Source organism: Lepidochelys kempii, chromosome 7, assembly GCF_965140265.1.
Source record: "Lepidochelys kempii isolate rLepKem1 chromosome 7, rLepKem1.hap2, whole genome shotgun sequence".
Classification (NCBI taxonomy): Eukaryota; Metazoa; Chordata; order Testudines; family Cheloniidae; genus Lepidochelys; species Lepidochelys kempii.
Genome location: NC_133262.1, coordinates 101,077,043 through 101,149,131, shown reverse-complemented (window position 1 = coordinate 101,149,131; position 72,089 = coordinate 101,077,043). Strand labels below are relative to the sequence as shown.

The 72,089-nt window shown below is 41.0% G+C and overlaps 1 long non-coding RNA gene across 1 annotated transcript; it reads right to left on the bottom strand.

Annotated features, from left to right (window-relative positions):
* Window positions 1-25,366: 25,366 nt before the first annotated feature.
* LOC140914940 (uncharacterized) lies at window positions 25,367-54,546 on the bottom strand. Its single transcript, XR_012160045.1, has 3 exons — window positions 54,411-54,546; window positions 52,878-53,139; window positions 25,367-25,641 (listed from the first exon to the last, which is right to left on the bottom strand). It is a non-coding gene; the product is annotated as an uncharacterized lncRNA (long non-coding RNA).
* Window positions 54,547-72,089: the final 17,543 nt, after the last annotated feature.

Genomic DNA, 72,089 nt, shown 5'->3' with positions numbered 1-72,089 from the left:
AGGGGTGATAGTTGGATCCCAACTGTTAAACACTGCATGTTAAACACTGTACATTGTGAATATAAATTCAAGATCTTTGCTTTCACCATAAGAAAACAATAGCTAGAGCTGTGTTACTGGATGAAGTCACTAGAGACTATTCTGTCTAAACACTTTTTTTGTATAACCATACCAGTTAGCTTTCCAAGGTTACTGTTTGCCTGATGTAATAACAACCCCGACTTTACATATCAGATAATTTGAATCGATGATAGATACAATGTTTGTAATTATACATCAAGCAGCACTTGTATCTGGCATTTATTTGTGTTGTTGCTTTGGCAGGTTCTTCTAGAGATTCTTCTCATCTGACATGTCAGGTCTACTATCAAAGAGGAATAGTGAATTCACCTTTACTGTTAGGAAAGCTGAATGCTATTACCCATGTATTTGTCACCACCCTGCAGATCCCAGCCTCCAATCTGCCATCTGGATGGATGCTACAAAGTTAGGAGCTAGGGATGTGCAATTCTCAGTAACTACTTGCTGTCACCTATTCTTGTAAGGATCCTGTGATTTTCTTTTATTTTGATGAGAAAAAATGAGGCAGCTGCAGTAGTAATAAAAAGGAATATCAAGTAGCTACTTTCTGGCAGATTTTTCACTGGTATAGGTACAGTAGTGGTGGGTTTGGGGTTTGTTTTGGGGGGACTGTTTGCAAATATGTACACTGGGATCTAACACTGTAAAGCTATAGTATGTTCTTTGAAAAAATATCCTTTTTAGAACCTTGTGTAAGGGGACTGTTGTCCTCTTACTAACAGTCAGTGGGGGTGTTTTGGTTGGCTAGCTCCCAGTACTAAAAGGGGAAGGGTCTATGGGAAATCAGAACCCTGAGACTGACAGCCCCCAGGAACAATGGGGAGAGGCCAATGCTCCAGGTCAGCCTGAATGAGAGGGTGAGCAGGCTAATCAGAGAATCAGGAGGCCAGGGAGGTCCCGTCCTCCGTGTGAGCAGAAATTGCCTGGGTCAGACAGAGCGGGGCTGAGCTAAGAAGAAAGCAGGGGCCCGAGCTAAGCTAGGGAGCAGAGCTGGGCCAGATCCAGAGGGACCAGGAAAGCAGGCCCAAGAGAGCAGACCCTATCCTGGGAGCAGAGCTGCAGCCCCAAAGCCAGAGGCACAGCCCAGAGAGAGCAGACTTGCCCTGGGAGCAGAGCTGCCGCAACCAGAGCCAGAGGGGCCAAAGAAGCTGGCCAGGGAACTGGAGGCAGAACAGCAGCAGCAGCAGAAGTACAGAGACAGAGTGGTGGAGCTGGGGCTGGAGCAGTCTGGAGGTGGGTGTGGTGAGCAGCTGGGGAGAGCGAGGGGGACCCTGGGCAGCAGGCCCAGCACAGGGAGACGCCTCAGCCAAGGGGCTCTGCAGGCCAGGCTTGGATCGTAACCCCGACAGGGCAGGGCGATACTGGGAAGAAGGGTCCTACCACTTAGAGCCTAAGAGCTTGTGGCCACCACCAGAGCAAGTGTCCAACCCACAGCATCCCTGCAGCACAGCCAGGGCCTGAGAAGAAGGCTTGGGACTTACAAGGAACAGACTGTGAACTGCCCAGACATTCCAGAGACACTGTTTGTGATATTCTCTGCCACAGAGCGGGTTGATGTGTTTCCTTGAACTTTTCCCATTTTTCCTTATTCTTTTTAAAATTAATTGTTGATTAAATAACTTGCATTTGTTTTAACTTGTGTGTAATGATCAGTGGGTCAGAGAAGTGCCCAGTGCAGAGAAAGTACCCCGGAGTGGGGACATCTTAGCCCCTCTCCTAGGTGACCACAGCAGGGTTGGGGGTCGAGCCGCCCAGGAATCCTGGGCCCAGCCTTGTTGGGGTTACGAGGACTCTGCCAGACAGGAGAGCGGAAGGGAAGTCCTCAAGGGCAGGGAGGCCACTGGGTAAAGGAAGTGGGAGTGAGGACTCAGATCCTTTCGCTAGCCCACTTCACCGGGGTAGTGCAGAAGCCAGGAAAGTTCCCCACAAGGGCGGGACTATTTCCCCGCTTACACTTGCATACCAGTTAGCAAAATAAAAAATGAAAGCACATTTGCATGCCCCTTATTGCACACATACGTTATATATTTATTCTATAATATTGTCCACCATATGCAATATATTTTTTAAACAAACACAGTGTTTAGAAAGTGTTACTGTCATCCAGTCACCATGGTTCTGACGGTTGTTTTGTATTACTGTAAACATCCTCTGTCATTCTGATCATAAATGTTTCCAGAGAAACAAGGGTGGGGTTACACTTTGGGAATCCTCAGTGCAAAAGTTTAGCTTTGCAAGTCAAATTAATTTATAAAAAATGTTTAAAAAACCCAGAGTCACTAGAAATGCAATGAGTGACAACATACTGGGTCTGAAGTAACTATTTAAATCAATTTAGTTACACCAGGATTAATTATAATTAATTGCTATTTAACATTTTAATATAGTGCCATTGGTGCAAATGGTGATAAACACAGAGTGAGAAAGATACAGTTCCTAACAGCCCAGCCCATACAATCTAAGCTGCATGTGAAGAATTTGGCCTACTATCTAGAAATACTATCAGAGATTTTGCACAACTGGTCAAATGATTTTTAACATTTCTAATGAAGAATGTGCCTCTATCCCACAATATAGGTGTAAAGCATCCTAACCAGTGGAAAAGGTGCAGTACCATAGGATAAGCCATGGAGCTAAATGCAGATGGGCTCTGCACACCATATGCTGTGGACAAAACTGTGAGATGGTTCTCTCCACAGCAGCCTTCACAGCTGCAGAGGGGATTTGGAGGCAAGGCAGGGGCATGACCACTGGGTGTGAGACTATGCAGAGCAAGCAGCCAACCCCCACTGCTACCAGTGTGAGCACAAGTGCCAGCCTGGGAGTGCTGGTATGGGTGTGCTAAAGTTGAAGAAAAAAACCCTGTGCCTTGTAACCCCTGCAAAGATCCCTTATGCAAGAGTTGTGTCTGGATTTGTGAAGGGGACCAATATTTAACCCTTAATAAATACCGTAGACATTCTCTAAATTTAACCAGGACTTGCCCATAGTTTCTATGACAGTCTTTTAATAATTTGAGGGTTTTTATATGTCAGACCACATAAAATTGCACTTTTCTTCTTACATTTCAAAACCAAAATGTTCTCCTCAGGATTTGGTACAATATTGTAGCCCTCAGAGGGTTGCCATTTTAATGCCCACAGCTGATTAGGGGCATAGGTTGCAGATGTGTATTGGACCTATATCTATCAGTCAGGCAGTTAGCCAATCAGATTTACCCAGGTCTGGCCCTGGTATTGTACAGCCCAAATTGTTGGGGAACAAGTATCATGGTTGTGACAAATAAGAGGATCAACCGGGTGAATACATTTTCTCTCTGGTCTCTGCCCATGAAGGTTCCACTTTGGGCCAATATAGTCAGGGATGCAACCCCATGCTCTGGGTGTCCCTATCCTCTTACTGCCAGAAGCTGGGAGTGGACAACAAGGGATGGAGCACTCAATGATTGCCTGTTCTATTCATTCCCTCTGAAGCACCTGGCATTGGCCACTGTCAGAAGACAGAATATTGGGCTAGATGAACCATCAGACTGCCCCATTATGACCGTTCTTATGTTCCCCTAACTGACCTTCACATTTTGAGTTTGTCAATGCTTCCACGATCACACTGTTCTGTAGAAAGTCACTGCTGGTTATCTGATTGCTATATAACATCCTCAGTGAATGACTTGTTTTTGAAAGATGATATTGTACCATATTTCACTGTCTCATTTTATTGCTCAACAGTGTGTTCACGTGGACTATCCCAGAGATCACATCTGGCCACTTCTGGTGTCAGGAGGACATTTCCTGATAGTTTTCTCCACCTTAATTTAGTACACACTCAAGTTATATTCTTCCCTCCAACAAGTTTTTGCCTTCCTTTGAGATACAAAGATACATATCTGCATATTTCTTGCAGTCTGTGAATTTCTGGCCGGGGTAGGCCAACAGAGGATGATCTAGGTAAGCAGCAGCATCAAGTGACCTGCCTCTGACAGTGTGCAAGATGGGATCTTAATCACATGAGCATCCTCAGGGTCATCTTAGCATATGCGCAGTGCACCTCACGTGGCATGGGATCAGGATCATCTCCAAATTTTGTCCACTGGTTGGATCATTAGCTTTCCCGGCCTGGATACTGATGGGAAGTGCAACATTAATGCTGATCCATGCCCCCCATCCTCAGAGTAAAGCCTCATAATCTGAAATGGGGAAAACACCTCTGTGTTTGTGCCCTAGCAATGGCCCAACCTAATGTGCTGTACGTGTAGCAAGTCCTAGGGCCACACCTTACCAGAGGGAGCTCACCCCAGCAAACTAATACAGAGGAGAGCTGTTTTACAGCACAGACCATGTTTCACAGCCAGACTGTGGGTGGTCATGCCTCACAGTTGGAGCTGTAATCAGGCCTAATGAGTAGAGTCAGAGCCAAGGGTCAGAACCAGAAGCCGGAACTAGGGTTAAGGGTCAGAGCTGAAGTTGTAAGCCAGGAACCAGAGCTAGGCAAAGAAATAGGGTCTGTCATAGAAGCCAGCTAGAGAGCCACCCAGTTGCGCAGACAAATTCATGGCATTCCCTTCAGGCTTAAGTAGTGTGTCTGGACTAACCGGGTAGAAGCACTGTCAGTCAGGCCCTCTGTGGGCAGCATATCCAGTTATTCTTGGTCACACAAGGTTCACAGCCCATTAATCACTCCTCTGCAAGAGCTGTTCGTGGTGGTGCAGATAGTGCAGTGACTCACAGACCAGGTCCTCGCCCTGTGGATCTCACACCATACTAAAGCAGCAAAGAGTCCTATGGCACCTTATAGACTAACAGACATTTTGGAGCATAAGCTTTCGTGGGTGAATACCCACTTTGTCGGATGCACGTAGTGGAAATTTCCAGAGGCAGGTATAAATATGCAAGCAAGAATCAGGCTTGGGATAACGAGGTTAGTTCAATCAGGAAGGATGCGGCCCTCTTCTAGCAGTTGAGGTGTGAACACCAAGGGAGGAGAAACCGCTTTTGTAGTTGGCTAGCCATTCACAGTCTTTGTTTAATCCTGTCTTTGTTTAATTCCACTACATGCATCCGACGAAGTGGGTATTCACCCATGAAAGCTCATGCTCCAATACGTCTGTTAGTCTACAAGGTGCCACAGGACTCTTTGCCACTTTTACAGATCCAGACTAACAAGGCTATCCCTCTGATGCCTTACACCATATATTAAGACAGCCATCAGGTTCCCACGAAGTCGTGGGTTTCCAGTGCACATGGACTTGGGTCAAATTGGCAGGATCTTCCTTCCTGATTTAAATTTCAGTAATTGGTTCTTTAACAGAAAAAAGGAAAACAGTGAACTTTCTCTTAGCAATGGGGCAAATGGAACCCATACTGAAATAGTCTGCTTAATATATGCTTTCTTCATCTCAGGTTTTCCCCATAGTTATGTTATTTAGTGGATGTTAAATATTCAATTAAAATGCTTGTACACTTTGATATTTTGAATTCTATTTTAATAAAAATCCTTCCTTCTTACATTGATCTTGGACAAACATATGTCCCCACTTTTCAATACATTATTTATTTCATTTAGCTTTCTCATTGAACTGAAGACTTGCTAAAAGGCTTGCTGTTGTTTTTTAGAGGAAACATATATCATGTAATTATTCTTTTCTTACAAGATAAATGTTGACCATTTAATTACATGGGGCTCGATTCAGCAAAACCTACTTCCATGCTTTCTAGCCCACAAAAGCTTCTCAAGCCTTCTGGTCTCCACAGTTGTGAAGGATAATCACTGTTCCCCAGGGAAGGCAGCAGACTGCTACATTAGGCATTATGCACTATTCCACTGGTGACTGCCAAAGAAGAAAGGTGAGGAGAATCTGCTGAACATACTCAGGGATTCCCACTCAGGGTGGGAAAGAAAGAGAGAGAGAGAGAGAGAGAGAGTAGAAAAGGTGGGCAGGGGAATTCCAATGACAGAACTGTAAGAACCATATACCATACCTGTTACATGGCTCAACCTCCTTTGGCGCTCAAATGCTGGCTGGGACAAATTTCCATTTCATATTATTCTCCCAGGCTCTTGCCAGGAACCAAATATGTTTCCTGAAAATTTTGCATTTTAGTAGACCGTTTTTTTCCGTTTTTGGATTTTCATTTCCCCCCCCCACAAAAAGATACAAAAAATCCAAAGAAAAATGTCATTTTCAATGAAAAAAAATCATTTTCCAAATTAGACCATGATGGCAGCTGGGACCCAGGATAGGCAGCTGAGACTCTGGGCGCAGGGTGGCCGCCGGGACCCCAGACACGGGGCTGGCAGCCAGGACTCCGGGGGTGCTGCAGCACTCCCCCACCTCTAGTTCCCGCACCTATGGTTAATGTTGTGAAGCTGAATATATACATTTGAACATATCAAAAAAATTGAAGAATCCAAGATGAGAATAAATTCTATTTTCAGTATACAGAAACTTTTACAAGTGAACATTTGTCATATGAAAGGCATCTTCCAAAGCCAATTTATTAGATGCTGGATATCAACCAGGAACTGGCATATTGGCTTAATAATTAAGATTGCCACTGTTCACAAGATAGATGGAGAGGAGAAAGAGGGAATAACCATTCTGAACTGCAACTCTTTCACCGGTCACCTTTTGCTTCAGAAATCAGCTGATCAGTTAGCTTGAAGTTCTTGAAGTGGGCTGTCAGACTCAGAAGCAGTATATTGAACATAAAGAAATTACAGAACTTGCCATAATTAGCATTCCCAAAATTATAGACATCTTATTCACAAAAAAAGGAAAAGAAATCCATACGCTTTGTTTATCTATCCTCCACAGAACTATCAAAAAGATCATTCCTTTTAAGTGGGCACAAGGGTAGAATCTTTGCCTGCAAAAGTAATCTTCTATATATACACACTAATTTAGAGTTATTTAGCGCACAAAAATTCTGCTAATGGATGAAAAGACTGTCTCCTAACCTTTTAAGATTATTTATTAGTAATTTATTAATACAGTTAGAACGAAAATGGCTGTTGTTTTCAGAATTCATTTTTCAGCCTGTAGTCTTATACCAGATGACACTCAGGCTCCGGTTCTTTGGGAATACACATCAAACTCTGGTTCATAATTTATGTAATGACATATACTTGGACACTGATTAGCTACCTTATCATCCCTGTAATAAAAGAAGCATAACCCCTAGTTTATCATTCATTTATCTGAAGTCATTTTGAATAATATCACAAGATTGTAATGTAATCATTATGCTGTACAGCATGTGTGAGCCAATACACTACACTGTCAGTGTCAGAGGACTGTCATAGTTCATACTACTTAATTTGCTCACTTCTTATACATTTATGAAATTGGAGTCAACAGTCTAGTATAGTAATAATATTCTGGATGAGATATTTACACAAATTGTTAATAAGATGTTCAAGGCAAGTGCAAGAAGATGCAAAACAAAACTGGTTTTGTGGCTGAACTTAGAGAAAAGATGACCTTATAGTCAATGAGCTGATTGAATTTCCTTTGACTTTTACATCAAAAGTACCTAGAGATTGTGTTGATATTTTTTATAGTTATAACAATTAGAGAAGATGAAGTTTTCTAGCAGAATGCTTAAATCACATGGTGAAAGCAGGATGCTTGCAAGGCAATGAGATGCGTTATTTCTCCAATATATTATGTCCAGGTTATGGAGTTAATGGTGAGGACTAGTCAAAATAAATGAGGGAAAGTTCTGTATTGCTGACTCTGGTAAGGGTATCTTTTCTGCTGAAATAGAAAATAGAATGCAAAAGAGTGCTGTAAGGACTAGAATACAACAGGATACAATACATACTAAAGTACAGCCTGTATCTATCCTCCATGTTACTAACTCTTGTGATTTTATCATGAGTTTCATGATATTTAATGTTTTACTTAAAGTCCCAGCTCCTGGAGGGAAGTGATTACATGAGAATTTCAGCTTTCATTTTTAAAGAAAATTTCTAGCCCTTGTGGTTGAAGAGAAAAGCTTGAAAATGTAACCCTAAAAGAGTCAAAAACCAAGAGAGCTCAAAATTTATTTTTTAAAACAAATCTCATTATTTTTAAGCAAAGCTCATGTATTTTTTCATGCCTGACTCATGATTATCAAATATTTGAGGTTGACAATACTGTATCTCTTAGGAAGTTTGTAATAAAGACAGAAAAAATATCCATAGTAAGGAATTTCCAGAGCAGAAAGAATGGCCAAGAGTCTGTGAAGCTGATATGATGTCTGGATGATGGACCAGTAGTATGGAAAGGAGATCACCTCACGTGAAATGTTAACCACACCCTGCAAAGCTCCTTATGCACCCCTGTGCTGGAAGCTAAACAGATAAGCCAGCTTTCTGGTCACTTAGACACCAGTCAGCTCCACTGGAGGAGGCTGATTCCAGATATGCAGCAAATTCATTGATCAGTCTGGGAGAGCTGATGAACCAATTGCCATCAGATGAGGGTATTCCTGGGGGAATTCTGCGCCACTGCACATGTGCATAATTAATGAGCCATGCATATTTTAAATTTTTGTGCATAAAAAAGCTTTGCCAAAAAGTTGCTGCAGTTCCACCTTTTGCCCACCGAAGGGTGCTATGGTGCTAGAACAGAGCAGCATCAGCAGAAAATAATGACAGGTTTCAGAGGAACAGCCGTGTTAGTCTGTATTCGCAAAAAGAAAAGGAGTACTTGTGGCAGAAAATAACTTTGGCTGGAAAGTTGCTGCAGTTCTGCCTTTTGCCCACCAGGGGTGCTGTGGTGAATGACAGAGCAGCAGTTCCCAGCCAGCTAAGGAAGAGAAAGAGCCTGCCTTCTTCACAGCACCTGTCAGGCAAGGTCAGGAGACAGGGGCTATGGGGAGACAGACAGTGTGAGACTGCTGGAGGATCAGACAGGGGCTCATAAGGGCTAGTGGGGAAGGACAGACTGGAGCAGGGGCTGAATGGGAGTGGAGACAATGGGCCACAGGGGGAGGGAGTTGCAGGGCCATATGGAGACAAGGGGGGGTGCAGGGCAACACAGGGATGGGGGGAATGGGTGTCTGAGTGTGGGCGGTGGGACACCTGTGGACAGGGGCAGATGTGCCTGACAGAATGGGAGAGGCTAGGGGTCATCCAGGGTCTGCATGGGGGAAGCTCCCTAACAATCCTTCCCCACTCCCGCAAAAAACCTGTTCCACACTTTTACCACCTATACCCAACAACCCTCCAAGTTCACACCCACGCGCCTTCCCAGCAATTACTTCCCTTTCTCTCAGCTCCTCCGTTACCCCTAACTCCCCCAAGCCTTTGCACTGCTTCTGAGGGGTGCGGGAAATACAATTCTGTATTGTAGTTTATATGAATTATTACTCAGAGTTCTGTATTGATATGCCTAGTAAGGAATCTATTTGTAAAAAAAAAATTTCCTGAATCTTTTTTTTGTCTGTATTGTTACAGACATACTTGCTGACAGATATTTTTAAATAAATGACCCAAAATAATTGAAGCTGGTGAATCATCTTGTGATTATATTGTGTTATTTTGACAAATAAACTATGCAGAATTTTGCAGAATTTGAAAATATTGTGTGCAGAATTTTTAATTGGTTGTTGCATAATTTTTAATTTTTTGGTACAGAATTCCCCTAGGAGTAGTTGAGGGGTATAAAAGATGACATAGAAAGAAAGTAAGTGGGGAGGACTTGGCCAAGTTGAGCTCAGTATGTGCTGAGATCCCAAGGAAGGGAGATGTCTGATCCTCCCTGGCCCTGTGGGAAAGGGCAAGAAACACTGTAAATACTTTGCTGCATGAGACTGTATTGGTGTTGGTGATGGGAATATAAATAAATTCACAAGAAGTTGCTAGTTACTGATGGAGTCTGAGAGCATCAGAGGATAGGGGTGGCCCCATTTACATGAAGTAAATCTGGAATAATTCCACTGAAGTCCATGGAGTTACTCTGGATTTTATACTATGTGAAAATGAGGGAAGAATCTGGCCTATTGACTTAAATATCAGTTGACGCTTCTCAGTACTTTACAGAATTAGGCTCTAAGGGTTATAATCTAAGTATTTGACCTTTCAAGCCTTAATTTTACGAGTTTGGTCTTATCACTGGCTTTTTGTGTTCTATGGCAATGTATGAAGTGACAATATTAGACAGCAGAAGAGCAAACACTAGGTTAGCATAGAAGAATGAAAAAATTGGCTGTAGAGGATTTCTAGGATTTTTCACTCAGGCTCTTCCTTAAACACACTGACGTTATGGTAGTGAAAGGGCTGCGATCTCGAATACAGAATCCCAATAGATCTGGCACTAGAATAAAATGAAGAAGGACCGAAGCCCCAGTGGAATGAGGGGGCTGTTGCAGACCCACAACTCTGAAGTGGGATTGATGGATAGAAAACTCTGTGACAAGTGGCACTAAGATAATGATTGTTGGGCAGCATGAGCTATTACAGTATGATGAAAAAAATGCAAGATTAATGATCTTGAACAGTGTAACTTGCTTAAATAATGAAAAAGGAACAGAATGAAATCAGAATCATAATATTTATTTTAAGATAGGTAATCAGAAGAAGAAAACAACAGTGAAAACTACATTTTTTCCCAAAGCATAATATTAGTTTAATGGAACTAATCCTATGAACACATTATTACTGAGTAATAGTGTCCTAACAGAAGCAGTCAAAGCACCATTACTAAGGGTTTTTTAAAAATAGAGCAGGGAAAGTTTTAGGAAAATGCACTGTAAGGAACAATCCTGCCCTAGCAGTGTGATGGGCAAGATGACTTAATAGGTCTTTTCCATCTCTGGTTTCTATGACTATGAACAGAAATTTAAATACTATGCTTTAGACTGCTACTGCTCTTCTGTCAAAGATAAATAATTCCTCTGATGAAAAATTAGAGGATATGTTTACTATTAAACAATTAAATTAGTCTAGCATTTTTTAATGTAAAACAATAAAGACAAATGAGTTAATCATCAATTAAAAGGTGATTTGAAAGGTGGATCCAAAGAGGATGGATCTAGACTAGCATTTTTTAATGTAAGACAATAAAGACAAATGAGTTAATCATCAATTAAAAGGTGATTTGAAAGGTGGATCCAAAGAGGATGGATCTAGACTATTCTCAGTGATAGCAGGTGACAGGACCAGGAGTAATGGTCTCAAGTTGCAGTGGGGGAGATTTAGGTTGGATATTAGGAAAAACTTTTTCACTAGGAGGGTGGTGAAACACTGGAATGCGTTACCTAGGGAGGTGGTGGAATCCCCTTCCTTAGAAGTTTTTAAGGTCAGGCTTGACAAAGCCCTGGCTGGGATGATTTAGTTGGGATTGGTCCTGCTCTGGGCAGGGGATTGGACTAGATGGCCTCCAGAGGTCCCTTCCAACTCTGTTATTCAATTATTCTAATCTTGTATCCAACTGTTATTCATGAAGAATTGAATCCCATTTAAGATTTTATTTCCAACAGAATTCCTTACTGTCTTGTTTCACCACAATTTTGTTGCAATCAAAAACTCTGACAAATCTCAGCATTCGCCTTCAAGGTTTATGTAATAAAAACGATATTCAGAATACAGTATACCAGATTATCTCTTCACAAATACCTAATACAGTCCATGAAGGAGTGGTAGCATCTTAGGATATGCTAGAATGTTATAATTACTGTAGCTATCACACTGTGAATGTTTTGTTAATATTAGATGTGTGATGAAGATCAAATCATAGTAAATGACAGTGATTGTACCAAACCTGGGTCAGAAGTAGATGATACATAATATAAAAGGGGACTGTGATGCACTGAACAGCTGGAATATCTAGGATGGGTACCAGCATGCAAAAGTAAAAATAAACCTGAAATACTGGTCTTCATTTGAGCAATACATGGCACATAAAACAAGTCAGGGCACATCTGGAAGGACAGAAATATAAATATGATTGAAATGTATACATTTTTGCTTGGAAAAATAGAACATGCAAGAAGCTATTCACATGTAAAACTGACTTTTACTATAATCTTAAAATAACTAATGTTATTTTAAGTAGAATAAAGTAGAAATAAGCAAAAGGAAAAGGTGTCAATGTGGACAAAGATGTCAAACTAGTATAAGTTATTAAAATAACGGGTTACTAAAAATGGCAGATCTGGTTAAATGAACGATACCAAAAAATTAATGCAATTTGGAGTACTGTGCAAAGTTCAAAACAAGAGGATATGGTTAGAGGGAAAAGTGTTTCTTTCTGACCTGCACAATGGTTCACTTCAAAGCAATTCTACTCCCCATAACACACAGAAAATTCCCATTGACAATTCCAGTGATGTCAATACCAGTGATGGAAATTAGTTAATGATATCTGATTGTTTCAGGATATTACAAATATTTCATTAAAAATGTTACATGAAGTGGAGAAGTGTTTTCACATACTGTGATCTTTCGAAATGCTGTGCTGAATATGAGTCCAGCTTTGCTTCAAAAGCAAATTCATCCCTTTTTAAAAAAAGGCTCTGGATGGGGGAAGAGTGCAAAAGACTGTTCCAGGGCAGGTAGCCAAATTAGAAACTGTTTCAAATTAAACTGAATCAGACCTTTTATTGCTCACTCTCTGCAAACACAGCGTGCTCAGGGAAGGAGGCAGAGAAGAGGTGGAGCTGGGGCAGGGATTTGGGGAAGAGGTTGGAATAGGGGCAGGGAGGGGGCAGAGTTGGGGTGGGGACTTTGGGGAAAGGGTTGGAATGGGGGTGGGGCAGCGTTGGGAGGAGGCGGGGCAGGGGTGGAGCCTCATGAAAGGGGTGGAGTGGGGGCGGGGCTGGGGCTAGAGCAGGGGGGGATTTTGTATCTTTGTATGAAAAGGTGTCAGTGATGCGGCCTTTGGGCCAATGTATTAGTCCTCATGTGGCCCTGGTGATGATTTGAGTTTGAGATCCCCGGTGTAGGGGAAAATGCAAGAACTCCAAAGGGAGCATTAAGAAGGTGCAGTGTGAAAGATGCATTCACTCCCCTACATCACCAGCAAACTGCACTGGCTGGAGCCAAGGTGGGGGGAAGTTCAAAGCCCTAAATCCTGCCTTTCCCTGCCTCTTTTTGAGTGGGTGGTAGAAGCAGAAGGATTGCAACTGTGGCCAGTATGTTGGCAGTAGGAAGGATCCCTCCGAACCCTCACTAGAACAGAGCCACTAGCAAGGCTGTGATGAGTTATCTTCTCAAATATTATATTGCATTTTTATTTACAATTTTTAAATCAGATTAAGCACCTGTGTTTTTAAATGGAACATAACGAAGGTGTGGTATAGCATTTTTTCAATGCACTGAAGGCACATTCTCAGCACCCACTTATTCTAATTTTGCTTTCCTCTGAGGTCATGTTTTAATTCCATCCTAAGTATTCTGCTCTTTTTGAAACTATGACAAATAGAAAAAAACACGCTTGAAGTTTTTCCAGGATCTATGCACGTACTTATGGCTCTTGGGGAGAAAAGAAGGTAGGTATCTGCTTACTAAATTAATGACATACAGCATAAAAGATAACAATGCAGCATTAAACGTGCTAAAAACATTCTATAATTCCATAAAGCTTTTGTACATAATTTCTCTGAGTTCAGCTATGGAACTTAAAGGCTCATAGTCCAAGGACAGCCGAACTGTTGATGGTTCGGAGAACACTGTACGCCTATACATAGCAAGGAAAAAATAACTGAAATCTTTCCAAAAATGCAAGAGTGTAAATTACTACTCCTGAAAACATGGATACTGCTGTAAATATGCTATATAGTGACACGGTCAAATACCTCAAGACCTCAAATTTTAATTACCTTAAAAATCAGATCTTCTTTTAGCCATTGTGCTTCAGTTATACTGATATGTTTTGTTATAAAATTACTCCCACCAGCTTTGACTAATTAGAAAACAAACCAAAATAAAACAAATTGCCACTTTAATTTAGGTCACACCATAAACAAACCTATGCAGAGTGCCCTCCGCAATAGTGGCACACATTTTACTTTCATTTAACATTATAGCTGCAACTTTGTAAGGTCATTCCTAGCTACTTTTGAATGAGCAGAACAGCCCAGCAATGCCACTATACCAGAGAATTTGTTAGCATTTCCCTTATAATAGCCCTGTTTTTAAGGGTCCTGTAACACTTTCATTTATATTTATCCTGAGGGGAAAACTGGCATATAAATTCACAAATCAGACACATTTTTAAAAAGGGTTTTAAATTATGTTGTCTACCTTTGACAAAGAGTTGTGCAAAATATGAAGATCTTTAAAATATAATCTCCCTTCTACATAGTTCTAGAGTTAATAATGTAGCTCAGTTGTGGAAATAAAATGCCTGGGTCTCAATTTTCAGGTCTGGCCTAGATAAACTCAGTGCAGAACCTAGTTTTGGGGCTGTTCTTGGGGGAAGTTCAGCCCACCACTATTTCAGAGCAGCCTGGCCCACAAGTGTGCTCTGGTAGCCAGGAATAGCTGGAGTACACAAGTGCAATAGCAACTCACCATTTTCCCAGCCATGCCCCCTGTATTGGGGACTGTAAGGGTGGTGGCACAGATTCACTAAACCGGCTCTGCAGGTCTAGAATCATAGAATCATAGAATCATAGAATATCAGGGTTGGAGGGGACCCCAGAAGGTCATCTAGTCCAACCCCCTGCTCAAAGCAGGACCAATTCCCAGTTAAATCATCCCAGCCAGGGCTTTGTCAAGCCTGACCTTACATGTCCAAGGACTCCTCTTACTTGGGGTAATTCCTAGGTAGCTGATTAAGCCATCATTATGGCTCCTTTGCACCACCAGAGTTTCACAAAGGGGTTGTACGAGACCTAAGAACTGGGCCCTGGCCAAGCAACATGATTCTTTGTTAACATGTAAGGAAGCTTCTTCTCCAGAAATATATGTAGCTACCACTTCAGCAAATAGAATATCTCCATCAGGTATTGGCAGGAATACTGCTTTTATTATGTCCTGTTTTCAGACCAGCCACTAGGCAATTTCAAACTGAGCAGATTGTACAGCAATAGTCACTATGTTACACGGGGCACTATCTCTTGCCCTTCCCTCCCCCAACTGACTTTTATGTGCAATCTCAAGAGTACTGCTCTGATGTTGCTTCAGTGCATTGTTCCCAGAGCAGCCTTGACACAAAGCCAAAACCAACACTTGAAGCACCACAAAACCACACTTGCTCCTCACTTTTCAAAGAGTTGAATAGGTCAGGATTTAGCCACTCAACTCCTATCGATTTTAGAAGAAACTATGTGGCTTAACCCTATCCCCTGTAACTCTGAATATGTCGGGGACAGGTCACAGGCCCCTAGGATACTGTACGTACCTTACCATACAATTGTGAAACATACTTTTGCTAATATAATATACATTACCATTAAAACTATTATGTCAGTACAAATAATTACAATCATAAGATTCTGATGTTAATTGGCTTAGAGGACAATGGGTTTAGTAGACAACAGATATGAGAACTGCAAATTTGGGGGAGGGATAGCTCAGTGGTTTGAGCATTGGCCTGCTAAACCCAGGGTTGTGAGTTCAATCCTTGAGGGGGCCATTTAGGGATCTGGGGCAAAAATTGGGGATTGATCCTGCTTTGAGCAGGGGGTTGGACTAGATGACCTCTTGAGTTCCCTTCCAACCCTGATATTCTATGATTCTATTCTATGATTCTAAATGAAAAAGGTATTATTCAGGTTGTTATGATTGGTAATGTTGGTAAAATTCATTATTTTCTTTATTATCTATATAGTGCCATAGCTGTGCTTATGTACACATAAACTGCATATTTATGTGCCAGGTAAGTCTGTGTTCTGGATATATGTCCACTGAAATCTTCATCCACAAATTCTAGGGATGTATATGGGACCAGAAATTTGGAAGTCAGGAAGATCTGGATATCAGAATTGTCATATTAGCATTAACATACTTTGAGCACTGCTGTTGTCTTTTAACACTTCCACACACATGCTCAGTGAGTCACCCTCTCCCCTCAGTGGCTGACTAGTCACTCTCTCTCCTTCTTCCCAAGTATGGGGAATGGGCTGGGGCCAGGAAGTACCTTTCTTTTCTCATCCCTGAAGAGAGATCCAGGGCCATCCAGAGGGTTATCCTCTTCCCCTTTCCAGCCAAGTTAGGAAAATGGAGAGGATCCAGTTAGTACAAGAATCCCTTTTGGCCAGGTAGGTGAGTGATAACTTAGTTCTGCCTGCTCTAAGATTGCAGTCTTTCTATTGTGGCAGCTATCAAACATAAAATGGAGCCTGTGGCTATTCTTCAGATGCACACAGTATTCTCTTAACTGGCACTAACATGATGTAAAGCACATTTATGTTTGTGCTGAATGAACAGAACCACAATAATTAATCCAAAATATTGTTCCAGGAGGGATTATGTGAGATAATGTTTTCCAGAAATGTTATGTCACAAAAGGCCAAATATTACGCAATTTCTCTGCTGGAGCCTCCAGTAACTTATGTGTCATAAAAATAAAGGGAAGGGTTACCTCCTTTCTGTATACAGTGCTATAAAATCCCTCCTGGCCAGAGGCAGAACCCTTTCACCTGTAAAGGGTTAAGAAGCTAGGATAACCTTGCTGGCACCTGACCAAAATGACCAATGAGGAGACAAGATACTTTCAAAGCTGGGGAAGGGGGGATAACAAAGGGTCTGTCGGTCTGTCTGTTGCTTTTGCTGGGAACAGATCAGAAATGCAGTCTCAGAACTTCTGTTAGTAAATAATCTATCTAGAAATGTGTTATTTCCTTTTGTTTAATGACTGGTAAAATACACTTTGCTGAATGGAATGTATATTCCTGTTTTTGTGTCTTTTTTTAACTTAAGGTTTTGCCTAGAGGGATTCTCTATGGTTTAAATCTGATTACCCTGTAAGGTATTTACCATCCTGATTTTACAGAGGTGATTCTCTTATCTTTTCTTTAATTAAAATTCTTCTTTTAAGAACCTGATTGATTTTTCATTGTTCTTAAGATCCAAGGGTTTGGGTCTGTGTTCACCTGTACAAATTGGTGAGGATATTTATCAAGCCTTCCCCAGGAAAGGGGGTGTAGGGCTTGGGGGGATATTTTAGGGGAAGATGTCTCCAAGTGGGCTCTTTCCCTGTTCTTTAACACACTTGGTGGTGACAGCATAGGGTTCAAGGACAAGGCAAAATTTGTACCTTGGGGAAGTTTTTAACGTAAGCTGGTAAGAATGAGCTTATGGGGTCTATCATGCAGGTCCCCACATCTGTACCCTAGAGTTCAGAGTGGGGAAGGAACCTTGACATTATGTTTACCAAAATGTTAGGTTCCAAAAGATAGCAGTAAGGGCTGCAAAATTTGGTAGCCTGTTGCATGTGCTTGTAAATTAAATGACTTATGTATTGACTCATGACACTGCTTTCCATCTACAGTTGCTAGTTTAAGAGATGGCCCATATTAAAGCAGGTATCATATAACAGCCAAAAAAACAGGTGTTTCCATAGCTGAGGAGGCTGTTGTCAGCTATCCTACTTCTAAGAGACATTATATATTTTGAGCCTGAAATGGTCATTTCATCCAATGTCAGCATAGTTTAGTTCAAATATTTGAAGTGATGAGTTGATAACAAACTTTCTTTTTTTGGTGGCAAGTCTTGCATCCATTTGGAGATCTGTTTACCCCAACTTGAAGGTGGGGTGGAGTCACTAATAGAATATTGTAAGTATGCAGGGGATTAACATTTCTACATTACAGCCAAAATAATCCTTCACTTCTACTGAGTATTTGATATTGATCTGTCTGAGACCTGCCGCATAGCAGATTTATCGCTAAGAGTAGAACTATGTCAATGAAAGTTTGATTCAGCTCTTCTTTTTCTCATCATCATTCCTTTGCAATATGGAGTTCTTCCACCCTATTGTTTTGAGATCTGCATTACCAACCCGAAGCTCAGCAGCATGATTATCAAAGCAAGGAATATAAACTTGACAGATGCTGTTCTCTGTCTTGGCCAATCATATTTTATTTCAAATAGTGAAAATAACAGTTCCAGCTACATAAAAGACTTAACTTTAGTTTGTTTAAACAGAAAAAAAATAATCACACAGGATTTCTCTAAGTAAAAGCCAAAGTCAACAAAAGATTGGTACTTTCCCCCACAAATGATAATGCATTCAGTCACACAATGCTCCCCAAGTCTCCTTCTCCCCAACCCCTCTCCCAGCACACAAACATATAGAATCTTTCACTTAGCAGTGAAACTCCAAAAGAGTTGCTTATCTAGCCTTTCCATTCACTCATCTCCCACAATGTATAATGTGTGAAGCGCAGGAAACTTGTTCAGTTAGAATCATTAGGCTAAATTCCCTGGTGATGCAACTCCATAATTTCACCCACATACTTTTTATTATTATTATATAGCTAATGTTTCTAAATGGCATCTGTCATATTATTTGTGAACAGTGTATGATAGCTGTAGGAACCATATATTTGGAGCCAGCAAGGGAGGATTGTGTTGAGGACTGCTCGCTGCATATGCCCTCAGGGAAGGGAGGAATGAAGTTGAATGGGGCTGCCACCCTGGGCAAAATGTGAAGTACTGCAAGAAAGGATGTAGCTGTGGGTTATTCCCCTTCCATTTCAGGCTGCTGGAGGTGATGTTTCACCTTGAGGAAGCATCCACCAGGTACTGTAGCTCCACAATGCCAATTAAGCAAACCTGTTGCTAAATGCCACAATTTGTCCCTTATAAACATTTTCTCATTTACTTTCTGGGCCTGATCCAAAGCTCATTGAAATCACTGAAATTATATTGACTCCAGTGGGCTTTATATCCAGCCCTGTCAGTCACCAATAGGCAAGCCTTAAAATAAAATCTTGCTCAACTATATGACGAGACTAATACAGTCTTGAATCATGAGACCACATTTGCTTCATTTCCATACTAAGGAGGCTACTAGATAAGCCGATATATACCAGAAGAGTTCTCTTAACCCAGTTGTTGTTGTTTTACTCTTTCACCAATTTGAGTACCCTTGCCAGTAGTTTCCACTTTATTTAAGTGAACCAGCTATTATGACACAATCCAAAGTAAGATGCTGAGTCTTTAAAAAGAATCTGCATTTTTTATTCTTTTTAAAAAAAGTACTATATTCACTACTGCCCATATTTACTCGGAACCATCTGTTACTCATCTAATTAAAATATATTTGTAATGAGCTTATTAGGGCACAGAAAATGTCCTGAACAGGATGTTAGTTAAGAAACAATTGGTTTGGAAGATAAGGTACCTTAAACTCCTGTTAATTTAACACAATAATGCATTGATATTTTGACCCAATATAAGAGCATATTCAAAGAGGCCACGCATTCACATATTTTATAATAATTTGCTTTCCAAATATGTTGCTGTTCCTTTCTAATACAGAGTCAGATGGCCTCTTATAATTGCAGTATCAAATCTTTGCCTCAATTTTCAACTGCAGGTGATTTCAAATGATTAAAGATGCACAACAGGGAATAAACAAAAATGCTTACATGCAATTATTTTTAATTAGTATTTGGCTATAAAGTGTATGCCTTCATAAAAAAGTCTGTTATTCACATAAACATCTGTTACCATACACACAAGGAAACACACTGTAAGTCTGTCATCACATCACCAAAACAGAAAATACTAAGGAAGGCTGGACAGGAAAGCCAACACTTTGAGTTTTTAAACAAAAGATATAAGCATAACTGCCAAAACAGACACAGCACCACACCTTTCAATTAGCGTAGTTCACAATCAAAGGAAGAGCTGTTACTAATGGAATTATACTTGAAAATGTTAAAATAGATGGAATTATTCTTTGAAAACAATAGAATCCGTAAGCATAAGACAATTTCAAACTCTTTACTAATTTCGCAACAGCGAACATAATCAAAAGGTTTCCTGTTTGCACAGTTTCTGGTGGGTACTCTTCTGACAATTTTTTAAAATCTTATTTTTGTCCATTATTTAAGAACTCTTCCCATAGGCACCCCACACCCCACCAAAAAATAAAGAAATAAAATTAAAAAAAATCTGCTATGGAATTAGCACATGAAGAAACCCACAATATTAAATTCTGGCCTAATCTTACAGAAACCTACTCAGAGAAGTAAGTTAAGCATGCGACAAACAGCTAAGTCAGAGAGATATATACAGCAAAAGAAATTAATACCACAGTAATTGATATGTGGAGATGAGGTTGCTCTGTGGAATACTGAGAATAAAATGAAGAGGAGGTATGAGAGTACCTTGCACATGAATTACTGAATCAGTGGGAATTGCTGGGCTCTGCTGTGCAAAAGCTCTTGGAAATGCTTTGCTACAGTGACACCCCCCAGCAACTGAAGTTAACACATTACTTTCAAGTCTATAAAAATCTGTACCATTATTAAACACACAACTCAAGAGCAGAAATAACTTATCTTAATTTGCATGAAAATGAAAACAATAATTTAATTAAACAGCACAAATGACAATATATACTATTGTGCTGCAAGGATGTCTGTAGTCAGATTAGGAAAAAAATCATTGCATCTCGACTGTCGCCTTACAGGGACCAATAATCAATCATTATACTAAAGCCAATGTGGATGAAGATGCCACATGCAATCTTGAAGAGCATATGCACCTTGACCCATTATTTGTAAGCACAAATCCTTCCACCTGGATGAGGAGTCATCCCTCTTACGATCTTACTTTCATATGCTGTTAATGAAGGCCCCTCGGGCCCAGCCGCCTATTCAGACCAGTACCTCTGTGCCCAAAAGAAAGTCAAAACCATCTGCAGAGTATATAACGGTAAAGATGACCCTCTGCCTGAAAGCAAATCAGAATCTTTTCCAACTCCCTTTGATTTACAAACCTTCTCTTGCATATCAGCATTTCATATATCTTCCAAAGTGTCAGAAATGTGAAAGCCATACATTATGTGTGGGGAATGGCCCAGTTCATTATTATCATTTTATTTATTTAACAAATACTTTATTTAATCAGGAGAAACAGACAGCTACAATAGTTTATTGCAATCATACAACACAACAATAAATAAACATTGTACATTAAGTAGTAGGTAAAAGGATAACTGAAAACATCCCACATAAAAAACCCTCCTAAGAATTCCTCACTAAACAGACAGTATTCACAAACCTATTGACAAAGAGCTCCAAAAAGATGAAGTAGTAAATAAAAAAACATCAGGATAAGAGAAGGTAGGTTTTACATTAGGAACAAGCAAATTCGGTCCTTCCAGCAGATTTTCCATAACATAACATGTACAGTCTCTCATAAATAAAACAAGCTGGATGAAAGTCTAATCTGCCTTTTGGTGATAACTAATTTCTCATACACTAAACAGCAAATTACCATTTTTCAGTGGTATATATGATGTTAGGTGAGGGTCAGCATCCAATAAAGCAAAATCCTTGGGTAACTTATTGGTGAGCATGCGTTACAAGTCCCCCTCTGTGCCAATTCACAGAGAATAGAGGTGTAGCACAGCTACAGAGCCTTAGCTCAAGATGTAGTAGTTTTTGCTTTTAACTCTGGAGGCCCCCAGTTCCATCTCCACGTGTCAGTCAAGAAGGCAGCCATGACACTTGCCATCTTCAAATTCAAAATTCCCTCACTCCCAAATGCCTGCGGTTTGGTTTCATAGAATCATAGAATCATAGAATATCAGGGTTGGAAGGGACCCCAGAAGGTCATCTAGTCCAACCCCCTGCTCAAAGCAGGACCAATTCCCAGTTAAATCATCCCAGCCAGGGCTTTGGTTTCGTTACCTGATGCAACAAGGATAAGACACAAATTCAAGGAGATGAATGGACTTGTCCGAGGCAAGCTCTTCGGGCTCTTCTCAGCAAAACTCCCACTTTTTCTGATTATAGAGCCAATGGAGTTTGGCTCTTAAAGGTACCTCTATCTTCATGATTTCAGTGAGAGTTCTGCACTATTAAGTTGAGCAGGATTTGGGTATCAGTCACTGTGACAGATGGCTAGGCTCAAGTTTGTAAATTACAATTGCCTCAACTTTATTATCCATTCTCATTAAATTTGTCACAACATCACTGTAGGGCAGTGGTTCCCAAACTTGTTCCGCTGCTTGTGCGGGGAAAGCCCCTGGTGGGCCGGGCCAGTTTGTTTACCTGTCGCATCCGCAGGTTCGGCCTATCGAAGCTCCCAGTGGCCGTGGTTCGCTGCTCCAGACCAATCCCGCTGCTGGAAGTGGCGGCCAGTACGTCCCTCAGCCCTTGCTGCTTCCAGCAGCTCCCATTGGCCTGGAGCAGCGAACCGTGGCCACTGGGAGCCGCGATCGGCCGAACCTGTGGACGCAGCAGGTAAACAAACCGGCCCGGCCCGCCAGGGGCTTTCCCTGCACAAGCGGTGGAACAAGTTTGGGAACCACTGCTGTAGGGAACGAGAATAAAGTTGGTACTTTCCTTGATTTCCGTTCTTGGTTCAGTCTTTCATCTGGCTTAAATAAAAGTATAATTCACAGTTGACTGATGTCTGTGGAGATGACAAAGACCCTGGTAGAGAAAAAGCAAATAGAGGGATTCCACCAACCTAGCAGTGTCCAGCTTACCACATCCTGGAGAGTCTGCAGGCCCTGTAGTAAGAGATACCACAAGAGAGGACAGTGATAGCCTAGAACAGGGGTGGCCAACCTATGGCTCTGGAGCCACGTGCAGCTCTTCATAGGTTAATATGCGTCTCCTTCCATAGGCGCTGACTCTGGTGCTAGAGCTATAGATGCCAGCTTTCCAATGTGTCAGGGAGTGCTCAGTGCTCAACCTCCTGCTCTGCCCCAGGCCTTGCCCCCACTCCACCCTTTCCCCTGAGCCTGCCTTGCCCTTGCTCTTCCCCCCCACCCACCAGAGCCTCCTGCACACCGCTAACAGCTGATGGCAGTGGGCGGGAGGTGTGGTGAGGGAGCAGGAGGCACTGATTGGTGGGGCTGTCTGTGGGCAGGAGGGGCTGCAGGTTGGAGTGGGGGGAGCTGATGGAGGGCTGCTGACATATTATTCTGGCTCTTTGGCAATGTACATTGGTAAATTCTGGCTCCTGCTCAGGCTCAGGTTGGCCGCCCCTGGCCTAGAAGGTGCACTGATCTTAGCAGCACTGGTTAGACTGAACTGCTGTCCCAGATATACTGATTCAATCCAGCAATGATTATAATTTATTATCTGTATTGTGGTAGATCCTACTGAGGATTTGATCCTAGTCATGCAAGGTGTTTTACAAACACATGGGAACATATAATTCCTGCCTCAAGAACCCTATGTGCACTGGTAGCTGGAATCAGACCCAGAGAAAGTTTGGATACTAGTGGATACTTCCATATTTAATGCATAGTTGCAGAGTTTAAGGTTTGGAGATGAACTAGAAAGGAAGGAAGAAACATTGGAAGAGATAGTAGATGTTACAGCTCCACTTGATTCTTGTTTTTTCACGTTTGAAGAAGAAAGTTTTAAATGCAGTGTCTGATTTCAGTGCAGCCAACAATGAATGAAGACCATTGAAATTTCAGTGAATATTCAAGGAGAATCAGTTTCTTCATAGGAGTAATTTGAGATTGAAGGAGATGTGAATTGACTGGATTCTGCTTTGTTTGAGTAAAGGGGAATATAAATTAGGGATTGTGAATGGGAAACTTCTACAAAATGCCAAATGCATTGGAAGATCTGGAAATGCCATCCCCGTTTTCAAATAGGAAAAGGCTGTCATAAATAGGTACAATCAAACAACATTTCCACAGTGTTTTAGGTATAAAAGGAATATGGTCGTTCTGGATGACAAAAGAGACAGTGGCACGGGAAGAAAACACTGTCCAGGGGTGAAGGAACTGGCCACCAACTCACCTCACCACAGAAAAGCCACTGAGAAGGGCCTCATTTGAATTGTGAGCAAGAGGTTCAGTTAAATGCACAGTTACACAAAACCATGAATGACACAGTCCCAACCTGAAATTTTACTCTTAAACCATTTGTAAATATAAGGCCCATTGCACCTGAAACTGTAAAAAAAAACCCACCACCCTTAAATTTCTAAGCAAATCAGTTTGGGGTAATTCACACATTCTATAAAAGCGGCAAAGAGTCCTGTGGTCCTGATGCATCTGACAAAGTGGGTATTCACCCACGAAAGCTTATGCTCCAATACGTCTGTTAGTCTATAAGGTGCCACAGGACTCTTTGCTGCTTTTACAGATCCAGACTAACACGGCTACCCCTCTGATACTTCACGTGTTCTAGAGTACATGCCTCATCTAGATGTGACTACAATCTTTAAATTCAGATAATTTAAAATATGAGTGAGGACATATCTGAACCCAAAACTACATGAAGAAGAGATGGAGTTCAATTTACAACCACCACAAAGTAAAGAGATTCAATGTAGCAAGGATCACAATAGGATCAAGGTGTTAAAAAATAATAAATCTGTATTTATCTTCAGATTTGGCTTGGAAAATATTTGTTATCTGCCAATGCTGTTTCAAATGAAAAGTGAAAGACACACTGAACAGGTTCTACAAAGCACCAATATTGACTCATACTGACCTACAGCATGGAGGAACAGCCGGACTAATTCTGAATATGCTGCTTAGAAATTAACAATAATTGACAGTACCAGAAAAGTGACTCATTCTCGGTAACTAAGTGCAAAACATAGAAATTCTTTGAATAGCCTTGACAACTACAGATGTTTTAGTTTCAAATTTTTCAGAACCTTAGGATAAGAGAGCAAAGCACATCACAAGGGGAAAAAGCTGTACTCGTTATATCAGCTTTGTCTGTGATGTTTTATACTTATTTACTCATTGTTAATATTTGTGTTTGGCTCAAAATAAATTTTGAGTTGTGACAGAAATACTAATGCAATGCACCCAAGAAGTTCAAACCCTAAATTTAACCTACACCTTTAGAGCTGTAAATTATAGCTGTGTGTGAGATTCTCATTACATTCAGTGGCAGAAAGGTAGAGGAGAGGAACTCAATCTCTTCCAGGAGTGAGAAGTTTTAAAAACATGCATTAAAGTGGTAATTAAAGAAAATTCTTCAAATAAACAATGTTATGTATTGAATAGGACAGTGTGTGTATATCTTTGCTTATGGTTAGGATTAAAATAAGTATTATGTCTTGAAGAGATTAATTTTAGTTTTTGTTTTTTTAATCTTACTTGGGGCCCAAGCAGTGCTTATTTAAATATGAAAATATATTGCAAGTAACCATGTTTCCAAATCTTAAGATTTTATTGTGACTGTCACGATAATTGGTGTTTTCCTCAAAGTCCTAGCTCATAGAGTCAGGCGATGGCAAGAGAATCTCAGCTATCATCTAAAATAAAAAAAGGAAAGTTCCTAATCTTCATAGTTTTGGTGGGAAATTTGAAAACATGAACCCTAAAAGCTCAAAAACTAGCATGCAAACAAAAAGGACCCAGAATATATTCTTTTTAAAATCGTGTGAGTTTCGAAGTCAATCTCATGATCGGGGCCGGGGGGGCTGATTCATGATGTGGAACCCTTCAGGGTTGGTAAACTGCAAAGTTGAGAAAAAAGAAACAATTCAGTTACAATTGCCAGCTAATAAGTCACCAATAATGCTAAACAGACAGATATCCACACAGCTGACCAAAAACTGCTCCAAATACCCCAAACTCCAGTTTCTCAATCTAACTCATTATTACCAGCTTCTTTGGTCTTCTCTAGGATTCCTTTTCTCAGTGCTGCTACTCCTGAGGCCTAAAGCTCTTTTCCTTCAGAACCCTGGTTACTAGTTGCTGTTCCCGCTGCTTCTCTGACCTGCAGCTCCTTCTCTGGGCTTATCACAGGTTGTAGTCTCTGGTGTTCCATGCTGCTAATGCTGTGGTGGGCAGTTCCTTCCTCTCCAAATCACTTCCACGGGCTGCAGCCTCTGCTCCTCCTGAAGCTATTATGTTTGCAGCCCCTTCACATCTCCTCTCACAAGCTGCAGCTTCTGTTGTTCCCATTGCTATTTTAGCCTGCAGCTCCTTTTCCTCTTAATCTCACAGGTTGCAATCTTTGTGATTGCTGCTATTGCTATGGCCTGCAGCTCCTTCTCTTCCCAACCCTTTTCACAAATGGCAGTTGCTAGCCAGGGGCCCAGTCCCTCTCCCACTGGGTTAGTGGGTGCTTTGCCAGTATGTCTAGGGCCCTACCAAATTCACAGTTGTGAAAAATGTGTCGCAGACTGTGAAATCTGGTCTCCCCCGCGAAATCTGGTCTTTTCTGTACTTTTACCCTATACCATACATATTTCGCGGGGGAGACCAGCGTTTCTCAAACTGGGGGTCCTGATCCAGAAGAAGGTTGGGGGGGGGTCGCAAGGTTATTGTACAAGGGTCATGGTATCGCCATCCTCACTTCTGTGCTGCTGCCTTCAGAGCTGGGTGGCCAGAGAGTGGCAGCTGCTGGCCAGTGGCCGAGCTCTGAAGGCAGCAGCACAGAAGTGAGGGTGGCGATACCATACCAGGCCATCCTTACTTCTGCGCTGCTGCTGGCAGTGGCACTGCCTTCAGAGCTGGGCTCCCGGCCAGCAGCCGCTGCTCTCTGGCGGCCCAGATCTGAAGGAAGAGTGCTGCCAGCAGTCAGAATGGAAATACCACAACCCCCTACAATAACCTTGCAACCCCCTGACAACCACCTTTTGGGTTAGGACACCTACCATTACAACACCATGAAATTGCAGATTTAAATATCTAAAATCATGAAATTTACGATATTTAAAATCCTATGACCTTGAAATTGACCAGAATGGACTGTGAATTTGGTAGGGCCCTCATCATGTCCAATGAAAGCTGGACCAGTCCCTCAACTATTAAAAAAACTCTCTTGAGATTAACCACCAGAGAGCAGGTATTCTCAAGAAACATTTTGAGGAATGCCTCTTTGTATTCTTTAGCAGGAAGATGTTTCTTTGATAAACATGAGGTTATGCCTCAAAAGGAGATGTCTAAAATACAGAAAATAAATCAGAGTACATTTTATCAGTCGCTTAGTTGATTGTGAAGAGTTCCTTGGTTTTATCTGAAACATTTCCCAGAGCTCTTCACCAAGCTATCTCAGGTGCTAGCGCATGTCAACACTTGAAAGCTATAAATCGGGACATTAGGGAGAGAAAAATAGGGACCTCCCTTTTAATTCCACTGGAAATACAAGAGCTTTTTGGAAGAACAACGTGAAAACATAGTAAATATTTTGCTGGAAAAATCGTGGCTAACAAATAGAGACTCTTGACATATTTCCTAAGGCACTTTTGCTACAGTATTTAGAAATCATGTACACAGACACGGCCAGCTTTGTTGCTCATTTGCAACACAAAAATATTCAATCAGTTGCATTTTTCCTTTGTTTTTTAAACCACAGAGAAGAAGAAAGGTCTTGGTTGTAGAATATTCTCTTATTAATAAATGGCAGAATTTTCTTGTTTTTCTTAGAGACCTAGGAACCACTTACAATGATCAATTTCTGTTCCTGCTTCCTGCTTGTCTGCCCTATAATTCCTGGGACTAGTTAGGGTCCATCCTAGATAATACAGGATGTCCAAACATTAGTATGTCATATCAGGAGTCAGGGCATATGAAATCGGTTAAACAACAGTCTTTTATGTAAATGATTCAGCAAGAAGAGTTACACAGTCTGATTCTTTCCTGAAGTTTCTATCTCCCATCCCCCAGGTTTCCTGTTTCCTTCTTGTTGGCTCTGATCCATAAAGAGATGATACTCTCCTACTGTAATAGTGTATAAAGCTATAGAATTACTCCCTTCCTTTCTAATGGAAATAATTCCAGTAGCAGATTAATTTTTTAATAAATGCTAAATTTATAGTATTTGCTATATTTTTTGCTAATGTGACACCAGTATTATCAAATATGCTTTCTTCTCATCGGCTTGTACTTTTGATATCTTCCTGCTAGATTTTAATTAGCCCAAATAGCTGGCCAAGATAAATGGACTCCTTAACATTCACCATAGCAGTTTTCATTTCTGTTGCAGGTGGATTCAGCATGATCTCTCTTACTTAGATATTTCAGGCTGACTTCATTGTTTTTATTTTAATTTTATTTTATTTTATCGATGACACACCACTATGTAAAAATTATCCTAACAAAACAGGTTTCTGACAGTGGGCTACACTGGGTGCTTCAGAGGAAGGTGAAAATAAAACATATTTTCACCTAGCAAATGCACCCTATAATCCTCATTTAGGGCCATACGTTCCCATGATTTTCATGCTGAAAAGTGGAGCAACTTACTACAAAACTTGCTTCCCAATTCTACACACAAACTAAAACCTCCTATTTGGTTTGCTGCCATGCCAATTTAGAACATGACAATTGTTTCAGTGCAGGAAATCTGCAAAATGTCTAAAAGTTCCAAAAACCTGAGGTGTGCACTGGAGAAATATGGGAGGACTCAGGGCCAAACCCAAAACACTTGTCTAAATAGGCTACCCTTCAAATTCAGAATTCTGCTCCAATGCTGCAACGAGAACCTAATGGAGCCCCACTGAGTTCAGTGGGGTTCTGTGCTGTGCAGGGATCTGCCCACAGAGTTTTCTTTCCAGAATCAGGGACTAAGTTACTAAAGAAAACAGAGTAAATTTATGCTGCGCTGAGAGTAGTAAATTACTTCCAGCCAAAATCTGTGCCTCAGTCTGACAAAATATAAACATTTCTACAAGCACTTAAGAATTCTCATACTTCCTGGAACCAGTGGGGATATGTTTGCTTCATCTCACATGGCAAGATGTGTAGCAAAGATTTCCAAACATTCCCTTATGTTCTTTCTCCTTACTATAGAGTCTGCCATGTGGTGATACAGTTGTTCACATCTTCCTCAACCTAGTATGTGCAGTTTTTAATCTCTTTAGTGAGAGTTTCTAGTCAGTCCCACTAAATTTATTACATTTTTTGTAATCGTATTATGATCTGAGCACCTTCTGCACCTTTTTAATAGAAAAGGGAGAATACAGGCATTGGATTTAGGGTTTTCTTTTCTTTGCTTTTGTTTTTAAGGGGTAGTATTGGTTAAAGTTTTATGTGATCCCCCTTTAGCTGTGAATATTTTGTCTGTGAAGCTGAGAAGAATGAGATGGATATTCCATGGCTGCTGAAAAGCTTCTTCTTATGGAGAAGAGTTCCATGGAAGTCTTGACCTCTGTTTGTCAGTAAAGGCTAGAAATATCCCTGCTTTTAACCATCCCATTTGTGCTTCAACCTTTCAGCACCCTTGCCACTTATCACATTTTTCAAGGTCACCCACTAACACTGTCTTCCCCAGTTGCCAAATCAATACAAGCAACATCACACTCTTTCCATAAAAACTGCTTTGCTTAAATTCAAGCTCCATAGAACAAACTTATGCTGCAACAACACAGACGTCTCCTCAGTGGAACAACCCAATCCTGATCCCTTTGAAATCAACAGAATTACGCCAAAGACTTCAGTGCAAGCAGGAGCTGGCAGTACTGGAAATTCAGCAAGCCTGTTAAGCACATGTCTAATTGTAAGCATGTGAATAGTTTTATGCTTAAAGTGAAGTACATGCTTAAGCACCTGGCTGAATCTGGGTTTAACATTACTCAGATCAGTCAAAGCAAAACTGCCACTGAAGGTGAAGATGCTTTGACTGAGTAAAGAAAGCATGTTCTGGCACCAAAAATGAAAAATGCCTGATTGTAATTTAGACCTTTTCCAATATGTGCTCTACTACACTGCAAATTAGTTTAATACACTTTCCTTACTAATATGTGCAGAGGTTTTATTATTAGATCAGCTGATAAATATTTTGTTCTTCTCAGTCTTTCCACATATATCCAAGTGTGGGTTCTCTATTCTTATGCATAGTCCCAACACAAAAAGCTTTGAGTTTCACCTCCATCTTGTCATTCAGGGGCTACTTTGTAGTATTTGATGGTCCTTCATGTGTGTGGAGGAGCTGCTGTTGTGTAAGGATCTGGGGTGTGGCACACTGACCGAAGGTCATCCTTCATTTTGGAAGGCAGGGCTCTGGCTGCAGATTGCAATCACCACAAGGTTTTGGTTGCTTTTATGTTACAGTTACGCAATGTTTAGATAACAATATTTCCAGAATTAAATAAAATATTTCAACACCTTAATAAAGAGAATGCCAGAAAATACCTCTTTATAATATTTATATCTTAGTGCCAGAAAGCAAAAGGGCAAATGGCCTCCAAAATCAATACTTCATAAATTCAATGAAACACAGAGTTCACAGAGCGGATAGTTCTCATTCTCCTTTCCCTCCCTCTCTCCCCCCAGTCCATATACTCTCTTGTCATGGCATGACTCGAGTAACCAGGAGGGAAAAAAAGCCTTAAGGTTAATTCTGAACTGAAGCTACTGTTTATTATATATTAATGACGTATGCCTGGATGTCTACTTGCCAAAAATGGTTTATTCGTTGAGAAATTCAGGCGCATTGTTGTTATAATCATTTGTATTGTTATACATTAGTATTATGTCACAATCTTACACTTTATATTATAGGCCAAAATGCCTACTACTTAGTAACATGAGATTGGGATTTAAGAGATTTATGTTCTACTCCTTGTTTGGCCGCTGGCTTGGTGTATGACCTTGGGTAAATCTCTTAACTTCTCTGTTCCTCATTTCCACATCTGTATGATAGGATGAATAATTCTTAGCTTTGTAAACTACATTTCCATCTTCAGATGAAAACTGCTACATGAGTGTAAAGTAATAATAATATTCATACCTTTCATACAAAAGAATTCCACAATATATAAGGATCATTCACCCACCAAGGAAATTCAGCTAGCAGCCATTTTATACCAGCAATAAAACTTTACTTTTAGATGGAAGTAAAAATTATCTTCTCCAGCTGAAACTACAGTGGGAATTTCAGGTATGATACGAATAATGGTACAAGGAAAACATCCAGGAATGTTGTATCTTGACCACATGGGACTAGATATGTCAGACAGAGCGGATTGCTGCTCAGTATAAGCCCTCATTATAAATACCAGAACCATTATCTTTGCTATGTATGGGAATAACTTTAAGTTAAAGAGTTTGCAACCATTCTAACTGCCATGAAGACATTTCATCTAAATGGTTCAGGAAAAACAGCAATATTTCATATGAAGCTAAGTGGGTTTTTTAAACCATGCTAAAAATTTTAACTTGCAAAGTAGTTCTTGTCAGTAAAATTATATTCATGCTAAATTCAGATGCCCTGTTAAGGACAACAGCTGTTCAAATCAACTGCTTTAGAATATAATCCTCATGTTCAATAATGCTTTTTCTTCCAACACTGCAATTTGCATTTTTGCCAAAGAATCAAACTTGCACTTAAATGTGAGAACTGTTGAGGATCTTGCCTCTTTGTTTCAAGACAACTGATACCCCAAGTTCTGCTATGGCATTATATAAATATTCAAAAAATGCTTGTGCATACCATAATTTCTCCAGGTCTCACAAATGAGGAATTATCCAAATAATGGATTATGAATGGGATCACAACACATGGAAACATTACCCACTCAAAACATATTAGAACTCCCAAAGTCTCCACATGAAACAAAATGGCTTGTCGTCATAGGTTTAATGAAATAAAGCTGTCCTCTCCTGAGATTCAACCCTAGTAAGTCAAATTCACATAGGTGGAACCAGCAAAAGGTGAAAATCTGTGTAAATATTGTTTATTGATTAAACATATTGTCAGAAGTTGATAGATACAGACAGACAGGGAAAGCTAACTGATGTAAACCACCACCAAAATGAATGAGTTTTGACTGAATATAGAATTGTAGGACTGGAAGGGACTTCGGGAGGTCATCCAGTCCAGTCCCCTGCACTCATAGCTGTTATCATGTCCCTCTTGGTCTTCTCTTCTCCAGAATAAACAAACCCAATTTTTTTCAATCTTCCCTCGTAGGTGATGTTTTCTAGACCTTAAATCATTTTTGTTGCTCTTCTCTGGACTTTCTCTACATCTTTCCTAGGGGCTGTGTGTGGGCAGGAGGGATAGCACAGGGTGCAGGGGCTGTGTGCACACAGGGTGTGGCTATGGATGCAGGGAGGGGATGGCTAGGGGCTTTGTGCTGTCAGGGGGGTAGCTCAGGATACGGGTGGGGTAGCTCACAGTGCAGGGAGGGGTAGCTGGGCTTGTGTGTAGTGTGTAGTCAGGGTGCAGGGAGGGGGTGGCTAGGGGCTTTGTGCAGGCAGGGGGTAGTTCAGGGTGCAGGGAGGGGGATGGCTAGGGGCTGTGTGTAGGCGGGGGGGTAGTTCAGCATGCTTGGAGGGGTTAGCTCAGGGTGCAGGGAGAGGTGTACTAGTGGCTGTGTGCAGGCAGGGGGTAGCTCAGGTGCAGGGAGGGCATAGCTCAAGGTGCAGGGAAGAGGTAGCTGGGTCTGTGTGTAGGGAGGGGGTAGTTGGGGCTGTGTGGAGGCAGGGGGGTATCTCAGGGTGCTGGGAGGGGGATAACTGGGGTTGAGTGTAGGCAGGGGGGTAGCCCAGGGTGCAGGGAGGGGGTGGCTAGGGGCTGTGTGTGGGCAGGGGGGTAGCCTAGGGAGCAGGGAGGGGGTAGCTGAAGGTGTAGCGAGAGGGGTACTGGGGCTGTGTGCAGGCAGAGGGTAGCTCAGGGTGCAGGGAGGGCATAGCTCAGGGTCCAGGGAGAGGAGTACTAGGGGCTGTGTGCAGGCAGAGGGGTAGCTCAGGGTGCAGGGAGAGGAGTAATAGGGGCTGTGTGCTGGGAGGATTCCCCTGCAGTCTCTGTTCTCGGAGGGGGCTGCCAGACATGGAGCCCTACTCAGGGGGGTTCTTACTGGCTGCCTCTGCGAGAGGAAAGGGGGCTGGGACTTGGGAGCTGAGGAGCAGCTTCAACCTGGGACACCAGCAGGAGAGGAGGGAACACTGCGGCTGCCTGCTCCATGGTACCCCCCAGAGCAGCAGCTGCCCTGCACGGCCCAGTGTAATGGAAAAACAGCAGCTGGCACAATTTCCCACCAATAGCAGTTACCTACTGAACCTGCTCAGTTTGCGTGAGCATGCTTAGTACAACCTAGATAGCAAATTCTTCTGCCAGGGAGCTGTTTGTACCACTACATTGGCTCCAGCTTCCCGACTCCGACCTGGCCAGGGGGCTGAGAAAGGAAACTGGGGTGCCTGGATCGGAGTTTCAGCTGTGGGGCCCCACGGCCCCCTTGAAAGGGCTCACGGACCCACAGTGGGCTGCAGACCGCTCATTGAGAACAGCTGATCTAAATCGTTGATGAAGATGTGGAACAAAACTGGACGCAGAACTGATCCCTGCAGGTCCCCACTCAATATGCCCTTCCAGCTTGTGAACCACTACTTTTTCTGGGAACTACTTTAACTACTTTCTGGGAACAGTTTTCTAACTAGGTATGCACCCATTCCATAGTAGCTCCATCTACGTTGTATTTCCCTAGTTTCTTTTATGAGAAGATCATACAAGACTGCATAAAAAGCCTTACTAAAGTCAAGATGTACCACATCTACCCCTTCCTTCCTATCCACAAGGCTTGTTACCTTGTCAAAGAAAGCTATTTGGTTGGTTTGACATAATTTGTTCTAGACAAATTCATGCTGAGTATTAGTTATCAACTTATTATCTTCTAGGTGTTTGCAAATTGATTGCTCAATTATTTGCTCCATTATCTTTCCAGGTACTGAAGTTAAGATGACTGGTCTGTAAATCCCTGGGTTGTCCTTATTTCCCTTTTTATAGACTGGCACTATATTTGCCCTTTTCCAGTCCTCTGGAATCTCACCCGTCTTCCATGACTTTTCAAAGATAATCGCTAATGGCTCAGATATCTCTTTAGTCAGCTCCTTGAATATTCTAGGATGTATTTGAAGACATCTAACTAAGTAATTTTTAACTTGTTCTTTTCCTATTTTAGCCTCTGATCCTACCTTATTTTCACTGGCATTCACCAGGTTAGACATCCAATTGCTACTTATCTTTTTGATGAAATACAAGATTTGCAAGATTGGATCAATATCCTGAAGTTTTACAATCAGCCTGAGTTTTCAAATATTTGGTACATTTTTCAATATGAAATTTTCTCCCCACCCCATCCCCTACTCCCTACCCATTTAAATGTTTGCTTCTGCCATCTTGATAGTTCTTCAGTATATTTTCTTTTAATTAATATGGTCATTTTAAAAACAAGGGGTTCAAAGACAATGAAAGACATGACTAGTTACCCACTAAAACCCAGTGTCACTGCTTAAACATCATCTCACCAAAATAATTGTAAAACACATCCATCATACAGTCACTAACAGTAGGTTTTACAGTGGTTGCTCAATTCATTCCTCCATTGGTGCCAGAACCTCCAACCATTTATTACATAAGTAATCCTTATACATGTGAGTGGGACATAAATAAAGATTACTCACATGAGTAGGAGTTGCAAAACGGGATCTAAGGTTGCTGCTCTGGAGCCAGCCATTGTATCAAGAGTGTGTTTGTAATGACTAACTTCTTTTAGGAGCCAGTCTATTTTCTGGGAAGGAAAGTTTGAAGATTCTTTTTTTCTAAACTAATTTAAAAACTAATGGTTTGGGGTTTTTTTAAGTTGCAAACAGCCAAATAAAGAATGGAACAACAATGGGTTATTTTTTATAGCAAACCTTTAAATTATAGGAAACTTGTTTCTCAGCCAAATTGTCTTGGCTTGGAGCCAGAATGGATGTCTCCATTCTTAGCCTTTCCCGTATATTTTGATGAGCAAAATAAAAACCCTTACTTTAAAAAAAAAAAAAAAAGTGAAACAAACAGACTCGGAGATAAACTGGATCCCCTACTACATTGTATGACAGGCATGTAGGGCCGGATCCAAAGTCTGTTTAAATAAGCTGAAGGATCCCCATTGGCTCAATTGGTTTTGTATCAGACCCTTCCAAAGCATTTTTTTCATTGTATCTAGAAATCACATACTGATAAGATTAGCAATAAATTAAATGCAGGATTGGGAGGTATTCAGATTCAATAGGAGGACAGATAGACAGACAGAGAGAAGATGAAACTACCACAAGAAGTAAAAGAACTCCAGTATAAATTATATTTGGTAATATAAAGAAAAGGGAGGAATAACATAGGAGAAATAAAAAATGGCCCTTGGGTCTTGCATGGAGTCCTCCTAGAGCCAATTCCACGGCATTTAAAATTAGAAAATAGACCAGTTTTCAGTAGCAAACAGTGAATATGTATTGAATCTATCAACCAAGTAACTTTTGTGCAACACACTGATCTCATATATACATAAAACCGAGACTCAAGTCAGAAAAAGAGCACTACCATTCTTATCTAGATAGAACTACATTTGATAGGGATTTGGGGCTAACTCCCTGATAATTCCAAACACTGGAATTTTATTCCTTGTGCATTTTTCAAGAGACAGACTAACATCAAATCACATATATCACTTTATTAAAAATAAAGAAAAATTATCTGGGGCCCAAACCTGCATCAAAGGTAGTTGGAGACTTGCAGTTGACTTAATAGGATCAAGACTGAGTCCTTTACATAGATGGTACATTTATGGAGAAATGTACAGCTAAAATGAAGAGAAACAGCAGAGCTAAGTTCTTCATTATTATTGATGACAATAAATTCTGATTTTCATGAAATTTTGCATGTATATATCAGCAAGTCCTCATATGAACTAGGGAGTGAATGCACTTTGTTTGAACTCTATAGCTCTTACATTCTACTTTTTATTGATTTTTTGCTTATACTTCTCAATATACTTCCACTGTGTTTATGGCAAAAATATGGGCCATTTTTAGTCCTATCATTTTCTTGTTTTCCTTTTATTACTATTTCTGTGTGATTGTAGATTACTTCTCACCAATTTTCTAAAATAAACACACGCACAAAACGTATAAAAATTACTGATTTCAGCTGTCGTAAAGAGGCAAGTTAGAAAATAAAGAGTTGATAAAGTGACATGTTCCGTTCTTGTATACGTATGGTTTCCATTGATTTCAATAGGAATCCTTCCACATATCTGAAGGCATAATTCACCCATGGCATAAACAGGCCTGGTAGGAAAATGTCAGCCTTTCAGTCTTTTAAATGACTGAGTTAAGCAAAACACAATAGAAGATGAACTTGCAGCCTGAACCTGCTCTCTAGGTGAGTAGTCTTTAATCACATGAGTAGTCCCATCACCTTTAATGGGACTGTTCATGCGTAAGCACAATTGTCATGTGAAGCTTTCAGCATCAGAACCATGCAGCAGAGGGACCCTAGCTGTTACATGGTAGATGCTAGACAGCCTCTACAGAGACAAGGTGGGCCATGACTAATTGTCACCTACCACACTCTTGTTCAAACATCAGTTTTCTCCACTTGGCACTGAAAAAGGAAGAACTTCAAATTCCTTACGCTTGGGATGCAAAGCATTTGATATTATCTGTCTGACTAAAACACCCTCTTGAGTGGTATGTAACATTAACAATAATAAAAAGCTGCTCTTCAGTCATAGAAAGGAACAGGATAGTTGCTTTTGCAAATCTTTTTGGGGGCTGAAGCTGCTAGGAATCTTATGGTCATCTTGGATACTGCATTAACTGTGTTTGAACTTGTTTCCACCACTGAAAGCTTGGCTCTTTTTCATATGAAGCAAAGTACCATTTGGGGAAAGACTTCAGTGAGTCCAAGAGGAGATGGAACAAGGCTATAGGGGCAAGTGGATTAGGGAAGCCATGGGGCAGTTAAAGCAGGGATAAAAAGCAGGTACTGGGAGGACTGCAAGGCCATCAGGGAGCCATCTGGGGAAAAAATCATTTTATTTATAACTTAAGTAACAGCGGAAGCAACACAGCAAATTGATTTGCTTTTGGATCCCAGTTATTGTCAGATTGTCCAGACAAACAGCATCTAGTTTTAAGTGGAGTCCACTATAGTAATAACAAGAACACACATTTTAATTAAGCTTCCTGAAAACTGTGTAAGTATTGAAGACCCACATAAGAATGATTTTTTTTGACTAACTTGCAGTTGAAAATGTGTCATTCAAAGCTATGTCTGATTTTCTGCTCTGCTAGTCGGGATATTAACCAAAATGATAAAATATTCATTCTCTGAGGGGGGAAAAGGTGAGGGAAATAAATGCTGAAGGTCTCATGCTGAAGATACTATGAGAATGATTCTGAAGTGAGAAAGTTTGTTGTCCTTCACTTGTTGGTTTCTGTTATGCTACGAGCAAGTGATAGTGAGAAATAAGAACAAAGAGGTAGGAAGTGAACTGGGAAAAAAATCAGCGATGATTTCAGTAAGAAAGTCAAAAGCTTCATCAATATATTTTGAGCATAAATGACACACTGTTTTCTGAATTTTCTGTTTCAACTTTAACGAACAGTATGTCAACTTCAGACGCTGTATACAGTATGTACATTTGACAAGAAAAGTCAAAATGTGCTCTTTCATATCACCAATGATGATTCAAATTAATTTTTGCTTTCCTTCACTTGCTTCTTTCCTAATTCTACAAGCTTGACTTCATACCCAGTGAAACTTACATTTATTTGTAATCTCACTGCTTACACTCTGCTGAACAATAAAAGAACAATAAACTTAATAAAAAGCCCAAGTGATTGGAAATTGCTTTGGGAATGGTAGTCCAGTATGAAAGCTATAAATTTACTTGTATACTCATGACATTGTCAGCTAATTTTTATGAAAAGCCCATCACAGAACATTGCACCAAAACACTGTGATCACTCGCATGTCACCCATCATACAAAATGAAGCTTCAAACCACAAATTCATCTTGAAATGATCACTATAACCAGTAACATTTCTTTCCTGACCCTATCTTGCACCTGAACCTTAAATTAATCATTCCTTTCCTATAACATTAAAGAATACCCAATGGTGCTTTTGATTAAGTTTAAAATAAGCTAAAACCCAGACCTACAATATCATTAGTAGATAGGTTAATATTGCACTATGCAAATCTACATAGGGATCAGGAAGTACTACTGATTTAAACTAAATAACATTACCATAGACAATATATGTTTAAATAAGTAATTTCATTACTTTAGCTTACCTACATGAGAATGTATCAGTTTACAGTTAGGGCCTGATACAAAGCCCATTGAAGTCGATGTAAAGACTTACATTGACTGGGCTGAATGCCCTAAAATAGCACAGGAGTTGAGAGTGCTCGGCACCTTGCAGGATTGGACCCTGCAAAGGATGCTGTGTTACTTTGACTTGGACAAAGATGTCCAACAACATGAAATTAAGGGAGGCCTAAATGGAGATGGCTGGTGTTATTACTGTATCATGGTCTTGTTATTGGTCTTGTAATATTTCCCTGGTTAAAGTAAGTAAAGGGGTACTGTCCAGGTTGGTAGGCCCCAAATTTTGACCTACCTCATTTCTTGTATAGGTGTTCAGACTCTATATAGTTCTTTATGAGTCAAACCCTGTCACTCCTCTATTGTGATGCTTATGATTTCTGGAATGTGATCATTAATACTTCTAACAACATCACTAAAGCTCTTTAAAAGAAACTACCTGTAGAGCAACATCCTCCCCCGCCCTGCCTAAGAAACTGGGTCTGTCACTGAAGATGTCTGTAGGGATAAAAGGTGGGGAGTCTTTCCATCCAGGATACAAAGCAGCTTCACTAGCTGGAGTAGTTTCTGCAGCCCTAAAATCCATTCACTCATGGGAGGAAGTTCCTTTGTTCCTTACCCTTCCCAGCATTTCCCCATGCCCTCCTTCACACAGCTGCACAGGGAGTCCCTTAGACTCACAGACTTTAAGATCAAAAGGGACCACAATGATCAACTAGTCTGAACTCCTGCACATTGCAGGCCACAGAACCTTACCCACTCACCCAGGCTTTCTGCCACCCAAGAGGGTAAGTACACCCTGTATGGCCTCCTGAAATGCCACTCCTCCTCCCCCACTTACACTGATGTCTGCCTGAGTCTGCAGACAGTCTAAAACAATAGCTTTGGGACAAGTGTCAACTTCTCTCTTCCATATCAGTGGGAATGAAACCTTATTATGATGCAAATATCAGCATTAGCTATTTTACTGCTGAACATTTTAGAAGAATCATAGAGCAAACAGGCTCATCCATTGTTGCTGGATGTAATGGCAAATAATAGGATAACTAGATATTACTGATGTGGGAAATGAGGAATGCAAATTGCCATTCCCTAAATCTAATTCCACCACTGCCGCTGCCCAAAAGCAGAAGGGCTAAGGAGATGAAGTCCCATCTCAGCAGCAAAGGCCTCCTGCAACTGCTTTCAGGATACACCAAAGCAATGCTTTCCTGGCAACCAAAAGCCACAGCTTTGCCCAGCTCAGCTATCAAACTCTCCAGATTTCCCCCCCAACAACTTCTACAGTGCCAGAAAATATTGTAATATAAAACTCTGATGCAAACTTAAAATCTGGGAGCAGACTAAAATAAGTAGATTTTAATAAGCATCACAAGATATTGATACTCCCCTGGTCGGGACTCTGGGGGAGAAAAAGGAGTAAGGAGAGGGCTTCTTGGAGAAGTCTCACAATATCCCATGGACTCTTATGCATAATTCCTTGGTCCGAAGATAATTTACATATAATGTACCAAAGAGCACATAGGGTCTTTCTTACTGAAAGATCTTGAGACAGGAATATGCCCTTTTTATTTCTCTAATGACCCGATCCTACAAACACTTAATTACAGGTGTGGTGCTTTCTACCATGAAAAGTCCCAATAGTAAATATTTGCAGGATCAGACATTAAGAGCCCAATTCTGCCATCCTTCATCACTTTTGGACTGATCCAAAGCCAGTTTGTATAAATGAAATCCTTTCTACTGACTTCAGTGAGCTATGGATCAAGCCCTTTGAGGAGTAGTATCTTACTCTACAAGAACTCCAGCTGAAAGAAATAGGACTACTTGTAGAATGGGGTAACACCCAATGTAAGTAATAGTGACAGAACTGCCCTGATTTAATAAATGTATTTTGGCAGATCTGTCAAATTTGACATGTTATGATAAACAAAATGACAAGTGTAAGTCATTTCACAAGACTAGGTGTTTTCGTTCTGACAACACAGGAGCAAAAAAACCCTCAATGTTCTACAAAGAAATTAGAAAAATAAAATGACATGCTATTGAAGATGTTTATTTCTTTTTATCATATTATGTATGAATCTTTTATAAGTTTTCAGTGAACTATATTAATTAAAAATTAGTTCTGGGAATATTTTGCAAGTAGCCTAATAAGATGCTACGTCAATACAGATTTTCATAGACTATTTTAAATTTGAAATAAAGACGTTCTCCTGAGTACGTGTAATGGAACAAAAATGTAAAAAATTATTGGAATACCCAACACATTGCATTTGTACGCATTAAGGAGCAGAGTGTAGGTCAAAACCGTGCAAACTTTTCTAAGTACTTTGAATTAATTCCGAAGTGTTTAATTATTAAAAAAAAAATTGTGATGGCAAACTCTATTGTTGAGTTGATAACTATTATTAGGAAATTATTTATTTTGGCCTCTATTATGACCCAGCCTTATACTGTGATGCAGGAAATGAAGGCCCTCCACCTTGTGACCCTTCATAGATCATGAATCCAGGTACAGTAGGGAGAGCAGGGTCTGTAACTCTGATACTCCCTCTCCACCCCCAAACAAATGCATGAAGAGTGTGTAGAGAGAGGGGTGTAGTAGACAGAGGCATGGCTCCCACCCACTCATGCTCCAGCCGGCATTGCTGCCTCCTGTAATGGGCTGATGCAGCACACTTCCCTCCCTGCACAAAACAGGTATGTTGAAGGAACTGTAACTCAGGAGGATGTTTTGAGGGTCACAGTTCCTTTCTGGAGTTCTTCCTACGGAGCACATGCTGTGACATACATGCTGTGACAGTACACCCCATATTCATCATAGTAATATTAGGATATGATAATAGCATAATTATGATGCATTTTTACAAGCTAGGTCGTGTAGGGTGTCAGAAAAGTTATGATTTTCTGAATATGATTATCCTATTTATGCATGTTTCATTTTTGTATCTGAAGTTATAAATATTGACTATGTATCTGTATTTCAAATGTGGTTACACCTGGGAAACACCCACTAGGCAAAATGCTTCCAGCCTAGATAGCTGGTTGTGAAGGGCCTATTCAGGGTAATGGGCCATTAGGAAAAAAAATAGGAGCTAGGAGAAGCTTATCCCCCCACCTGGTGAGCCTTCCTGAGAATGCTCCAGACAGCTTGTAAGTAATGGCTGCTATGACTCAGCAGGGCATGCAAGGACATGTGACCAAACCACATGTCACTGATCTCCATTTTGGGTACCGGTATTTTTCCACAAACTGGGCTGGAACTGTTTTTGAAACAAAGGGTTTCTACCCCATGGAAAAGATATATAAGGCAGGGAGTGACATCATCTGTTGTTATTTAGTCCCCCACAACTCAACACCTGAGAGATGCTCTGAAAAAAAAGGACTTGGAACGGTGGTGGGGATTCCAAGCTGCAAAGCAAGTGCAGCTTGTGCCTTAAGACTCTGCAGGCCTGCTTGTATCATCAGTCAGGGTGAGAAATTACTAATTCATACCCAATCTTTCTAGTATTTTAGGCTTAGTTTGCATTTTTGTTTATTTACTAGGTAATCTGCTTTGATCTGTTTGCTATCACTTAAAATCTATCTTTTGTAGTTAATAAACTTGTTTTATGTTTTAATCTAAACCACTGTGCCTTTAAGTGAAGTGTCTGTGGAAAAATCTCAACTTCGTTAACAAAAGTTTGTTGCATATTACTCTCCACATTGAGGGAGGGGCGAACTGGGTAATAAATTCATGCTGGTTGGAGTTTCAACAAGGGCAGGACAGTACAGCTGTGGAGTCTAAGGCTGGGGAGCCAGTGGTTACTTTGGCTGCAGCCTCTCTATTGTTGGTTCATGCAGTGGCTGGCCAAAGCCTGCATGTAACTGCAGCTGCTTGTGTCCCTGGCTATGTGAATGCTGGTGGGAGTGGTCTACAGCGTGTCACAGCAACACAGTGTGAAAGGGAGCCTAGGCTGGTGGGTCAGAGGGCTCAGAGGTACCCCAGCTGGTACTCTGGGAAAAACCTGTCACACATGCTGCTCCTTACAGGGGGCTGCGAGTGAAATCTTGCCCTTTTATAGCCTCCAGGATGTAACAGGTACTTTGCAGTGAAAACAAGAAGACATGGTCTCTGCCTAAAAGACTTAAAAATACTTCAAGTAGATGGAATTCCACTGAAGTCAATGGACCGCCACATGATCCCAGAGGATTACACTAGTTCTATCCTGAAGATTTTAATTTTTATGGAAATTGTGGGGGGAAATCCTATTTTCTGTGTTACTTTTTAAAGTTTAAAAAGTAAGAGGAAAGGGGAATTTTCCCCACTAAACCGAAACAAAGCCCCTCTTCCACACAGGATTGACGCCATTGGAGTGTCTCCATTGTGAACAGATGTGAAGGTTCTGGACCACTGAATTCAGTGGGGCTTTGCATCAGTGTAATAGTCCACTTGGTCACATCCCCTTGTAGGATCAGGCCTGATTTTTTTTATTTATTTTGTTTTGTTTTGTTCAGGCTTCAGTTATAACCTTTTCTTTTCCACTGTTGAGTCTGAAGCTTTCCAAGATTGGTCTAAACCCAGAGATTAATTCCCCTACAAAATTTGAAGACAATCCCTGCAGCTATTTATGAACAATGGTAGAATGAATAAACTCTTTCAGCAAAAATATATAAAGGAAATTTTACTTACTGATAACTCAAAAAGAATGAATAATATAATCAAGTTCTCAGGGTGCCAGTCCTCAGAATTATGCCTGTAATTCACAGATGTGTGTTAATTTTTGAGAGAAAATGAGCTCGCCAAAAAGAAGCTGCCCCTCTGAAAACTGACCCCAATGTGGGTAAATGTTCCTATGAGAGCTATAACCTCTGTATTTCCTGACCTTTTTCTGTTTAAATTTTTAGTGTGGGATTTTGTTAATTTTGCCCTTAGTAACTTACTGTAGGTAAATCAAACAGAAACCTAAGCACATAGGATGGCTTCTAAACATTTCAGTAATGAGCAAGGTTGTCTTTCGTCCTGTGTTTGCACACAGGGAATTAAGGGACTGAAGAGGTCCCTTTACTCCCCTGTGCAGGGAACCCACATCACAGGTCACAGTACAGTGGGGAGAGTAGCCACCATAGGGCCAATACTCCTCTCCCTGCAAGCAGGGAGTAGGTTGGTATGGCCAAGGAATGAGTGGAACCTTGATCTCCACTCACCCCAAAAGTACTGGCTGATGGAGCTGCACCAGCACAAAAGAAGAAATAATCTGAAACTGGTACAGATCTGGAGCAGATTGCTTTTCCCTGGCACGTGAGGGGGTGCCATGGTCATAATTCATTCTCTGTCTGCTGCTCACACTACATGCTGTGCCGTATTCAGGGCAGCTTGTAATGTCGCTGTCTAGCCCAATATTATTAATGCTGATTATTTAGCCTTACAATAGCCATGTGACATAGGTACAGTATTACAATTTCCTTTTTTTTTTTCAACAGTTGCAGAAACAGGCACAAAGCACTTAAATGAATCCTCAATGTCACACCACAAGTCTGATACAGCAGTGAATAGAAACAAGGTACCTGATTCCTAGCCTATTTCTATTGAAATAGTTCATTTTTAAGAGTAAATGTGCCCATGGTAAACACTCATATGTGTTATTTACTTTGCAGGTTGAAGCATGTTCTTCATATTCATATTAATGAGCTGCTTCTCATGAGGCAACCTATTAAATTTAATAGGGGAGCTAACGGGTCATAGACTTCGTTTAATGTGGAAGATAACGAACATATTCTAGAGGTTTGTTTCTTATTGATGCAATATTTCATCACTTAAAAAAATAAATCTATAATTAGTTGACTGAGTTTCCACTATAGGTGTTGATGAACAAATCTATTGAGAATGGTTGGTTGGTTTTTGTGTTTCTACTGCCTGAAGTGTTACTTCATTCATGAAGGAATTGGGGTTTTTATTTCTAAACAGAAATGTCACCAGTTCTGAGCACTTTGAAATGCAGATTTCCTCCCTCTTTGGTATGGGGATGAGCTCAAACTCCTCCTATAGTATCTCTTGATTGTATGATCATTATTTAGCTGTCAAGTGAGGTATCAGGGAGAGCAAGATGGCTTTAGCTTACAACATATTTATTACTGTGTTATGTCCCCATACTCTATGCCAGATTTTCAGCTAGTGTAACATAGCTTTTGACATAGCTTTACAGCAATAATTTGGCCCCACAGCAACCTTGTGAGATAAGTTAGAATTATTTCAGCTTTACAGAAACTATGCCACAATTTGACCAATTTATTTTCTCAGGGTCACATGAGTCTGTGGATGAATAGAAGCCACACCTCCTGACTCCAGGTCCTGTGCCTAACTACTAGACCATACTTCCTCCATATACTGTGCTTTATCTGTACTGATTGCACAGTCCACCTAATCGTACGGTCCCCATCATAACAATATCCTAACACTTCACAAATATGAATAATCTTCATCATATCTCTGTGACCTAGGGAAGTATTATCAATCCCCTTTTTTAGATGGGGAACTAAAGCAGAAGGAGACTAAATGACTTGCTTGTATTCATACAGAAAGTCTGTGGCAGAGCCAGGAATTGAACCCCCGTCTCCTGGGTCCCATTTAAGTTCCTTTACTGTAAGACCTTCTTTCCTCCCCTGTGAGAGTAGTCACCTGGGTTTCATTACACTGCAGATAGAATACAAACTCCTACTAGCTGCTACATTCATATTTTTTGGCCACTTTCACAGTGAAACTATGAACATTGTGACTGTCCTTAACAATCCTCAAAGCAGTTTGTCCTTCTTTGTTGCCTATTGATTGCAACTACTCTAAAGAACAAAATCCATCCCTGCGCAGATGGCTAGCAAAAGGGTTACAGCACAATTTAAGTTCACTTAAGTTCTCAAAATGAGGCTTAAGTGGGACTTAAGTCATGCATAAGTCTTGTGCTGGCCATCTACACAAGGGTCAACTTCACTCTGCATGCCTAAAAAATGGTGCATAAATGTTTGGTCAAGCCAGAAAAAAAGCTTGGTTTAGAAGGCCACCGTTTATTTTTTTAAAAAAATCCACCTGCAATCTACCTGTAGTCTACTGTAAGTTTAAAAAAAGCTCTGTATTTTACAGCTGTTTTATGTTTCTGATGGGATCATCATATATACCTATTAGCCTTTGATCCCTCTGATTCATTTTACTTCATCTCTTGATTTAGCTAGACTAAATTCCATGGTCCAATCACAGTCTCCTTTCTTTCTGGCTCTTCTCATCAGAAGATCTTTGCAAACAAAGTGATAAAGAGTCTTCCTTTTTAATCAGTCTTTCCTGCATACACTTGATCCATCAGATGAATACTTTCTGGGGTAGCATCTAATTGCCAAAGCTGCAGAGATGAATGAAAGGAGGATGGAATTCAGAAGTATAAAGCAGCCAACAAGCTTATTTGGAAGCTAACCATATGTTAGATTCACAAGCATCAGCACACAATTGCCTGTGAAGACTACCAAGGAGTCAGATGCTGGAACTACTGAACAAATTTTTTCCACAACTTGACATTTAGTTTCTGTCTGGGGAAAGTGTCAGTGCTCACCTATCGCTGAAGAAAGTAACCAAGAGGTATGAGAAAAATGTGATGAAATGATGATCACATTGGTCCCTGCTTGTCTTAAATTCTATAGGAAAAAATCTGAAAAAAATGAGGAAGGAGAAGAGTGATTTGGCTTGTTTGAATAACAAAATGTAATCTTTGCTTTAAATGTATAGCATAAGTTTTAGAATAACTTTGAAACTATTATCAAAACATTATTGGATGCATGGTTTATCCCCCACCCAATCCCCCTATTTCAAAACTACAATTTATAATTCAAATATTGATGTGAAAATGAAAACAAAAAAAATAGAAAGAGAATTGACTGGAAGAGTTACGCTTCTTGAGGAATAGTCTCTAGTGTAAATGTATGTTTAATTAAACATACAAATCAGTGTTTATCCAAAAGAGAGATACTTCTGCAGTACTAAAGGCTATTTGCTGTCACACATTACTTTTGAATATTTGTGGGTGACCTTAATTATTTTGGATACCATATATTCTGTGGGGAACAGATTTAGCTATCAATATATGGGAAGGTGAGGCAATAGTTAATGTAATGTGGTAAACATTACTCTTATATAAGTTCCATTTTGGGTAGTGTCTTTCAGTTTCTTGTTGAAAACAGGAATAAATTAAATCGGATTGCATGGAGATGCTTTATCTGTGTTCAACAATACTTACCATTGATGTCGATCATGTAGCAAACCTCTGTGTTTCCAGAGTAGACTGAATACTCTTTTGTTTAAATGCTCAAGGCCCCCCCCCCCACACACTCACACACACTTTTTTAAACTCAAGATTAAATACTTTTGTAACATCAGGGAAGGAATTAACACATTTGTTAATGAAAGAGTTTAAGTTATTTGGCTAAAAAATTGCTCCCTTTAGAATGAGTGCTCTTTATTCAACCTTTCAATGTCAGTTATCATTTTTAAAACAGCTTGACCTGGAAGCATACAGCTAAAATTGTGGTGACTGTTAATGACAGTTTTATTGGACACTATGCTTATAGTTCACATTTTGAGGTCTGTATGTAATTGATCTTTCTACCCTACATGAGAAACACTGCAATAAGTTGGTTGCTGCACCACATTATAGATATAGAGAAATAATGATGTCACCTTGAGATTCAAAGATCGTGGAATAGTAATAGTCTCCCAGCTCATTCTCCCAACTGTGATGACCTCTCCAGTACTAAATCTTAACAGTCTCAGCATTATTTTTGAATTATTCATGCTAGCCTTTCCCTCACTACAAAATCAAGGAAAATGAATGCATCATGCTCTGTCAGCTCCACATGTATTTTGGTAAAAATATAAAATATTTGGTTTCACAAAATCTGTGCAGCAATACAGGTCACATGCCTATCCTGAACAAAAACAAAAATTTCATATGCAGAAGAGATGGAGCACATCTGTTGACAATTCCAAATCCTATATTTTGATTCATCATAAATTCTGAATCCTGCATTTTGATTAATTGCATACATCTCTCCAGAAATGAAATAAAAATTAAACAAGTACCGGTACACAGAGACCGGTTTCCAATTACTTTGACAATGCAACATTGACAGTATTTTAGCAATCATCATGTGAGATTATAAAAGTAGCAAACTAGTGATTCAGGCTTAATCTATCACTTTTTTTAACATCGCTTATAGCTGATTATAGAGACTTGTGATGTTTGGTATAAGCAGCAATATCCGCAGAGAGCTAAAAGAAAACTCATGTATTTCTTGGAACTGCAGTATAATGAGATTAAAAACAACTAGTTTGTTCTTAAAGAGAGTAGGATGATAACTCTTTTCGTTTTTCAAACCTGGATAATAAGAGAGGACTACTGTTTTATTCCAGTGAGAGATCTTATAAAAAAGTGCATGTGGGAATAAAATAAAAATGCATGTAAATGTAAACTCAAGTAGGTGTCCTGATTCATCTGTAGCTGGTGACCTTTAAGTTCATGATGAAAAACAAATGTCAAGCTTTCAAAAGACAGGAGTATCCCTGGCTTTGCTGGGGATTTTGTATGCTATCGCACAGACTGTATTAATTTAGTCTGGCATCAATAACCTTGAAATCAGGATTTTGCACTAAAAATCCAGTTTTGTGTTTATTCCGAAAGCAGAGATAAAAGGTGACTTTATTTTAAGGGGCGCTCCAGTGGCTATAGGGCAAATGTAATGTAACATTACTGATTTTGCCTACCTTGCTATTCAGTGCTAGCTCCCATGGCAACAGATTGTATATGAATATAAAGAATCTGATGACGATCTTGTTATTTTGTATAGAATTTTAATTACAGACAAGGCTTCTTTCTGTGGAGTTATATAACATTCTCTCAAGTGCTGCACACCCTTTGAAAGTCTTGGTCAAAGATGTGCAATGTATATAAAATGACCCAAAGAGCCTTGAGACCCATCGGGGAAGAACAGAAAGTCCTTTTTCAATATATTAGGTCAGCAAAAAACCTATTTCAGAGAATAATAAATAAGACAGAAAATCAGTATTTTTCCATACTGTAGATATTGCATGAAATGGCCTGTTTGTATTTCAAGTAAAATAACAAACGAATGTCACATAATTGTTTAAAGACAGTCTTTGACTCTAATGAAAAATGCTTTTATTTGAGGTATGCTCCCCTCAATATGTATATCAGCTGAGACTCAGTTAGCCTGCATAGGAAAGGAGAACAAAACCTTTTTATTTTCTTTTAGACCAGACTGGAAGGGATATAAATGTAACTATTTCTTTGCTCCAACTTTTACTATGATAAAGGTAACTTCCCCCACCCCCACCCGAAGAAACAAAAAAGCACCCACGTATTGGAAAGAACTAGAAGAGCACTAAAAACTCACTGGTTTTAATCTAATTGAACATCAGCCAGGACTGCCTTTATTGCAATACTGAATGCTATTAACATAGATAGCAGAATATCCAGCAGGTGGAAAGAGTACATTAGACAGACAGACTGGTAGTAACAGTTGAGTCTTGATATACCAAGAAACTGAAGATGGTTAGGACCCTCCTCATCCTGCCCCCCTTACCACTACAAAACTGGGTCAATTATAGTTTCAAGTAATCCAACCTTTGTTTTGCAGTATGATCCTGCTCCCAGTGAAATCAGAGAGTTTTCCCTTTATTTCAATGAGAAAATGATCAGGCCCTTGCTTAGTATTAGCAATTTGCTGCTAAAAATATTAATTTTGATTACTTTGTGCATGAGTGGGTGCCATCTTACTATCTTTCATGCACAAAAAGATGACTCCATTTTAAAGCACAAAACGTGTTTTTGTATTTCATGCACTTCAATGTTTGTTTTGTTCTATGCTGAAAACTGACAGAATAAGAATCCTACCCAGAGAATTAGCCAATCTGTTTTTTATTTTTGTTCAAGTACTTTGATGCTTAGACATATAATATCTTTTGAAATTGTGCAGGATCTTCCACTAACAATGTCTGACTCATTGCATCAATGTGTTGAATTTTCTTTTCTGATGGCACACTGACATGAAAGAGAACTTATCTGTCTGCAACAGCAAAGTCTGAGTTTAGGTCCAAAGAGAGCTGTTCCAAGATACCACTATGACTCCGTTTTGACAAAGGAAGGCTGTCAGTACACCATGAACTATTCAGACCCATGGAATAGTCCTGCACTGGCAGGGAGATGGGCTGGATGACCTAATAGAACTTTTCATCTCTAACTTCTATGTTTCTCTGATAACCAGGTCTTATGGCCTCAATTATCAGAGAGTATTTCAAAGTGGAATGTATGGCCTCTGTGTGAAAAGTGACAAATGAGATTTAACTTTGAAAAATGCAAGCTAATATATCTAGGGAAAAATAATCTGAAACAAAGGTTCTCAATGGTAGGAGGAAATCTGGAAAGAAGTAATTGCAAGAGAAATCTATGGGTGATAATAGATAGCAGATTATGTATGAGTTTTCAAAATAGGTAATAAACTTTTTGGATGCATATACAGATGTGTCATGTCACAAAAGAGGGACATTAGTAGTGCTTCTTATGTGGCTCTGGCTAGACTGCACATAGAATCCTGCCTTCAAGTCAGGGCACCACTTTTTACATTCAATTCTTTGCACCATTATGCGTATATTCTGTACCTTCATTCTGGCACAATCTGTGCCTAAAGCCGCAGGAAAAATTTTAACTTTAAAATGACAAAGGAAAACAATCTGCAAGACATCACTGATAGGAAGTTTTCCTGGATATTCAGGTTAAGATTTTCTTTTTTCTTCTTACTTTCATTCCATTATGCTTATTAAACACTTGGTGATTCACCCATCAAATATCTGTAGATAGTTACTGTATCTCTCCTTAGTTATTAGTCACACCATACATAAATAGTTCTTTTACTCTCTTAATAAGTCACTGCCTCCACCTCTTAATTGTTTTTGGTGTTCTTAGCTGAACATCCTAAAGTTTTGTGTTCCTCATTATCACAAAAATATCAGCAAACTGAATAAACACACTCCAGGTGCAATCTAGACAGGGGTCTTGTAGAGAAGTGCTATGAATTTACCTGCTTTGTGACTGATGGGTGAAATCCTGGTCCTAATGAAGTCAATGCATTGTACTGCAAGAATCTAAGTAACTTCAGGGGAGCCAGGATTTCACACATTGCCTGTACCTAAGTATTCAAAAATTCCATTAACAGTTGTTGTTGCCGTACCACATTTCAAACTTATGTGTAATGTGAACCCATTATTGCTCCTACGATTCTTCGGATATTGCTACTTTTCAGATTTACCTACTGTATGCCCACCTTTGCCCAGTTGAATTGAATACATACATTCTAGATTATTTTCTCCAGAAAAATTAACTTGGACTTCTCCAAGTTAAATTCCACTTTATTTCTTGACCATATGTTTAACTTAACAAGGTCTTTTGCATAATTTCTCTGTCCTCACGGGTATTTATAAACCCTCTCAAGTTAGTATCTTCTAGCCATGTAATTAATGCACTATTTACTCCATTTTCAAGATCACTAATGCAGATGTTAAATGAGTAGGTACCTAATATTTCCATGGTATCCTACCAAAACCCACCCTCAACTCAAATTACTGATGTTCACCACTACAACTTTGTAGTCCTTCAGCCAGTTTTTTATCTACAACGTAAATTCCTATATCCAAGATCATTTGAATTCTGGAGTAGGATTTTGTGAAATGTGTGTCAAAAGCTCTTCTAAAATCAATTAAATTTACACCTAATTTACTGGCAGGTTAGTGCTCTCAGGGCTGGTCAAAAAGCATGTGGAATTTGGTTCAGTTAGAGGGAGGTAGTGTTGTCTAGTCAGTGGATAGAACACTGCACAGAAATTCAAGAAATCTAGACTGTTTCTAGGTCTGCTGTTGGGTGACCTTAGGCAAGTCACTTCCTCAGCCTGTGTGTCAGTTTCCCCATCTGTAAAATGGGGATAAGGATGCTGATTTCCTTTGTCAAGTGCTTTGCGATCCACTGCTGAAAATCGTTATGTAAGAGCTGGATGTTATTACTTCTGGAATAGTTTTTCTTAATTGTGACAATTTGGGGCAAGGTGGTTTTCAGGTTAAAGTGAGCAAAGTCTCCTTTTTATTGATCTCATTAAAGCTGTTGTGGGTGATCTTTTGAGATTTTTGTGGCAGAATACAAATATTAAGGTTAAGCACAACCCATGGAAAAATCATGACAGTCAAAGCTTTGATTCATTTTAACAGGCAATGTTTCAGAACCCTCCCTGAAAATTCAGAAAGGAACCCAAGGCAGTGTTCATGTTCCTGTACAACCTGGGAAAAGAAACACTTGAGAATTACTTGCGAATAATGTAGCCATCAAACATGCTACTGCCTACAGTGTCCAGTTATGACTATTTTTCTGTCCTTTAGAGCCAGAGAAATGTGGTAAATATTGACTTATTTAAAGGACAGGTGTTGCAGTATTTGTTAGATTTGACTGAGAAGAGGTTGGTCCTTCCTGCTGTTGCTATACAGCTGGCAGAGATGACATTCCTAAACACAATCATCAAAGGCTTGTGGGAATCCCATGAATCATTTTCTAAATTGTGAACACCTAGAAGGGTGGGTGTGATTTACAGACTGAACACAACGTAGCAAGTTTACCTACTAAGAGGATGCAAGCAGTATCAGCTATATGCCACTCTACATTAGAGGTAGTGCTCTGCATTCCTGAATTCCTTCCCAAATCATGGGAAGATAAAGGAAGGAAAACAGATAGCAGATGGGGGATTAGGAACATAAAATAGCAATTTTTCCAATTTGGGTCATGCAGAATGGATTAGCAGGTTTGGGGCAGTTTAAATCTGCTGGCACAAGCAGATGATGCTGGCCTTCAACCACTGCATACAGTGCCAAATTAGTGAGAGGATGGTGCTTTGTTTGTGCATGTGGGTGATCACTTGCTGCCTGCACATCAGTTTCGAGTGGTTATCTACATGCCATTTTCATGCCTTTGGCTTTGATCCATATGACTTCAACACTTGCACTTAAAGGCTGCTGCAGCAACAAAACTGCAGGACTGGACAAACTGTTCAGATTGAGGATGAGTGTATCTGAAGACTGCAATCAGCAGTGTACTAACTGTAGAGGCACCACAGAAAGTATGTAGCATAAACCAGGAAAAAGTGTGAGTTCAGCTTGCTTTGAATTCATACATTTCTAATATAACCCTTCTGCCGGGTGGAGCTGGCAGCAACCAGGCCAGGGTTCAATATCTAGGGGTTCCTTTTCAACAATACAACACAGAACCAGCTTGAGCCCCCACCCAATAACCTGGGGAAAATATACACCACCCCTGGGTGCCTCAGAGGCAATACCTCTTCATGTGCAAGCACAGACTCTGAGTGTACAAAAGAAACTTTTAATGAAAGGAGAGAAGTCACCTGACATTAATTAGGGAAAATGCCACAAGCAGGATTCATAATCAAAAAACTAGGAGTAGGACTCCCAGCCCAGACTGCGTGGGGCAGTGTCTTCTGCCTCACAGTCTTGAATTCTACAACCAAAAGTTTCTTTGCTATGCCCCCCTCTGCTCCCTCACCACACCCCACTCACAGTGGTTGTCCTTGGTCAGTGAGGACCCAGGGTTCAGAGGTACATCTGTGTGAATTCACCTTCCACCCGGGGAAGAAGGCACCTTGCTTGCTCCACCATCTGAGCACTTGTGCTGGCTGGCTGCCCCACCAGCCGCTCGTCCCTCTCAGCTGGCCACCTCATCGCTGCCACCTGCCTCTCTGCTGTGATCTTTGCAGGTCAGTCTCTTAGTGATTTTCAGCTCTTTGGGACAAGTTAAGCACAGTTCCGCTCCCCTTTATTCCTACAATAAAGACAACAACATTGATAACAACATTTCACTACCCCTGCATTCCATATTAAAGTGATTTGTAACCCAACACCAGCCAATGTTGATCACGTTGAGCAACACAGCTCTATCTGCTGGATATCTTGGCAGAGTAGGTGTGTTCATGTAAATACAGTTTGCTCCAGAAGTCTCTCTCCTTCCCAGCAAGCTGCCAGGAGAGAACTTATTCAGACCCTGCTTACACTAATATTTATGCCTATTTTTAGGAGTTGCAATGTGATAAATGGGTATGGAAACGTAAAGTGACCCTGCGACAACTCAATTAAAGCAAAGTCTGGCTACAGACTGACAATATGAAACCCAGTTTGGGATAGCAAAGACATTCTGAAAAGGTAACATGTGGATACTGGGGTGATCATGGATGCCATTTTTATTGATACAACAGCAACTGATGCCACCTTTGGTTGCAATAAATCTAGGGCAGAATAATCTAGTTCTGCAACCCCTAAACTCAACAGGAACTGTAATTTACCTCAGAGTGCCTTCTCAGAGTCAAGCAGTGCTTGGTCTGTGCTCCTAACAAGGGCAGGTACAGAGGGGTTGCCTGGGACAGAAACTAATGCTACATAACTGAAAAAATATGCTTCAAACACAAGAAATGGGATTAGTCTCTGACTGCAGAGACCACCCAGAGCCTCAACAACAAATGAGATATCACCAATTTTGTCACACAGCTCAGGATGTTTTTGCTGTACAGTCCACTATCAATTACGTCTGTGCCAAAGCACTACACTCCTTAAGTATCCAGGAAATCTTAGTTCAAATTGAAGATGGTTTTCCAGCAGGCCCTGCTCTTTACCCAATTTTCCAGCTGAGTTGACTGAGGCATAAGGCGGTCAAGAGTCTTGCCCAGGTCAGGAACTGAATCAATAAGTAAAGTCAGATTAGATTTTAGCTGCTCATCCTTTATTGTAACTGCTATACCATCACTACCTAAAAAAGAGGACTGTACTCAAAATATTTAGCTGCACTGGAACTAGGATAACAAAAATATTATGGATGTGCTTTAATAGTGATTACAAAAAAAAAAACCAAAAAAAAAAAACTTATAAAAATTCAGGTGTTTGACCAGCATAAAAATGTTTCAAGAGACTACTACTTCACCATAATGAACTCAATATCCAATAGAGCCCATAAACCTCAGAGCATAATTTTTACTACCATTTTTTAAGATAAAGTAAATGCACAAGAACAAAACTATACAGGGTTTGGTCTAAGCATCTCACCCAGGGCAGTCAAACCTAGTAGTCTGGGCTGAAGTTAGCATCAGGAGTCAAGACAAAGGTCAGGACCAGAGACAGGAATCAGAAGTCAGGCAAGAAGGCACAGTCCAATGTAGCAGCCAACCAGGAATTCACCCAGTTGTACAGATAAACTGAAAAAGAGGCGCAGCAAGTTAAGTAGGAAGCCCTGACCAATTAGAGGTCCCACTGTTCCTCCAATCAGGACCCAAAGGAAGCCTCCCTGATGCAGCTTCAGGTTTCATGGTCTCTTCAACCAGTTAGTAGTGAACCACTGGGTAAGAGCAGGGCAGCAGCAGTTCACTGGGACCCCCACTGACACAGTGGGATAATGATTTAAGTTAGTATGATGTGACAATGGCATATTATTTATTTTATAATATTCCCTGAAATATACTAGCAAGTTCAAGCAGTAGTTAAAGTAAAGAGAATGGTTCAGGTGCTTCTGAAGGGATTAGGTGTTTTTCAGAGCTGCTGCATAATGTGATTGATACTAAGTGCCAAAAAATAAAATCTCCTTCATGGAGTGTCACCACGCCTCAGTGGGTCACAGCTGAGAATGCCAAATTCAGGACAAACTTCTGAGAACTACGGCAGACTCACACAAACTGCTGGTTATTCTCTCATTAGATTATACCAAGCCAGTAACAACAGTAAACTTCTATCTCACCACACTGGTTAACAAGAAGTAAAAAATGTAGTCTCCTTAGGCATTCCAGCCCAGGTTGCCCCACCCAGACACCAGACTCTGATGAATGGTTACTGAAAATCACTTTAATCAAATACAGGGTTCTTCTAATCCCAAGAGATCAGACACATAGCCAGGTCAATATATAACTCAGATCTTACCCAGTAATCATGCTGATGCCAATCCTTTAGTAACTAAAAACTAAAGGTTTAATAATAGAAGAAAAGAAGAAGAGAGTTAGTAATGGTTAATAGATTATACACATATTAGGATCTAGCAATTTATTTGTATCAGGTTTGTAGCAGTGATGGAATAGACTGCTATCTTGTAAAGTCTCTCTGGTAACTTCCAAAAGATTGGAAGGTTCTCAGCCCATGCTTCAAAATGCTCCTAAATTCACAGGCCAGAGAATCAGGGCAGGAAAGAGGTTAAATGGATATACGTTAGGGTCCTTTTTTATATTTTGCCATGTGCCTGGAAATTTACTGTGTGTGGAAAGCTACTGGCCTAAGATGGAGTCCAGGGTCACTTGAGCATATCATATGTCCTTACATGGCTTGATGACTCACAAGGGGTGGCCATTGGCTCCGTGGAGTCTTAGGCATCCACAAGAAGAGCTATCTGGGTGGAATGAGTTTTTTCTATGGCCCATTTTGTGTCCTTGATGGGTCATTAATACATAGTTGTCTGGACTTAATGTAAATTTTATCTGGGTGGATGTAACCCAGGAATACAACATGTATATGATGCCAGTGCACAGCCAATATTCATAAGTTCAGATACAAAAATGATACATACATATAAACACGATAATCATACTTAGCAAATCATAACTTTTCCATTGACACCTTACATGTCATACTTTGTACAATATTTATTGCATTTGTATAACAGCAGTAATATCAATGCTATAAATAGTCATATTCAATCATACAGCATCACATGAAATTCCTCCTAAAATTATCCATGGAGGGGCAAGGGAAGTTTACCACCACCAGGAATGGGCCATGAACCCTGCCCCAATACCTATGGATCCTCTGCCTCCACGCTAGGACCCCAGCACCTACCTCACCCCACAATGGAGTCAGAGTTTAAGGCCAGAAGGGACCACTAGATTATCTAGTGTGACCTCCTGTATATCACAGGCCAGCAACACCCCATGCACCCTAAACCCAACAACCAAAATGAGAGTAAAGTATTACAGCCCATAGGATACTAGACTATTATGTGCCAAAGGCAGAGAATAGGAGGGTCCGAGATGCATTAATGCTCAAGGTCTCTGCAATATCAGGGAAATAATTAAGTCAGATATACCCTGATAATCCTGGCCTGTGAGCCACCTTTCATGCAATAGATGAAGGCAAAAACCTCCCAAGGTCACTGCCAATCTGATCTGGGGGAAAATTGACACTAGCAGGACTTGTCAAGCTGGTGGCGGACTTTGAATATTCTTCTACCCATTTAAAGGGGCCGATCAAAGAGGGCATGCATAGAAGGCAATACAGTACTTCCCTTTTCTTGGGGAACTTCACAGGGTCAGTGGAAGGACAATTCATGTTGCTCCCAGGCCATTCCTCCTCCTCATCCAGCCATTCCCCACATTGATTCCCATATCTGTGTAGATGTGGTACAGAAAAAGGGAGAAATGCTGCCTCTTTCCATGTGAAGTAGTGAGAAGCATGTTCTGTGCATGGATAAGGTCCTAAATTTCATGTGTAAGTACTCTGAAAATTTGCTTTACTCATTTAACAGTAATACTATACGTAATAAATAAAGTAAACAGAAAAAAGTTAGAGCAGAATTGTAAGATGTCTTAGTTTTATGTGTCTCAAAATACATATTAGGAAAACAGATTTTTTTCAGTATTTCGTAATGTGGAAATCATGTAAATACAGGTTAGGAATATTGTGTTGTGACTGTTATTTGCACATAATTTTAGGGTTCTTTATGACTTAGCAGCCACACAAGTTGGAACCTTTGTTGGCAGAGTTCAGAAATAAGGAAGCTGAAACTCATCAACTCCAATCTAGAGCTCAAGGCAGTTCAGTGGCAACATGAAAAGATTGTATTAAGGAATTGACAGGATACACATTTTTACAAAAACCCAGCCAAAAAAACCCCACAAATCCAAAATATCTGGGAAGAAAATATTTTGAGTTTACAGCAAAAGGTTTTTTAAGTAGTCCTTAGAATTAGGTATAATATTTGTATCTGTTCAGTAATGAACAATATTATTGATAATTAAAATGTTATTGACTTCTTTTCAAGTATTGTAGACATTTTGGTTCCATTTTTCTTTAAGACTTAAATTATTAGTTCTATTAAGTTGTATAACATTATATTGAATATTTCTTTTCCATTTCTATAAATCATTGGCAGTTTTAAAATGACAGGAGAAGTCAATGCTATTACAGGAGGCAGCGCAAGGTTGTAACAAAAATTAGGAACTTCTAAAATGAGATTTGCAAATATAGGACACTCAAAGAATCATAGAATATCAGGGTTGGAAGGGACCTCAGGAGGTCATCTAGTCCAACCCCCTGCTCAAAGCAGGACCAATCCCCAACTAAATCATCCCAGCCAGGGCTTTGTCAAGCCTGATCTTAAAAATATCTAAGGAAGGAGATTCCACCACCTCCCTAGGTAACCCATTCCAGTGCTTCACCACCCTCCTAGTGAAACAGTGTTTCCTAATATCCAACCTAAACCTCCCCCACTGCGACTTGAGACCATTACTCCTTGTTCTGTCATCAGCTACCACTGAGAACAGTCTAGATCCATCCTCTTTGGAACCCCCTTTCAGGTAGTTGAAAGAAGCTATCAAATCCCACCTCGTTTTCTCTTTCGCAGACTAAACAATCCCAGTTCCCTCAGCCTCTCCTCATAATTGCTCATAAGACACTGAGCAATTGCCGATTATCTCATCCTGATTTCTGGGAACTGCTCATAAAAATATCGCTTGTTAAAAATACAAATTTCATCTTCTTTATGACTAATATGTTCCCTTGTCGTTCTTCAGGCTTCCTTTTGTCTTGTCTTTGCTGATGCTTTTCCCATGTTCATCATAGTCACTAATACAGTAAGTCTCAGAAAACTCCGGACCTCATCAGAGTACACATTTTCACCTTCACTATCGAAGTGCCCACCTACTCTTCTTGCAGGCATGTTATTAACCAAATTTCCGAAGTGTTTCTTTAGACTGGTCTATTGTTATCCTTTGATGTTTTACTTTCTTGTGTAATACAGGTATTATACAGCAATTAAGAATGATATCAGCTTTCTTTAGCCTGCAGCCCTCTGGAAAATCCCTGGTTCTTTTAGAGGACTAATAAAAACAAACCCATAAGAAGAACATTATCAACTTTCTTAAAGATCAGGTGTTTTTAGAAAAGGCCGTTTTCTGTGGAAATTGGGAAAAATGTGAGTAATTCACTTTTCATGATTTATTGACCTGATCCAAAGCACAATGAAATCAATGGGAATCTTTCCATTGACTTCAAAGGGTGTTGGATCAGGATTTAATAACTTCTTACAAAATGGGTCTGATCTTGCAATCTTTACTGGCATGACTACTCTCACTAAACTCAATGGGAGAACTGCCATTGTTCCAAAGAGACACTCATCTCCTTTATATTTGGGTAGGAAATAAATCAGCCCCATCTTTCAGCATGAATCAGAAGCAATGACTCTGAATCTCAATGCCACGTTACAACCCTGATAAGCTCTCCCTTGTGGACACTCATTAGGCTGTTGTACTGGACTCAATCCTTAGATCCCACATGCTGTTGGCTTGCTGGGGATGGGCAGAGTTTAAGCACTAGCTCTTTGGCTCTGGGCCTCCAGGCAAATGTTCTGGTGCATACCCTCATTCTGTCAACCTTCTTGACAGTGAAGACCTAATGGTCTAACAGCCAGGCCCTGAAACTAGTATCAGTTCTCTCAAGCCTCCCTGCTGCATGCTTTCACAGTTCCACTAATGCTTTGGAGCCTCTGGTTTACTGTTTCCCTCTTTGGAAACCATGCCACCGTGTAAGCAAGTAACACAGACTCTGCAAAAGAACTTCTAAACACACACATACTTTACTCATAGAGGACACAAGAGATACATAGATCTATAAAAAAGTAACAAAAACTGCATATAAACCCCTCTCTCTTCAGCATCCTCACCCATCCTATAGAGCCCTTTCAGTTTTTGTCAGTCCCTTCAGGAGTCTCAAGCCCTTCCTGTACCACTTTCCTCTTGTTTAGCCTTCAGGTTCTGGCCAGGGTCTCCCTCTCTTCCCTAAAACAAGCTCCTCTGAGCTTGAATGGTCAGGTTTCTTTTTAACAGCAGCTTTTAACATCTCTCTTTTTGTTCCTTCTTTACTGATGGAGATTTTCCATTGCTCCAACTGCAACTTCGGAAGGCAACTTGGGAGAACCAGCTTCCCTGAGGGTGGCCACTCTCTTTAGCATAGTTCTACCAGGTCAGAGTAATTCCAAGTTTACAAATTTTTGGTTGTCCTGCAGTGCCTTGTGGCTTCCACACACGTTGTGTGATACATGACCAGTCTTTGCTAACAAATGGCTGATTCAAGACACATTGAGGTTAGGGTTCATGAAATTGGAATTCATAAGACTGAGTCCTCAAACAGATCCACCAAATTTTAGCACCTAAGCCCAGGGTGACTCAGAAGAAAAGCCCTCTACCTCTATACAAAATCTTAGGTGGCAGCATGTGGGGTACACATAGGTACGTGCATGCTGCACTGAAAAGCAGGCTGTGTCCACACTGGGGTATGTAAATACACATAACAGTGAAAGCCTCTGGCTGGGTGGAGGCAGCAGGGAAAGATTCCAGCAGGAGGGGAGTTGCCAGAGCCTTCCCTGCTACCTAGCCCTTGTCAGAACTTCTTCCCACTCCTGGAATTTTTTCCTGCAGCAGGAAAAAGCTCTAGCAGCGGGGAGACAGCAGGACACTGGGGGAGACACTGCTTGGGCATGCAGAGAGCTGTGTAAGGTATATACCGTAAGGTATGGTGTCTTTACTCACCTGAGCAGTGTCTCGCTGTGTACACTGGTATTTATACCTGTGCTAAGAGGAGTGCAGTGTGTATACTTTACATGCCATCGTAAGTGTAGACATAGCCTTGGAGTCAGCCACCCTCTTACTCATCCCTATCTCACCATTGACTTCCATAAGAAAACTGTTGGACTGAGGGACAGTGGGTGTGTCTCCTGTACTGGCATACACAGTATTCTGCAGCAACCTTGCTTCTCACATTTCAGAGCTGAAAAAAGGTCTGTCAAAGAGGGCTGTTATGAAAGGGAATTTGAAGACATCCATAAACATCTAGACACAAAATTGCATTTTCAATAGGAGAACCTCAGTAGTTAAGGCTACATTTGGTATATGACTATGATCCTCTTATTTTCTGCTTACTCTGTCAAAGTTTGAATTCATGTTTGGTTTTTGAGCAATTCAAACAAAGGATACTTTGATAAACAACTATTTCATAAACTACAGAATATCTTATTCTTTGGATTCTGAAGGCTGAGTCGAATGTTGTGCTTGTAGTCTACTGAGAATTTGCCTGAAAACATAAAACAATCTCTAGGTAAGTTACAAAGCTGTTGACATAGGAAATGAAAATGGAAATTCTGTAGTAGTCTCCTACATCTGTAGTTTTATACTATACTTTTCCTGGTGTTTGTTGATTGGTGCAGTATATCTTGATGTTAGTATCCCATTTCAGAAACGTTCTGGCATTATCTATTTGGCAGTTTGAAAAATAGTATAAAACTCCCAATGCATTTGAGCACATGTTTCAACACAGCAATCACAATATCCATTTCCACTGATGCAAGAGGCAGGTTAGTACCAACTTTGAGTAGCTTCATTTCTAAGGATAGAGTATGTGATTCTAATATATAAAGAGATAGTTGTATATAAATATATTGTGGCTAAAAGAATGAACAGTCTTTATTTTTCAGTGCTCCATGATGAGCAGTGTAGGATCATTTGGAAGGAAGAAGCAAATCTGTCCAAACACAGTAATCAATGGAGGGAGATTTTTGAGTGAAATAAAACAAATCAGTTATTTGATACCAATATGATTTACATGAAAGGTTATTCATTTGGAAAAAGAATATTGAATTGCAATTTTTAAGATTACGAAGATGGGCATGTCTCCAAACTGACTAGCAATGAATAATGGCAGTAACACCAGTTGTGAAGGATATACACTACTGTAAATATATTTAATATGTGAGCTGCAAAAAACCAAAAACAATGTGAAGTGATTTTTCTAAGAAATTTACAAAATGCATGAGTCCTATTGGAAGTTGGCAATAGCTACAAAAGCTCCATTTAATATAGGCCTCCAAGTCTAGTGAAGTCAATTGCCCTATTTCACCAAAAATCCTGATAAATTATTTGGGGGGTTTTGAGCAATTCAAACAAAGGGTACTTTCACAGGATACTTGCGTCAGTATGATAGGTATAAAAGAGTTCCAATCACTAGTTTCATCTTTAGTGTGAATAAGCATTTTCCAGTAAAGTCTGGCATGGGGGCAGCCGAGAGATAATTTTGAGACTGCAAACAAACCAAAGGCAAGGAATATCAACCACCATAACTTTTCTATGCTTTGGTCTTCCAGAAAATTAAGCTAATTTCCACTACTATCCCTTTAATGTACATGGGTTGGTACTAGATTTCCCTAAAGGCATTAGTGGCTGGCAAACAACTCCCAGCACATTGATTACAGGAAATGATATTCCTGCCTTATGCAAGCTTCTTGGATAAACATAAGTACTGAAAATAGTTTGTCTACTAAAATTCATTTTCTTGATTTACCAGTAATTCCACACTTCAAACCACCCCATTTCCTTCCTCTCCTGTCTCAGGGATCATTTGTTTTCCTGCTGGATGCCTCCAGATTCCTTACTTCATTTTTTTTTTTGTTTAGAACAGAGATGGGCCCAAGCTTCCAAGTTCAAATGCAGAATCAAGTCCAAACTTTCAGAAAGTTTAGGGGTGTCTGTATCAGGGGTTTTGGCGACAGTGATAATGGCAAGTTAAGAACCTCAAATCCAGATCTAAACTTCCTTAAACTTCAGAAATATTCAACTTCAGGGTTTTTGGTTACTGAACTCCACAGCTCACCAGCATCTGTAATACTTCCCCCTCCTGCTGTGTTTCCTCCACTTTTACAACAACAGTCCCATCCTCTTACTGATTATATGCATGGGAAGAGATGTATAATCCAGTGCTTACCTTAATCAGAGAGTATCACACTTTACAGATATACAAGACTTGAAAAATTTGCCTGACACTTGCTTGAGGACTGAAAGCTACCCACACTGCCATGAAGAAACTGATGCTTCCTATTCACCACAGGCAAGTGGACTTCCCAAACCCTGGATATATATGTTGTGGACCTGATTTTCTACTCTTTTACGAGTTGTGTAGTGATGTACATCTATGCCATGATGATGTGGTTGTGTTAAACATTCACTCTGCACAGGCATAAATGACTACACAAGGTTCAATGCAGGGAGAATCTAGCCCCACTCCTACAGTAGCAAGTTTCTTAAATGATCTGTCACTGTTAAAAATCCACCGTTAACGATCGAACAGGGGTATAATATGGATGGTCATAACAGTCCTCCAGATAGTGATTACATCTAGTGGCATTCTTAAATCCATAGGCCTTCAAATGTCTCAGGAGCATCTTATCTCATCCAAATCCAACGAGCACTGTGGTGACTATCCCTCACAGTCTCTTCCTCCCGTCTCACCCAGTCCTCACTTTTCACTTTCCCAGCCAGCAGGCACAAATCATATCCAACATCATCAACATTTAACTCTTTATGAATTTCCCAAACACACGCACACCTATGCCATACTTCCCAGCGACACAGGTGCGTGCTGCTCAGCACTTCACACCAATTAAAATGTACAGGCAATAACGTGCTCCAAAGAAGACTCTAGGTGAAGAGATTATTTATATTATTAAAAAACTGTTTAGAAATCAAGTTCAAAGTACTTTTACACTTACACAAACACACATCCACCCCATACAGGACCAATTAACTCACATGATGTGAGCACAAACAAAATACCTAAATATGTATTGACATGAACTTCCCAGATTTACATTTGCAGAATGTATCCCTGCTGTTCAGAAAATAGAAGTGTCTTGGCAAATGAAATCAGAGTTTCTGGTTTTCTTTGGCTATTTTTTTCTGATTGTGAAAAGCAATGCTTATTTATTTGTTCAAACTCACATAGGGCTACATTGTGGCTTTTATCCACAGCAGAGTAGGAGGCAGTGGGGGCTGCATCAAACCCAGTTGCTGCAGGCAAGATTGTGACTCATGTTTCCCCAGCATGTAGGGGGAGAATGATGGTTCCTCCTGCAATGTCCACCCTTTCTCTATGAGCCAGTGAAGGTTAGAGCATGGCCATGCTCAGGCTTCCTCCGTGCCTAGTTTTGGATGATTCATGTTCCTGGAGTACAGTGGATGAGCAGTTTAGTGGTTTCTATACACCTCATAGCCCTTGCAGGGAGACCAGGCCACTTGTGACTGCCCTCTGAAGGGATGAGGTGCAATCTGACCCATACATATGTATACCAAGTGCATTTCCATTGTACTGTTATTTATAATTGGTGCACAGGAGCCCAGCTAAGATCAGGGTCCCAATTGTGCTAGGTGTGGTGTATACTCATAGTAGAGGCAATCCCTGCACTGAAGTTCAAGCACCAACAAGAACATATTACTTGTTTTGCTGCCAGCATCTCTCAAACATGATGCAAACTGGCCTCTTCCCACCACACCCAAAAAAAAAAAAAAGTCTATGCTCATTGACTATGTCCATTGAGTAACTTTGTCCATCTGTGTTAAAAAGCGGTGTGCTTTTGCAGGATCTCACTAGACTTGATTCTACTCCTGGATTCACAGTTGGAAGAAAGTGCTTAGACAGCTGAGGTGAAAGATGGAAGAAAGTAATCAATCGTGCCTTTCCCTTAGATGCAAGCTTCACCAGCCATCCATGCCTGGGTTACCTCATGACTAGAGCACTGGAATGCACCTCTGAAGGCCATGTAGATGCTTCAACTAGTGCAGGGTTCGGCAGCCCATCTTTTCAGTTAGGTATCCTGGCAAAAACATAATACCTGTATTCCAATCTCTAGGCTCGAAGAATTCCTTTCGGTGAAATTTGAGGCCTACAAAGTCCTAAATGGTCTAGGTTCCAGTTTTCTTTAATATCACCTCTCCCCTAAGTGCTGCCATTTCATTTGCTTTTGGAAGGAATGCTCGAGGTGTCAAGTGGTGCTTATAGAAGGAATGTCCTCCGAGTCTGTCTCAGCAGTGGCTTTTGCAGAGGTGGATGGGTTCTGACCTTTAGAATTTCCTCTAGCAAGAAATACCTGTGAATTCAAACCTGGTCACCTTTAATAGGCATCTCCTTGTTCAGCACTTGAGTCTCCTGGTATTAATTCTTGTGTTCTCATAAGTAAGTGGATCTGGTGTGGTGGTGGTGCGGAGATTGCACTGATGATGCTCCTGATTTGGGGGAATTTGTTGTTTTGTACATGATCAAGAGTATGTTATGTGAAGATAGCATTAAAAATAATAGTACTACTAATAAAAAATCAGTGGGAACTAATAAGTATTGTCTTGATATGGATTAAAAAGCAAGAGATATAGGATGAAATTAAACCCTGTGCAGAGGACCAACACAAAGCCTATGCATTATTTAAGTTTTCTTTGGTCCTCAAAACCCATAGTGAATAGCTGCTCCAGTAAAAAAAAAAAAACAGTAGTAGTTTACTTCATGGGTCAACATTGTTGTTTAAGTGTTGTTTAATATAAAAATAATTAATGATGGTTTGGAAAAAGGAAGAGACCAGAACTTTGGTGAAGCTGGGAAATCATGAGAAACTCCAGATGATTTTAAAAAAATTGAAGATCTGAGTCAGTTCAACATTAAACTGCATTTCCTTATGGTGCTGCATTGCCTCTTGGGAGCCTCATGCCCTAACTCTCTCCTATGTCCTGGCCTACATCTCCCATGATGCACCAAGCAGCTTAGAGAGAATGGAGTCAGCACTCCACCATGGGAGATATAGTCCAGCCAGGCAGCACAGCCAATAGGAAAAAATGGGGCATAAGAACGGCCACATTGGGTCAGACCACCTCAGTATCCTGCCTTCAAACAGTGGCCAATGCCAGGTGCCCCAGAGGGAATGAACAGAACTAATCATCAAGTGATCCATCCCATCGCCCTTCCAAGCTTCTGGCAAACGGAGGCTAGGGACACCATCCCCACCATTCCCTGTGCAATGCAGCACAATAGGAAAATGTAATGTTGAATGGAATAAAAATGAAACATTTTAGGTCATTTAAAAAAACTGAACTGTTCCAATTCATGGCAAACCGACCCAAAGTAAAATATTTCATTTCAATTTTTAATGGAAAATTTAAAGATTTTGGAAAATGTGAATTTTGATTTTGCAGAAACTGCATTTTTCATTGAGAAAATCAATCTGACAGAAGATTCCTAACTAGCTCTAATATTGGCAAAACCAGACTAAACTTGTCATATGTACTGATGACCTCAATATATGGGACCCTCTGAGGAAAAACGTTTGAGGCTATTGTAGCTAGCTCAATGAAGATGTCTGACAGGGCACAGAGGTTTAAAAAGTGAATAAGGGATAGAAAGTATTTTAAATGTTATATTGACATTAATGATACTGAACTTTGAAAGGTTTCAAAAACCAAAAGAGAGAAGAGTTAGAGGAGACCAGAATGGTTCATCAGTCTGAAGAGCAGAGTGAAAACTAATCAGGGCTCTCTTTTTTTCACCCTGTTTGATATGAGAATGTGTCTCAATTAAATTAAAGGGCAGTATATTTAGAACCAATACAGAGAAATACTTCTTTATGCCGTATACAGACAGCCTGTGGAATTCACCACCACAAAAAGCTATCAAGGCAAATGATGCTGCTGTTGGATTTTAAGAAGGGCTGGATAATTTTATAATCATTATTAAAATTTGTCACAATACAAGCTAAAATAACGATAAGGGTAATCAACTTTCATGCTTCAGGGGATAAACTGATTATCTGTGGAGGGTCAGAAACAATTTTTCCCCTCCACATATAACACTGGATAAGTGCATTTTAGGGACGTTTTGCTTTCCTGTGAAGTATCAGGTATTGGTCACTTCCATAGAAAGGATAACAAACTAGGTGGATGAAACATTTGATCCAGTATGGCAAATCTTTTCCTTTAATCTTGTGCTTTAATATTTTCATAATACAACAGCTTCTTATTTAAAGACTAAATGCATTATACTGAAATGTCTAAAGCAGTGACATTCAGACCTGAGTGATTCAGGAGCCAAATTAGCAGTCAACATTACCCAAAAGAACCACAGTAATGTGAATTCATTGTTTCATTTACCATAGTACTGCAGATTCATATTTAAGCAGTATGATGGGGGAAAATATTTAGTTTTTTTTAATATACTTCTCACAGCAAAATGACTGACCAAATATTATTATTTTATCAACTACATTTGGTTAATAACATAATAAAAGCAACCTGATTGGTCAACAACTAAACCACAACGTGTTTTAATATCATGTGGGAGAGAAGCTGAGCCCTGATTAGGGGGCGGGGCTTCTCTGATTAGGGATCCTATTAAGGTATCCAGCCAGTCTGGCAGCAGCACAGGAGCCAGCAAACAGGGGTGTTTGAGTGGGAGTTTGCAAGGGGAGTTTCGGGGGGAAGACTAGGAGAACCAGGCAAAGGAACAGACAGGCTAGTGAAGTGAGTGTGGTGGTCTGGCAGTGTTTTGGTGCTCGTTGGGGGTTTGTTTTGCTGTGTGTGGTGGTGGTTTGGTTTGGTTTGTGTTTCCTGGACTAACAGGACTCAGGTGAGAAGGCTATGACAGATACAGAGGCAGCAGTGGTAGTGACCCAAGCAGTGGAAGACACAATGAAGATGACTGGATGTGAAAGCTGCAGTATGTACATGATCCTGGAGAGGGTACCCGAAAAGAGTCTCATCTGCATGAAGTGCTGCCTGATAGTGCTGATGGAAGAAAAGATCTGAGGATTGGAGATGAAATCCAATGGTGGAAACTCTGGTTGAGTTTAGAAAGGGGTTTGTGGAGATGATGGAGCAAACACATGAGGAGGCTGAAGGGAAAGGCTCAGACTTGCAGATGGAAACAGGACCAAAGAACTCTGAGTGGAGACTGCTGGGTGAGGAAAGTGAACAGTGGAAGCATGTGACTAAGAGAATCACGCAGAGGAAAAGACAGGCCAGTGAAGGAGAAATAGAGCTCAGGAACAGATTTGCGGAGTTGGAAAATGAAGAAGGGGCACAGCAGGTGGTCACTGAAGGTGGGACGGCAAGGAAGAAGAGAAGAGCAGCTAGTCCTATAGGAAGAGGGGAACAGTCAATGGAGATAACACCACCAAATATGAGCCCCAGGAGGATACAGGATGGATTGCAAGGGAGAATATGAATCAAGAGGACTTACAGCCAGAGGGAACAGGGGATAGACCAGAGAATCGCACCATCACCAGGAAAAGGCAGGTCTACATGATTGGGTACCCCTTACTGAGAAGAATAGACAACCAGAGCTGATCCAGAGAACAGAAGGGTGTGCTGTCTGCCAGGTTCTAAGATACGGGATTTGGACCTGAGGCTGAAGAGAATCCTAACAGGAGCGGAAAAGAAGCCATGATTGTCCTTCATGTGGCAACAAACGATACAGCTAGATTCTCGCTAGAACGTATCAAGGGAGACTACGCCAGGCTGGGGAAGATGCTTAAGGAAATCGAGGCTCAGGTGATCTTCAGTGGGATTCTTCCTTTTCCTAGAGAAGGGCAACAAAAGTGTGACAAGATTATGATGATCAACAGATGGCTCAGGCAGTGGTGCTATAAGGAGGGCTTTGGGATGTATGGCCACTGCGAGGCATTCATGGACAGAGGACAGTTCTCTCAGGATGGACTTCACCTGAGTAGGGAGGTGGACTTCACTCCTTCTAGTATGGAGGCTGCCACAACTGATTAAGAGAGCCTTAAACTAGGAATTTGGGGGAGATGGTTGGGAGATGTCCAGGTAATCTCCAAGCCAGATTTTAACATAGAGAGGGAAGAAAACGAAGTAAGAAAGGATACAGCCATGGGTAGGAGAATGGACATAAGAAGGAATGGTAGTGTAGATACCAGTCTAATAGGTGATACTGGTGGTAGAATGTCTGAGCTTAATTGGGTAAAGAATGTGAGCGAAGTCAAACAGCAAAAATTAAGATGTTTGTACACCAATGTGAGGAGCTTTGGTAACATTTTACTGGTGCAGGAAGTGAAACCAGATATTATAGGGATACCAGAAACATGGTAGAGTAGTAGTCATGACTGAACTACAGGTATTGAAGGGTATGTGCTGTTTAGGAAAGACAGAAATAAAGGCAAAGGTGGTGGAGTAGCATTTGTGGCAAATTGCAGGCACTACTTTGATGGGTCTTGCACTTTCTCTTCTTGGGGAGGGTTCAGGGCACTGTTTCTCGCCCCTGAACTGGGGTATTAACTGCCCCACTTGTGTCCTAGAGGAGGGGAGTGGAGAGGGAGGGACCCAGTCCCGCTCTCTACTCCAGGTCCCAGCCTAGCGGCCTGAGGGATAGCGGTAAACCGCTTGAACTAGCGGTTCCTTCCCCTGGGCTACTTCCCTCTCCTGCCCTTTAGCTTGTGGGGTTCCTGCCCTCCCTCTGCACAAACCAGGTGTCCCTTTACCTAGGGTCTTGGTCTTCTTAGCCCACTGCAGCACTTCTCCAAACTCTCCTCTGCTTCCCTCCAAACTTCTCTCTGCTCCAACACCAATCCACTCTGCTTCAACTCCTTCCCTTGTCTGACTGAAGCAGGGGGTTTTATCAGGTGACTGGCTTCAGGTGCTTTAATTAATCTATAGCAAACTTTCTTCCCTCTACAGGGAATAAGGCTCCCTTCTAACACTCTCCTGCTGCCCTCAGGCCATGCTGTATCACATATCCCCCCACCCCCCCCACACACACTCAACAGCATAGGGTTGGGCTACTTGGGATGAGAGGCAGTGCTGTCATGATAGGCCATCAGCATTGCCGTGTTGGCTTCTGGCCCTATGCTGTACCCAGAAATGGAAGGGCCGCAGGGATAGGAATCACCTAGTCACTCTTGCGTTCTTCTCCTTGTTTCTGTGCATCCACTGGAGTGGGGCGTGGTCTGTCACAAGGGTAAACCGCCGCCCCAGTAGGTAGTAACAGAGAGTCTCCACAGCCCATTTTACCGCCAGACATTCCTTTTCAACGATGGCATACTTCTGTTCCCTGGGGAGGAGTTTCCGGCTGAGGTACAAGATCGGGTGTTCCTCCTCCCCTACCATCTGCGAAAGGATGGCTCCTAGCCCTGCCTCCGAGGCATCTGTTTGTAGGATGAATTCCTTCTTGAAGTCTGGGGCTATGAGTACTGGATGGCAGCAAAGGACTGTCCTTAAATCTGCAAATGCTCCTTCTGCCACATCAGTCCACTTTACTATCTCGGGGCTTTGAGCCTTTATCAAATCCGTCAACGGCCCTGCGGCGAAATGAGGGATGAATCTCCGATAGCATCCTACTATCCCTAGAAATGCTCTGACCTGCTTTTTGCGGACTGGTCGAGGCCAACCTTGTATTGCCTCCACTTTGTTCCATTGGGGTTTCACCAAACCTTTCCCTACTACATATCCGAGGTATCTGGCCTCAGCTAGTCCTCACACATTTGAGAGGGTTGGCAGTGAGGCTGGCCTTCCACAGGGCGTCTAGCACCGCTTCTACTTTTCTGAGGTGCGTTTCCCAGTCAGGGTTATGGATGACTATGTCGTCTAGATAGGAAGCGGCATACTTGGCATGGGGTTGCAGCAATTTGTCCATAAGTCATTGGAATGTTGCAGGGGCCCCATGGAGTCCGAAAGGAAGGACTGTGTATTGGAACAGGCCATCAGGTGTGGAGAAGGCAGTCTTTTCCTTGGCATTCTCGGCCGGGGAATCTGCCAATATCCTTTGGTCAGGTCCAGAGTGGTTAGGTATCGGGCCTTGCCTAACTGATCAACAAGCTCGTCAATGCGTGGTATCGGATAGGCATCCAATTGGGATACTTCATTCAACTTCTGGAAGTCCTTGTAAAACCTCAGGGTGCCGTCAGGCTTGGGGACTAGGACGATAGGGCTGGACCACTGGCTGTGGGATTCTTCAATAACCCCGAGTTCCAGCATCTTCTTCACTTCTGTCTTAATTTCTTCCCTTTTAGCTTCCGGTATTCGGTACGGTCTTATCATCACCCTTACTCCGGGACTGGTGACAATATGATGTTGGACCAGTGTCATACGGCACAGCTGTGTACAGAACACGTCCTGGTTCCGTTGGATCATATCAATGACCTCTGTTTATTCTTCTGGAGTTAACTCAGAAGATATCTTCACCTGTCCCTGTGGGTCGTCTGTCTGGGGTGGAGCTCCCCGAATGACCAGGCACGTCTCTTGGTCACGTCAGGGCTTCAGGAAGTTGATGTGGTAGATTTGCTCTGGCCTTCGGCGGTCTGATTGTCTGACCTTATAGTCTACCTCCCCAATGGCTTCCACTATCTCATATGGTCCATGCCAGCTGCCTAGGAGTTTGCTTTCTGCTGTCAGTACTAGCACCATTACCTGTTCCCGGGGCTGAAATCTCTGTACTTTCGCCCAACGGTTGTAATACGTCCGCTGGGCCTCTTGTGCTTTTTCCAAATGTTCTCGTACTATAGGGGTTATTCGAGTTATTCGTTCTCTCATCTGTGTCACGTGCTCGATGACATTCTTTCCTGGGTTGGGTTGTTCTTCCCAATCTTCCTTGGCAATATCTAATATTCCACGTGGGAGGTGTCCGTATAGTAGTTCAAAGGGAAAGAAACCAGTGGACGCCTGGGGGACTTCCTCGAAAGCAAACATTAGATACAGTAGAAGGGTATCTCAGTTTTTTCCGTCCTGTGCTACCACCTTCCGGATCATACTTTTAAGGATACGGTTAAACCGCTTGACCAGTCCATCTCTTTGTGGATGGTAGACTGAGGTCCGTATGGCCTGGATGCGGAGTAGGGTACATAAGTCTTTCTTTAATTTTGACATGAACGGGGCTCCTTGGTCTGTCAGGATCTCCTTAGGGATGCCCACTCTGGCAAAAACCTGGAGTAGTTCTTTTGCTATTGCCCTGGATGTGGGGTTTCTTAAAGGAATGGCTTCTGGATACCGCGTGGCATAGTCAAGGATGACTAGTATGTTTCTGTGGCCCCGTGCCGATCTTTCCAGTGGCCCCACTATATCCATTGCTATCCTCTTTAAAGGGACTTCAATAATAGGCAAAGGTACTAATGGGGACCGCAAGTGAGGTCAGGGGCTATGCAACTGGCATTCCGGGCAGGAGGCACAATAGCGCTGGACCTCTGCACATATTCCTGGCCAATAAAACCTTCTTAGGACTCTATCCAGTGTCTTGTCTATTCCTAGATGTCCCCCAAATAGATGACTGTGAGCTAACTCTAGTACTGCCCTTGTGTGTTTCCGTGGGACTAAGAGTTGCTCTACTTCTTCCCCTCGTATTTGTGCTATCCTGTACAACAGATCGCGTTTGAGCACATAATATGGCCTTGGGCCTTTGGTCTTTCCTTCCACGGGTACACCATTTACCTCCACTACCTCCTCCCTCACATTCACACATAGTGGGTCATTGGCTTGGTCCTACCCAAAATTCTCACGTTCGGTACCAATCTGACCTAATTCCAGGCGGCCTGTTTATACTCTGCCCCCTGGGTTGCCCCTACTTGGGCTAGGAACCGCCTCTGAGTCCTCACTGGCCTGAATTATCTCCTGGCCTCCTGAACGGGTTCACCTACCAACAAGGGAGGCTTTCTGGTTCTCTGCTAGA